The sequence below is a fragment of the Lissotriton vulgaris genome, chromosome 6 (assembly GCF_964263255.1).
Source record: "Lissotriton vulgaris chromosome 6, aLisVul1.2, whole genome shotgun sequence".
NCBI lineage: Eukaryota > Metazoa > Chordata > Amphibia > Caudata > Salamandridae > Lissotriton > Lissotriton vulgaris.
In genome coordinates this window covers 567,870,446-567,942,534 of record NC_141694.1, presented here as the reverse complement: position 1 = coordinate 567,942,534, position 72,089 = coordinate 567,870,446, and the positions used below count along the sequence as shown (strand labels likewise).

Below are 72,089 nucleotides of genomic sequence, written 5' to 3'. Positions count from 1 at the left end.
ATACAGCTAAAAATACTACATTGTGTGTACTATACCAGAACAACCTTACACAAGATACACCATGCGACACACCCGTTCTGCCTCAGGGGGTGCGGGGAGGAAGGCACACTTTACCATACTCTGTGGGATTGTCCTGTTACAGTGGAATACTGGAGACAGGTCCTGCGCACCATTTCACAAACATTACAAGTTTCCCTTCTGCCCGAGCCACGAAAACGTCTTCTCAATGGAGTACCCTCGGTTGCATGGTAGCAAAGAGAGACATAGCGCAGAGATGGGGCGCAGCAGATCCCCCCACGTTAGCGTTGTGGTGCAGGAATATGGACTTGATCATGGTGACCGAGCGCACAGTGTATGAAAACAGGGGAAGTCCACGTAAATGGAACAAAATTTGGACACCGTGGAACACTGTCAGAGGGGACTTATGTGAACTGCTGCCTGAGGAGGATCTAGATAGCTCAGATGACGATAATGACGAGATCTAGAGAGGTGATACACTTGGGATAGTGATTAGCTAAAAGTCAATTGGGAAAGGTGACTGTTAACTTGAATGCTGATGCACTATCTAATTCTTTTGTGTTCGACTGTACATGCTCTATAGCAAACTAATTGAAGACACAACTACTACTGGTCTAATGTAAAGTGACTAGGTGCCTGTTGTCATGAATGCAGATGTTGTATTCCGCAAACAATAAAAAAAATTTAAACAAAAAAAAAGTGCCTAATATAGCTTTATCTTACATATAAATATTGACATATCTTTCTATGGTTTTGCATCCTGGAAGTGCATGCTTTCTGAAAAGTCTGCTCTATGTCCCCAAACCCTGCATGAATATTTTGACCTTGAAACTCCAGAATATCTACTCTCCTTTTTTTCTATGAACGGCCCTCTGCTTACTTTCTATCTTCTGTTTGCCTCCTCTCTGAATACAGTCATATGCCTTAATCTTTATTATTGTGTTTGTGCAAATTGCCCACACCTCATCCCAAAGATCACAACCTCTCATTAGAAAATCATACCCTGCAACCTAGCAATATTTAATCTACTCTATATTATATGCTCATCCTACCAATCGTCTGCATGAACATACCCCCATTAATGATCATACCCAACTGACACAAATTGTAATCCACCTCAAAAGATACTAGGGTAAATGCATGGAATAGTTTCCGTGAGAGAACAAGACAAGCATCAGCTCATATATGACACAGAGATCTCAAAGAAATCCATTTAACCAAGCGCTCGGAAACAGCAAAATAGAGTAAGAGAAAGACTTGCCAAATCAGTGTTAGAGTAAAGTTTCAGGCAGTCTAACACTGCCAGGTAGGTCAGCTTGTTATTTAGGTCGAGCCTAGGTAACGCATGCGCTGTCTCTTCATGTGCCTTTCGAAATTCCTTGCTTTCCAGTGCTGAATCGTTGCCATTTGCCCATCCTTTTTCTGTGTTGCTCCCTCCCATGGACAATGTCCCTGTTACATGTCTCATTTCACTCCTGTCCATTGATGTTACTTTTGGCGCACTCTTTTTTTTTTTTGGTTTCTGGATGTAACACAAGCGCTTGTGTTTTTGGTAGCCCCGTTACTGTTTATCGTTTTGTGGCCGTCACACGAGCAAGCCCGCCAGAGAAGCTGGTCACCAATAACAGCTGATTAATGATGAATGCATTCAGGGTCAGTTTACAGAGGCAGCCTGGCTAGTGCCAGCCTTAGCGCTGCAGGAGCCATACAACGCTACCGCAGAGGGCTTATATTTTTTTAGCCCATTCACCTTGCTGTTCAATCTCTAGCAGAGCTGTCTAAACAAATCCATTCAGATAAAGTACAACCCATGTGTAACAATATATTAACGGGACATATACTGTATAGTCTATGGCACGGGTACTCAAAGAACGGCCCTAGGCCTGGCAAGCCTTCATTGGCAGTCTGTGGACCTTACAGACATCGTACCTGTGTCAGCAAACACCGCCGGTACTGCTCTGTGGGGGTGGGCGATTCCAGACACAGTCCGAGTGGAGCAGCAGGGGCGCTAAATAGAGGTGAACAAAGCCTCATTAACATGTAAATGGTCTTTTAAAGACCTGTGAAGTACTGGGGTACGGCTGTGTGTGTGCCCGGGAAGCTGTGAGGACCGCAGGGAGTGAGATACCGGTGAGGTGGGAGGGCAGCAGGGAGTGAGAGCCCCGGTGGGTGAGGTGAGAGGGCAGCAGGTAGTGAGAGCCCGGGTGAGGTGGGAGGGCAGCAGGGAGTGAGAGCCTGGGTGAGGTGGGAGGGCAGCAGGGAGTGAGAGCCTGGGTGAGGTGGGAGGGCAGCAGGGAGTGAGAGCCCGGTGAGGTGACAGAGGGCAGCAGGGAGTGAGAGATAGGTGAGGTGACAGAGAGCAGCAGGGAGGGAGACAGAGAGAGGGAAACAGACAGAGGGAGATAGACAGAGGGGGACAGAGGGAGAGAGAGGGAGGAAAAGGGAGACAGAGGGAGGGAAGGGGAGGGAGAGAGAGGGAGACAGAGAGAGAGGGAGACAGAGTGAGGGAGACAGACAGAGAGAGAGACAGACAGAGAGAGAGGGAGACAGAGAGAGGAAGACAACAGGAGAGGGAGAAAGAGGGAGACAGAGGGAGAGGGAGGAAGGCAGAGATAGCGAGTCAGGGAGAGACAGGGAGAGAGGGAGAGGGAGATAGACATGGAGGGAGAAAGACAGACAGCGGGAGGGAGACAGAGGGATGGAGTTGGAGGGAGGCAGAGGGAGCGAGTCAGGGAGAGACAGAGGGCGACAGACAGAGGGAGGGAGACAGATAGAGGGAGGGAGGGAGGGAGATAGATGGAGGCAGGGAGATATAGGGATGGAGAGAGATAGAGGGAGGGATAGAGGGAGGGAGAGAGATATAGAGAGAGGGAGACAGACAGAGGGAGACAGACAGAGGGAGGGACACAGACAGAGGGAGAAATAGAGGGAGAGAGGGAGACAGAGGGAGGGAGAGAGAGGGTGACAGACAGAGGGAGAAAGAGAGGGAGGGTGAGAGAGAGAGAGAGACAGAGAGAGGGGTAGACAGGAAGAGGGGGAGTCAGAGAGAGAAAGAAAGAGAAAAAGAGGGGAGAGAAAGAGAGAGCGATATGTGTGTATGCCGGGTCTGTTGGCTCAGTGGACGAAGGCGTCCGCTGCAGGGGCCTGTGTTCAACCTCATTGTCGACTTTTCTTTTTCTCTAATCCCTCCCACCTCCTTCCCTGACCCCACCTCCACCGGTGCAGCCCTCGGCCACAAACCACACTGTAAATTCGGCCCCTGAGAGAAAGTTTGTGAGTACCCATGGTCTATGGCATAGACAATTGTCATGGGGGCACAAAGTTCCTCTCCTGGATAGACCTTTATTTACAAGACCTGTGCATAACGTGAACTGTATTCCTCATTCACCTCAGTTTGGTCCAAGTTCTAGAAAACATTGGCTTTGTATAATGTTGGCTCTGTCAACATGCCATATAGGAGCACTTTAAAGGCATAAAAAAACAAGATTTGGGGTTGAGTTCAGAGCAATAGTTTATTTCAAATATATATTGATAAGAGAAAAATGCATGTGTGCTTTCTGTGATTTTGGATGTCTGTGTGTGATCGTTGTTCCTCTTCCCCGCCATCTGCCCTCGAGTCCTTATTTTTCCTCCCCCTGCCTTCCCGATTTCTTCTCCCCCTTGTCTCTGTTTCTCCCTCCCGCCACTCCCACCCGCTTGCCAAAGTCAAAAGCTCGCCCATGGGCACGACCTATTGGCTTTGCCGATGATTGTTTAGCCTCTTCAGTGCTCACGGCGGCCCACAGCCGTCCGACGTCACGATGCACGTGTGCTAAGGACGGCCGGGGGCCGTCCGAATCCTGCCCACTTATTAATTCTCCTGCGCAGCGCCAATAGGGTTAGTTCAGTTGGCCATGACAGGACTAGAAAATATCCCATCCACTTGCAGTCGCCGGCGGCATGACTCGCGGGAGGGAGGGTGGCGGTCGCTCAGGGAGGGGGTTAATTTAATAAAAACTTTATTTTTATTTTTATTAAAACTTACATTTGCCTCCGGTCCCGCATCAAATCTCCTCTCTCTGCTCACAGGAAGCAGAAGCAGGCAGCCTTCCTCTCCTCCCCTAAACCAATCATAACGCTGCAATGGCAGTATTATTATTATTGGCTGGGACGCTGACCGCACAGGCATATATGGGGAAGCCGTTTTCTCCATGCATGCTGCATACAGCCTACATGGAGAAAATGGGAGAGTGTGATTGAGTGGTTTAGTCGGCCCTAGTGCCGACCTAACAGTTAGCGCCCACAACATTGGGCCAGCCACTCCTTTCCGACCATCTGCCCCCAACCAAACCCTTCTTCTGCTTTCTTGCAGTGCGAGAAGCAGAAACATAGAATGGCATTTATACCATTTTCTGGTTCTGCTTCTCGCACTGCGAGAAAGCAGTGAGGCGACGCTCCTCCGTCCATGTCGAGGAGCCGCCCCTCTCCACTTGCTCCATCAATCTAACCCATCCGGCAGTGCCAAACTTCCTGAAATTACAATGAATACATATTTTTTTATTGGTTATGTCTTCCTGTGGGAAGGACAATATATTGGCTGCCTACCTATCTAACATGTAGGCATTCATGCACAGCTTACAAACATGGGGTTAGGTTGACAACTGAAACTAATGGGTACTCATATAGCACAGAAAAAACAAAAAATAGTTTTGGGTGCTTAATATAAGATGTTAAATCGTACTGAATTGGATGGCACTTATTTTATTATCCTCAGAAGAATGAAAGCTTAAGTTAACCCTGCAAGAATGCAAACATATATTCTGTAGGTTACAGGAAGAACATTACAATACGTGCATAACCAAGTGAGGTATCTTACCAGGATTTAAACACAAAACCAGCAGTATACACTTTAGGGCAGATTTACAAGCCCCTTGCGCCTCTTTTGCGCTGCCGTTGCGTCACTTTTTTGACGTAGTGGCGGCGCAAGAGATGCGCCATGGTGCGGGCTATTTACAATGTGACGCATCTGGGAGATGCGTCACGCTGTAAAGCCATGCGCCTTAAAGAGGCGTTCCGGTGCAGGGGGGGTTCCGGCGCAGGAACGCCTCCTAAAAGTGGCTGAGTGAAATCTACAAGATTTCACTCAGTCACTTTTAGGTTTAAAGTAATTTTATTGCAGCATTGAGAGAAAAAGAAACAATACAAACAGACAACCACAGGTGCCCCAAGATAAATAGTGCAAGCGGTGCGCTATAGACGTGCAATCTGCAAGTACAGTGCATTGGGTACATCATTCTCCAGTTCCTTATGTCGAGTGCACATGCGGTCGGGGCAGACCAACTCCCTCTTATCCAACTGTACCCCTCCCATCCCACCAAAACCCCCCCCACCCTCCGTACTGTGCTAAAGATGTCTCTCCTCCCCACCCCTGCAGCACAGTCATCCTTCCCGCTCAACCGTCAACCCAGGCATTTCAGGTGGACGGGGCCGTCTGGGACGTCAGCCGTAGCAGTCTGAGGTATCTAGGACAGGTAATTTCCCTAAATTCCGATTGTAATAATGTATGGAATGGCAACCACAACTCCTCGAATGTTCCCACATCCCCCGCCACCACCAGGGACATCTTTTCCATTCCTAGGACATGCCACAATCTGTGTAACCAACCTACAATAGTGGGAAGCGTGGCAGTGCGCCAGTGGATGAGTATGTTCTGAATCACCGAGCCCAATGCGATCACTATCTGTCTACCTTTCTTAGATCTTAGGGGGTACATTAGGCCGTTGGGCAAACCTAGCAGAACATAGGCAGGGAAGCGGGGCAACTCAATGTCAAAGCACCGGTCTATCTCATTCAACACCTCCTCCCAATAGGGATTCAGTAAGGGGCATTTCCATAGTATATGAGTGAGTGTGCCAGTCAATCCACAGTCCCGCCAACAGGTTCGTGGAATGTTATGATTCATTTCATGAAGTCTCTCGGGAGTGTGATACCAGTAAGTGGATAACTTGGCAAATGTTTCAGTGAGCCCAGTGTGATAAGCAGAATGTCGTGCCCGGTAGGAGATGTGGTCCCAGTCAGTGTGGCTCAACGATCGTCCCAGCTCTCGCTCACAGCGTTCCCGTCGGGATTGTAGATATGAAAAGGGGGGGGCTGCAGGAGTTTATAGAGGTCTGAGATGAGCTTGGAGTCTGAAGAGCGCGTCGCTAGCCAATACTCATAAGGCGTAAGTTTCCGGTTCGCCAAGTCGCGTATCTGCGGCTGGAGCGCCCAGTGACGCGCCTGCATGTATCTCATGCGCTCTGTCTCGGGCAGGTCGAATTCCCGTCGAAGGTCCTGGAAGGAGACGACGCCTTCCGGGCCATACATATGAAAAAGTGCAGAGCACCGAGCCGCCCGCCAGAGGGCGAAGGCTCCAGGCTCCATACCAGGGCCGAAGTCCGGGTTCCCAAATATCGGCGTAAACGGGGAAGGAAAGGTGGTAAATTCGTGTTTGTGATTCACGGCATCCCACACTTGAAGCGGGACTCGCGTGATAAAGGACGCGTAAAGATTGGGGGGGCGGTGGGGTCTGCGCAGGAAAGGCACCTCCTGCAGCGTTCTGCCCGCCACTGCCTGATCCTGGAACAACCAGTGTTTTTCAGATTCCCATCTACTCCATTCCACTAGATATCGTAGTTGGGCCGCTTGAAAATATTTGTGCAGGTCCGGTATGCCGAGCCCCCCGGATTTAGGCGCCAGCGTGGACAAGGTTCTTTTGAGCCTAGGTTTGCGGCCCTGCCATACGAAGCGTGCAATATCTGACTGAGTCTGTCTGAGCCACCCCTTAGGGGGCTGTAACGGGAGGGCCCGAAAGATATACAAGACCTGCGGCAGGAGGGTCATCTTCACTGCGGCTATTCTGCCCAGCAAAGATAACGTGCCTTTGTCCCAGCGGGTCAGTTCTTCCTTAATTTTCCTACTTAAGGCTGTGTAATTGGCCGTGACCATGGCAGGAAGAGAGGGCGCCAAAAGGATACCCAAATAGGGCACCTGGTCCTTAGACCAGCTCAGGGGGAAGAGTCTCTGCAAATCAGTTCTCGTGGTGGCAGCCAGCGAGATAGAGGGCCACCGATTTCCCCAAGTTCACTTTAAAACCTGCCACAGTGGCGAAGGTGTCCAGCTCAGCAATGCAAGCAGGTAGCGACTTCCTAGGATCCTCCAGTGTCAAGATCACGTCGTCTGCATAGAGGCTAAGGCCGTGGGTAAACTCCCCTATGCGGATACCCGTCACATCAGGGTTCTGACGAATCCTCTGAGCGAGCGGCTCCATATAAAGGGCAAAGAGCAGCGGCGACAGCAGGCACCCCTGCCTGGTGCCTCTCTCTATCGCGAACTTCTGGGAGCTGCAACCATTCACCCTCACCACTGCGGACGGGAATCTATAGCAGTTGAATATCAGGTGTCGAAACCTCTCTCCTACGCCCAGTTTACACAGCACCTTCTCTAGGTAAGGCCAGTGCACCCGATCAAACACTTTCTCCGTGTCTATAGAGAGGAGCATCCGCTCCCCGGGAATCCGGGAGGCTTTTTCTAGTATATGGGTTACCCTTTTGGTGTTATCGACTGTCTGCCTGCCCGGGACAAACCCCGCCTGGTCCGGGTCCACCAGACCCGGTAGATGGAGTGCCAGACGCGCCGCAAGGATTCCGGTGTAGAGCTTCAGGTCCACATCCAGGAGCGAGATCGGGCGGTAGGAGCCGCACTCGGTCCGGTCCTTGCCTGGCTTAGGGATCACTGACACTGTCGCTTGGAGGAACTCCGGAGGGATAGCTCCCGGTTCAGAGAATGAGTTGAAAAGACGTGTCAATAGCGGTGCTAAGTTGTTGCAGAATGTTTTGTAGAAGAGAGGTATGAAGCCATCAGGCCCCGGAGCCTTCCCGTGTTTGAGTCGGGAGATAGCCGTGACCACCTCCTCAATCCGAATCTCCCGTTCGAGGTGCTGGGCTTGCTCCGGGGTGAGGAAGGGGAGAACGACCGACTCCAGATAGTCAGTCTCGGCTTGTGTCAAGGGGGGGACACCCGTATAGAGATCGGCGTAGTATCTACGAAAGCCATCTGCAATCTGGCCATCCTCCGTGGCAACCCCACCGCCGGGGACCGACAGTTCCTTCACCCGATGTTGCTGATGCTGTATGCGAAGCTTGTTCGCAAGAAGCCAGCCACACCTGTCTCCGCCAGTGTAGTACTTGTGCTTCAGGCGCAGCACTGCGTACTCCGCTCTGTCCATGTCTAGCGCGGACAGGAGCTTCCTGGCGGCCTTAAGTTGCCTCCAAACAGGGGGGGCCCCTGTACGCCGATGCACCTGTTCTAGCTCCCTAACTTTGCATGTAAGCTCGTCCCTTTTCAACTGTCGGTCTCTATTCTCCGCCAAGGAGACTGCAATAAACTCGCCGCGGAGTACCGCCTTTAAGGCGGCCCATTGTGTCGCCCGAGTGGTGTCATCATTATCGTTGTGACGCTGGTATTCAGCAATCGAGTCGCGTATATGCTTCACTACCGCCTGTTTGTATAACAGGGTGTCCCTGAGACGCCAGACCCCTCGCGAGGGAGACACAGGAGGTAGTCGGAAAGTGCCCTCCACCGGGGCATGATCCGATAGCGACAGGACCCCTATAGCAGAGGCCGTGGCTAGCTCGTACATCGGACCTGTCACCAGGAGATGGTCCAGTCTCGCGTAGGATTTGTGAGCGTGTGAGTTGTATGAATAGGTACATGCTGTAGGATGGAGTCGGCGCCACATATCATGCAGATCAAGATCCTCTAGGTGGGACCTGGTCGATTGCGAGAGTTCCCCTGATTGCAGGCGTCTCTGCACTGACCTGTCCAAGGATGCGTCAAAGACCACATTCAGGTCCCCTCCAATAACAATATGTCTGTCGGGGGAGGTTGTCACCTCCTCCAGCGCTCTGTGCAAAAACTGTTCCTGATGGTCGTTGGGGCTGTATATCGAGCCTACAGTGAGCACCAGACCCCCACCTTGACTCTGTAAGCCAGGAGCCTCCCCTTCTGTTTTGTCACCTTGTGTAGGATATCCCCTTTAAACTTCCTAGACACCATAATTGCTACCCCCGCTGTTTTGGAATTACAGGAAGAGAAGAGCTGTGTAGGGAATTTTGGAGACCGCAGTCTATGGCAGTCTTTAGCTAGTAGGTGGGTTTCCTGCAGAAGACAAATGTCTGCCTGGGTATCGACTAGTAGGGACAGCACCGCCTTTCGCTTGACCGGATTATTCAGCCCCTTCACATTTAAGGTGACAATCTTAAGGGCCATCAGTGAGGAGAATACCAGTAGTGCTCAGCGAGGCGGGCTCGGTCCCGTATGGGTAGCCTCAGTGATAGCAGAACGTAAGTGTGGCACGCGGTGAAAGTAATTGACATCACAGCACAGTACAGTCCCTGTGTCCCTTCCCTCCCAACTGTAGGAACTTTCCCCCCGTAACCCAACCCCACCCTCCTCCCCCACCCCCATTCAACTCCCCAAACCCCAAACCTCCCCGTTCAACTCCCTCACCCAACCCCCCCATCCCAAACCATGCATAGTACTCCATTGTCCCAGTCTGGTCCCCAGCGGACGAGTCAGTGGAAAGTTATTTAAGTGGACGTCCAGCCACAACCCAGCTCTCCTGCCACCCCTCCGCCCCCGGAACCCCCGCACCTGCAATGAAGATGAGTCTACTGTGATCTCCCCCCGGAGTACGTTCAGGCCGTCAAGGCTACCTCCTCAGCCATCGTGTTTCTGGAGGCCTCCTGTATGGCGCTGTCCATTTCTGCCCGAATTGTAGGTAAGTCGGGTCTCGTGGGCGGCGGTGGGGATCGCCGTCCCCCGATCTGCTGCCAGCCGTCCCTTGTGTTGCGCCTGCGTCGAGGTGTTGGAGTGTCCGCATCCGTCGCGGTGATTCCCAGTATTCCGCAAACATCCTGGAGGGATCGGAGCTGGTGTAGAGCCCCATTCCAGCGAAAGATGAGACGAAAGGGGTGACCCCAGGAGTACTGCGTGTCATGATCCCTCAAGAAGTCCGTAGCTATTTTAAAGGCTTTCAGTTTTTGTAGCGTTATCGTGGACAAGTCTTGATACAGAGCCACCTGATGGCCACGAAAGCGTAGAGGTTGCTTCAGTCGGGCCTCCCGAAGAATCCGTTCCTTCAGAGGGAAGTTCGGCAGAAAGGCTAAAATGTCTGGGGGGGGGCGCCGAGGCTCTTCGTGGTCGGCCCACTCTGTGCGCCCTATCTATTCGGACCGGGAAGTCTTCAGATTCGCCCAGTATGTCGCGGAACAGGGCCCCCAAGTAGGCGGCCACGTCTTCTCCTTCTTCACTGGATGGAACGCCTCGGACCCGGATGTTGTTACGCCTAGACCTGTTTTCAAGGTCCTCGGCATGGGCCTGGAGGTCGATCTGCTGTTCCCTCAGTCTCAGGACTTCCTGTTGTAGGTGCATGATCTCCTCATCTTGGGAGTGGCCAGCTTCTTCCACCGTGTTCACCCTTTCCCCGAGGGAGTCGACCTCTCTCTCCGGACTTCTCGAACCTCCCCGGCCACTTCCTGTTTTAGTGTCTGAAAATCCTCCCTAAGGGAGCTAAACAGCGACTCCAGGAAGGATCTGGTTACTGGAGGCTCTCCACCTTCCGCGCCTCGTGAGCCGGTTCGGGGGCTTGGGGCTGGTTGGTTCCTGTCCTGTCTCGGGGCGCCCCTGCCCAACATGTCGGGTAAGGTCCGGTCACCCTTCTTACCTCCTCTGGCATTCGACATCGCGGAGGCGGGGTTTCCACAAAGGTCCACGCGTCATGGCGAGGAAGGGGCCAGGACCCGTGCAGCAACCTCCTATGGGGTGGCAATCCCTTCTACCGGTGGGACCTCTGGGCCCCTGGGGTGCCGATTCAAGCCAGGGCCCGGGTGGGTGCCTCCCAGCGCTGGTCAGACGCTCCACGGAGCCGGTGTGAGAGCCCCACCACCGTTTAATATATCAATCCGCCTCGCCTTCAAGGGCCAGTCACTGCGATGGTATGGTGTAAGCCTCGTCCTCTAGGCCATATGTGCGGTACACCACCCTGATCGGGGCCGAGGTCGTATCTCTCCTGCCACAGAGAGTGGCGCCACAAGTTAGCTCCCCCTCTTGCTGCCCCCCCTCACCGTGGTCTCCGTCCCCCTCTTAGCTGTGTCCGTGGGCAGCCTACGTCCTCCAGGGCCCCCTGTAGTAATCTGCCGGCCACACAATCTGGTTAAAACACCGTGCGGGGGAGGTGAGGGGGAGGGAGTCCACTCCCGGCCTGCTCGATTATTCCCAGTCTCAGGGCCGACAAAGTAGGTCTCTCAGCAGCAGGGACCGGATGAGGGTCAAGTTCTGTGGGCAGGGATGTGCCAGTAATTGTAAATATGCCCCTTTCTGCGCTACATGAACTGCACTGACCCTTCAAGTATTGTACAATAATTTTCAGAATACATGGAATTCGCAACAAAATCTAACCCACCGTGCTAGATGAGATGCACTTAACGAGCGAATACGGCAAGATAGCTCGGTGAAGTAACGTTCTTACTGCATCATGTTGTGGGCAAATCACCTCACTAGTCTTCTGTGGTCAATGAGTTCAAAAGGAGGGCAATAGTACAGTTCTGTTAGGTTTCCCTGTCTAGCTACCCCAGACCAGGGCTTTTCTTTCTATTTTAAGACTTGTTTAGGCCATTCTTAAAAACCGGACTACAAATCCCAGAATGCAAATTAAAAAAAAATTTCTGGGACATGGGAAAGAGCATCTATGCTAGCAGCATTTAAAAAGTGTGTTTTACGAAGTATATAGAAGTACGTGTGAGCGTATGTTTGTGTATGGAAAATGGTGCTGCATAGGGTGGTGTAACGTTTTCATGCGAGCAGGTTGGAAATGTCCAGACCGGGAAGGAATTTCAGGACCGTATCCATTACACTTCTTTCTAATATCTTTCTGATACACCCTGTTTTTAATTGATTAGCAGCCGCCTTTAATTGATTAGCATCAGTCCTACCTATGAATCATTGATGGCAGCCCTGCGCACAAGCCATGGTACGTTTGTGCCTTATCCTTTAAATGTTGCAACTGCTCGCCCTCTGCTTGACAGCATCCTTGCAGGTGTTTTCACTCAGCTTCCCGGGACTGTTAGGGGAAGGGTTTCAGCTTCCCGAGACTGTTGGGGGAGGGGTGGTAACGCACAGGAGGGGCAGACAAACACCTTGGCTCCATTCTATTTCTCTCGGCATTCAAACAGCTAATGTTAACCCTTAGCTCACTCGGGCAAGGTTCTGAACTGAGTGTATTGTTTAACTTCACAATGCAGCAAATAATGAAGAGTCCTCGCCGCAGCTTTAAAACATTCTGCATGCACGCTCTGCAAGCACAGGCTTTATTTAAATCGGGATAAAAAATAACATTATTTTCCAGTTTATATTAAATTGTTTCATAATTTAATTTCAGATGTACTCTCTCGCCAAACGTACTAATCTACATAAGCTTTCATCATTTTGTTATGTAAGGAATCTCTGGTTGTAACTCTGGGTTAAAAGAAATTATGCAGGAAACAAACGTGGAATTACTGATTTCCGCCTCCATCCCTTCCAAGTGCCCCAAACCCATAAGTGATGTGGTTCTCCAGTCCAGGTTTCTTTAATTCAATCCTGGGACTGGTGGCCTTGTTTATGCCATTATAAAACAGAACTACAAGTCCGAGTATTCAAAGGAAAACAAGCATTTGCAATGCAATAGGTCTCGTATTAGGAAAGTTTGAGGTATTGGTATTGCAAATGACAAATATTTTATTTATGTGTTGGTATTGAAAGTAGGGAAATTACTAGCTTTGTCATTTACAATGCCAATATTTTTAACTTTTGCAAAAGTGACACCTATAGCATTCTAATGCAATATGTTTTGTATTTACATGACTTTGAAGTATTAATATTGCAAATAACAATGGCTTTTATTTGTTTTAATAATTAATACTTAAATAAAAGTTATTGTAATGTATAATGGCAATAGCTTAAACTTTTGGAAATAACTTATGGGAAGATTATGTTCAGTGTATTTTACTGTGATGAAAATCCAAGAACAGAAGTGAAATATTAACATTATTTTGTAATATTTCTAATAAAGACATTGAGAGAACATATTAGAACCAGTTGTGGTTGATTGGTTGCAAAGAGTGATGCTGTAGCGTTCAGTGATGCTGTGGCCTTCAGTGGTGCTGAGTGATGCTGTGGCCTTTAGTGGTGCTGAGTGATGCTGTGGCCTTCAGTGGTGCTGAGTGATGCTGTGGCATTAGTGTTGCTGTTGCGTTGAGTGGTGCTGTGGCGTTGAGGGTTGCTGTGGCGTTGAGTGGTGGTGTGGCGTTGAGTGGTGCTGTGGTATTGAGTGGTGCTGTGGCGTTGAGTGGTGCTGTGGCGTTGAGTGGTGCTGTGGCGTGGTGCTGTGGCGTTGAGTGGTGCTGTGGCATGGGGTGGTGCTGTGGCGTTGAGTGGTGCTGTGGTGTTGAGAGGTGCTGTGGCGTTGAGTGGTGCTGTGGCGTTGAGTGATGCTGTTGTGTTGTGGGGTGCTGTGGCATTTAGTGGTGCTGTGGCATTGAGTGGTGCTGTGGCATTAAGTGGTGTTGTGGCATTGATTGGTGAAGTGGCATTGAGGGGTGGATTTGGAGGTTGGAGTTGGAGGGTGGAGTTGGAGGGTGGCGTTGGAGGGTGGCGTTGGAGGGTGGCGTTGGAGGGTGGTGTTGGAATGTGGAGTTGGAATGTGGAGTTGGAATGTGGAGTTGGAATGTTGAGTTGGAATGTTGAATTGGAGCGTTTAGTTGGAGCGTTTAGTAGGAGGGTGGAGCTGGAGGGTGGAGCTGGAGGGTGGAGTTGGAGGGTGGAGTTGGAGGGTGGAGTTTGAGGGTGGAGTTGGAGGGTGGAGTTGGAGGGTGGAGTTTGATTTTGAGGGTGGACTTGGGTTCTGTAGTTGTCTTGCGTGTGGATTTGGAGGGTGGATTTGGAGGCTGGAGTTGTAGTTAGAGGTTAGATTTGTAGGGTGTATTTGGATGTTGTAGTTGGAGGGTGTATTTGGATGTTGTATTTGGAGGGTGGAGTTGGAGGGTTGAGTTGTAGGGTGGAGTTTGAGTATTGTGAGGGTGAGGGTGTGAGGGTGAGTGAAGGCGTGTAAGGATGAGGGTGTGACGGTGTGTGAGGGTGTGGGGATGTGTGGGTGAGGGGGTGTTAGGGTGAGGGGGTGTGAGGGTGTGCGAGGGTGTGAGGGTGATCGAGGGTGTGAGTGTTGTGAGAGGGGTAAGGGTGTGAGGGTGAGTGAGGGTGTGTGAGGATGTGGGTGTGAGGGTGTGATGGTGAGTGATGGTGTGTGAGGGTGAGGGGGTGAGGTGTGAGGGTGAGTGAGGATGTGAGGGTGAAAGGGTGAGGTGAGGGGTGAGAGGGTGAGAGGGTGTGTGATGGTGTGTGAGGGTAAGTGAGGGTGTGTGAGGGTGAGGGGGTGTGAGGGTGAAGGGGTGTGAGAGTGAGGGGGTGTGAGGGTGTGGGGATGTGTGTGCGAGGGGGTGTGAGGGTGAGGGGGTGTGAGGGTGTGCGAGGGTGTGAGGGTGATCGTGGGTGTGAGTGTTGTGAGAGGGGTAAGGGTGTGAGGGTGAGTGAGGGTGTGTGAGGATGTGGGTGTGAGGGTGTGATGGTGAGTGATGGTGTGTGAGGGTGAGGGGGTGAGGTGTGAGGGTGAGTGAGGATGTGAGGGTGAAAGGGTGAGGTGAGGGGTGTGAGGGTGAGAGGGTGGGAGGGTGAGAGGGTGTGTGATGGTGTGTGAGGGTAAGTGAGGGTGAGAGGGTGTGAGGGTGAGAGGGTGAGGGGGTGTGAGGTTGAGGGGGTGTGAGATTGAGGAGGTGTGAGGGTGTGTGAGAGTGGGATGTGTGAGGGTGGGTGAGGGTGTGAGGGTGAGTGAGGGTGTGTGGGTGAGTGAGGGTGGGTGAGGGTTGTGCACAGAGGAGACGAGTAGGGTGAAAAACTGAGCCATTGCCTGGACTTTTCTGGTAAAATACTTGATGAGAACCCAGGCCAATATAATGCTGTCTTCTGCGTGCAAGTCTGGGAAGTCATGGTGTATTCGGCAGTGGTGCAAGTACGGTGAAAAACTGAGCAATTGCTGGGACTTTTCTGCTCGTAACTAAAAAAAAAGCTCTCGGCATTGCTGTGGCGGGGGGGAGGCGGGGGAGCTGCAGCCTTTGAAGACTGATGCCTAGGGCTAGGCAGACAAATGGTGGTGCTCGATATGCACGGGGGGGCATACCAGAAACTAACCACTGAAATCTGCAAGACTAGTGTGACCAACTAAGCCCAGAGAGAGTGCAGCCACAACTAGTAACAATCCAAAAACATAACATTGTGCACGCAGATACAATCCATGCCTGTGACACTAACAGCTCTGAATATCTGTGACAGCGTTACAGGCGGATGAGAGAAGGGGCAGAGGAAACAGACTAAGAAGTGTGGAAATCTAAAGCCGAGCTGGAGAGTGAGAGCGGACGCACTAAGGCTGGTCTGTCTGTGAGAGAAAGGCAGGCTGCAGTATTAAGTTATATCAAGAGAGGAGCTGGGAAAGAAACTGCAGACAGAAAGTTTAACAGAAGTGCGCAGAGCCACTTCACAGAGAAGGAATAGCAGAGGAGGTATTGGTAGCAGAAATGAATACTAACGGGTGACACTGAGGCAGATAGCAAAGAGTAAAGCTAGGAGAGAAACAGTCCTGAAACAAGGATAGCGAAAGTAAATGGGAAATCTAAAGCGGAGCTGGAGAGTGAGAGCGCACGTACTAAGGCTGGTCTGTCTGTGAGAGAAAGGCAGGCTTCAGTATTAAGTTATATCAAGAGAGGAAAACTGAAAGTAAACTGAAAGCAGAGCGCAAAGCAGAGAGCGGCCGTGAAAGAAGTGAAAACAATGCAGGAAGGGTGACGAGACACATGGGGAGCAGCAGCCTTTGATGTGCCAGACGGCCATGCAGTGAATAATTAGGGGAGGAGTAATGCCGGCCTGAGGCCGAGGGCAAAGCAACAGATGGCTTTGATGTGGAGGCAGGCGGCAAGCTCGTGCACGAGACGTGCACTTCTCAAAATCCGCTGGAGAGCCCTTGGCCTTAAGTATGGTTTGGCTGCATTAGGGCTCTTTTCCTATTCCTGCGGAATAGGAAAGGGGCGAGCCCTAAAAATCTGGATTGGAGCAGTGCGTCACGGATGGACCTGGGAAACTCGGCAGGTATGCACCTGTAACTCTCAGTAGCACCGCATTTGCAGGGTTACTGTCCACGGCATCAGTGACTATGGGGATGTGGAGTAACCACCACCAAATTTGGGGCACTTATAATGGTACCCTATTTATTTAAAAGTAGATAATCATTTGCATGGGCTTAAAGGGAGAGCCTATAGTTTTCATTGAGTAACCAAATGTTCTATGTGCAAAATTGAAAGTGATCGTTCTTTGGCATTAATGGCTGCCCGTACAGCTAATAGCAGCCATATGGTTTTTCCCAAGTACCTGCAGTTCCATAAATGATATAATTAAACACTCGACATGTCTTTCTCTTCATAAAAGGCAATGTTCTGTGACCTAATAGAGATAGGGTGTGTTTTAGGTTTCAAAACTGCCAAATGGCATTACAATGATATCACTGGAAATAATATCACACATGTTTTGTACAATGGTTTATTCACAAGATTTGCATCATGATTTGTTACCTAGAGAAGAGTAATTAAATATATTGGTACGTTCCACAGGTACAGCAGCATAGGGAATATTAAACTACCCATCTCCAGCAAAACCACAGTAAATCGTTAATGCATTGGCCCACACAGTCATAGAGACTAATGTATGAGATGGTAAGATTCTTAATGATGAGCTTTCCCCTGTTAACAATCCATAGGCAATAATGACTGCAGCTGTCCATTTTACCCCAGTGGTGTAACAATAGCCCCAGTGGTGCGGGGGAGGGGGCCAAGCTCCGGGGGGAGGGGGCATTCTAGCACTGTGCACAGGCGAGCCTGAGAGATCCTGATTGCATGGACCCCCTCCATGCACTTTATAGGGGAATCCCCTCAAATTTTGTTATGCCACTGCTTTACCCAGCAACGAACCCATAGACAAAAAGTGTTTAGATCTGCTAGTTAACATAGGTGCCACAGATGTGTATATATATTTCTAATGGGCAATACTCACATCATAAGATCAAAACCCTCACCGCAGTCGGCTCTTCGTCCTGTGTCTCTGCTCTTCAAGCCTGTTTAGGTCTTGTCTAAGACAGTGCATGCACTGTCTGTTCAAAAACTTATTGTTATCTTAACGAATGCTTAGAGCCTGCCCATTGCTTACCATTGGTTGGTTTCAATGTAAGTCTCATTTGCTTGCTTGCTGTTCATTAACTGTGTGGACTTTCCTGCCTCTTTTTGTGTTTGACCTGCGCATGTGTGCATTACTATCTCCTTCCACTGCTCAGGTACTATTTCTTCTTTTTGTTTGAGTACTCACCAAGAGTGCATGAGCTTTCACACTGTCACCCTCATGGGCTTCTCTCCTCCCTCCTCTGCACTCCTTGTTTCTCTTGCTTGCCTGTGTGTTTTTATCAACCATCTCTGTTGCTTTCTTTTGCCCATATGAGCCACCCACCAGTGCCCCGAATTGCGTTGTCCCACCTGCACTCTAGTGTTGCTTCCGCCCATCTTCTTCCATGTAGCTTCTGCCTCCCCCACGGCACTCCTGTGTTGCTTATGCCCCAATTTTGCTTCCCGCCCGCTTTACAAACGCAACCCCACCCACCTAATTTCACTTCCACCCTCCACCTACCCACATGTTGCTTCCCCTGTGTTGCTTTCCCCACCCACATTAAAAAATCATGCTTTTACATGTTTTTTTTTCTTTTTAGTTATAGCTCCAACTCAGATTGATAACTTAAAAAATGTGTGCGTCATTTTGTAGGTGTGCGCAGGCGTGGTGCACATGCTGAAATTCAGGAATGGTTGTGTTTAAATAAGAAGTATAGCAAGTGTTTCTGTTAAATGCTAAAGGCTTAAAACATGTTCCTGAACAAGGGTTTTCCAACGGGTAACTTAAGAGCTACTGGTAACTCGCCAGTACCCTGAAAGTAGCTCCTTGGAGTGCAGTCCTGGGCAGTATGTTATTTAGAGGGTCTAGCCACATTGAAGAAGGCAGAACTACAGATCTCCAGACCCTTAGAGTGGCAGCCAGACAAACCAATATCAGGGTCACATGCTTACACCAATACATACTGTGACAGACTGAGGGTCTTGCCACATGACAGGCACTGTTGCGCCATGGTGCAAGGGTGTCTGAGTTGTAGGGGTGATTGTTTTTGTGCATGAAGGGACACCTTCCTGCACAAAATAATCACAATAGGTGTTTTCCACTGCAGATTACGTAGGAGAAATAAAGGTATTTCTCCTCACTGTGCCGCCCACACGCCTCCCTTGGGTAGGGGTATGATTCTAATACATTCCCAGGTTTACAAAACCTTATAAATCTGGGAATGTGTCAGGTTCCATGGATGTTGCGTGGGAAAACCCCCAGCAACACACATGGAACGCCCCTTTCACGCAGAGTGATGCGTAAAAGGGAGTCATATTTACAAGGCCCACGAAAAGCCTCACAGGATGGCTTTAAATGGCCTTGTAAATATGGGCAGGCACACTGCGCCACCAGTGCGTCCAAAAAAGTGATTCACTGCCGGCACAATGGGCGTGTAAATAAGCCCCAAGATGTTCTCAAAGTGTTATTACTCAAAGTAAAATGGGCATACTTGAAAGAAAAATGTGTGTCTGAGAAAGTGTCTGCTGATGTTTGGAAAAAATGTGATTAAAAATTCAAAACAAATTCTAAGCTGTTCTCTGAGTGAGAATTCATGGTGTTTGGAGTGTTATAGTTGGTAGTATTTACTTTGAGCCAGCGGACACTGTTGCTGTGCTGTTATTCCATTACTCAGGTGAAGGCATTTTAGATTAATAAAGCTTTTCCCAACAGCAGTCCTGCCAAGTATCACGCATCAGATGTGACGCTCGTGCATTTCAGTGCGGTGTTCCGCATTTTGCAACCTGCCAGCGCGCCCCATCAGTGGCATCTGTGCACCGGCTCCCTGCTGCTCCGAGAGACGTGCTGCTTGCTAAATAGTTAAACCATCCGTTCTCAGCTCTATGGAGTGGCTGAGAGCGCTACAATGTATCAAACTCACTCGACCCAGCTGCTTGCTGTGTTGCCTGGCAACAATGCGGCAATATCCTGGCTGCGACACCGGCGCGACGCGCGGCTTACACAGTGACTCACACCCACACTGCTTCCAGTTAGGGGGGCATTCCCTCTCAGCACTGCTGTCCGTCACTGTAGCAGTCCATGGGGGCCTGGATTAATAATCCGTATATGCTGGTAGACTCGTCACATCCGGAGGAAGAGGAAGTAGGCAGAAGGGCATGGGACTCATCTGAGTCAGTGCACGAGACTCGAGTCTTTCTCACATGGTCTCCTGCTGCGCAAGAAGGCATGATCGATCACATTGAGGTGGACGGCCGGCGGCGCCGCACAAAACACTGCAGGCAGCTGAGCCAGCTCAGTCAGCTGGCCAGCGAGCGGCCGCACCGGGGGGCCGGGACGACTGTGGCCAGCAGCCTGGATGAAGAACAGGCTGCAGAGTGCACCATCGATACAGACTGGGCAGCAGTGGAGTCACAGGGTCCTCAGTCTCTGAACTCTAACAAGTAAGTGATTATGATTTAGTTGACGGTGTAAGTCACTATTCTATTCTATTCTATTCTATAGTATAGCACGTGCATGTATGCAAAATTGGTACAGGTACCAAGATAAAAGTAAGTGGCAACTAAATGTGAAAATGAAAGTAACCCTGTGGGTAATGAGGTAGCACTGACTCAGATGCAGGTGAGCCTGGTAGCAAAATCTATATTTAGCAATGAGCAACAGGCTGTCACTGTGTACAGATGGTACAAAATAAAACCTCACTCTAAAACAGCATGTTGTCTTTGAAACCGGAAGCAAGTAATGTTGTATCAAAGACTAAAGTAAGATGTCTAAGCAACATCACTTTCAATTCTCGGCATTCTTGGATATTTACATTTTGGGTTTTGAAACTGCCAGCAAGGCAGTTATTGCCTGAAAACTCAGACTGGCTAAGGCTGTCTGTGCTCACATCACATTGGCCAGTTGTTAGTCATATGACCACTCAGAAAGAGCTCAGAGCTGTTGACTTTTGTATCCGCTTTCCTCCCTTGACATGTGTTTATTAAAAAAAGGCAGAAGGGCTGTGAATGTAGGAACAGTAGTTCTGAGGAAGAAAGAAAGAAATAAGGGTACCGGTAGGCCAGCCAGAAGGTGAGACAGCACCTACGCAGAGAGGTAAGAACTGAGGAACTCTTCTGCAATATTACAGCCCATACTTCCCCTTAGTCCTACAAAGCACTGCGTCAAGTATTCACATCCACTGGCCCGTAGCACCGTGACCTATTACTAACTACATGAGTCATGATCTGAAAAAAAAAAATTTCACATTATTAAAAGCATCGATCTACAGGGCTGCTCTGTCTGATCATCCTTCCGGAGTCAGTGAGCCTGAGTCCTGGTTTAGTTTAACCTCTGCAGTCTCATGATTTATCACAGTAGCAGCTGCTCTGTCTGAGTCTCATCTAGGGCACCCCTGTCAGTAGTTGGGTATTAACATTAAGTCGGGTCAGTGCGTGACCATTAACACTCTCTGCAGTGTTCTTCACATCAGTGTTTTTTTCTGATTTGTGCAGGCCTGCCCGGCAACACACTGACGTCCCACAGACAGAGACCTGTGTTGTTGACTTCAGTGGCTCCTCTGCTCACACATCGTGTTGGGGCCTGGACGGTCTCTGAGAGACCTGCCACATGACTCAGACTCGAGGCCCAGGCCAGGGGTCCATCTTGTTGCTAAGCAATGGCCCGCCGCCTCATGATAATTTTACTAGACAAGGGGAGGAGAGGCAAACGAGCCCCAGTGACGTCACCTGCAGCCCCCACCATCACAACAACAACAGGTGGCCAGCCGGGTTGCTTTCGTTCAGCCTACGCCTCACATGATCCACATGATAGAGAGGCCCTTTGATGATGCTTGCTCCAACTGCATCTAGAAGGGAGGAGGAGAGGCCCCACCTGCCCCACCACCAGCACACACAGATGTCCAGCCCAGTTTTGCTTTTGATTCAGCCTGCCTGGCCTCTCTCACGTCCTGTTGTTACCTGCCTCATGGTGCCCCAGCCTGGCCTGCCCCCTTCATAGAATTGTTGCTGTTGTCAGGGCAGAAGAGCTTCCTCTGAACACGTGTCTCTAAGAGCACGTTCTCTGAGAGAGTTGAACGGGTGATGCTTTTGCCTGTGTGCTCCATCACAGTGCCACCAAAGTCTCTTCTGCAACACCGTACCAGCGTCCGCTCCTCTCTACTGACCAGCCTCTGAGTCTTGTCATCTTCAATTGTATTGCCACTACAGCAGCAGCTGAGAGTGCAGCCATCTGAGCCAGTAAGTGGCAGAGATTAATGTGACTACTAGTCAAGTTAGTAAATACTCTCATCAGGCAAATGCATCAGCAGCTGCCTTATTTTAATATGTTCACCTCAATTCCCTATGTGCAGCAGTTAGCATTGTGACTGAGAGACAGTGGTAAGTCTCTTTATTAAATTAACAGTAACTGTGAATTAAAGGTCCGCTACTGGAAGTGTTAGCACAGCATGTTTTGAATGCAGAAAGACAGTTTTATTAAGATCACAAGTATTGTTGCAAATTCCCAAAACTGTTTGAGGAGGGCTGGATAGCTTTAATTCTCACAAGTTACAACCCTTCTTTTGTGCTTGTATGTTATTTGTGCAACTAACTTCTGTCACAGGGTGGGTTACCTAGTTCACTCAGCAAGTTCGTTGAGGTAATGTCAAGGTAATTCAGTGTGAACATGAATGTTTCTTGCAAGATCGGTGTTTTGTTTAGTAGCAGTTTTATGCAGGCGACACAGAGATTAAATCCCTGCTGAAAACCTGAACAACATGTTTTAGCACTACTGTGTATTTTGATGTTAGCTGTGAGTTTCAGCTTTTCGCAACCAGATCATGAGACCTGTTTTGTTTACTTGTGGAACTTATGTCCTGGCTGTTCCTGGTGCTGAACTTGAGGGTGCTTTCTTTAACTGTTGGGGGATCCGAAGTCTGCGTACCCAGGAGTTTTCATGCAACAACAAAAATGACAATATAACTGGTGAATAATGCTGCAGCAATATGAGATTGGTTTGTCTAGTGTCAGTTTTCACAAAAGATTGTAAACCACATGTTTTCTCAGAGCTGTGTTTTTTGAGGTTAGCTGTGTTCTTGCTTTTCGCAACCAGCTCATGAGACCTGTTTTGTTTACTTGTGGAACTTATGTCCTGGCTGTTCCTGATGCTGAACTTGAGGGTGCTTTCTTTAGCTGTTGGGGGATCTGGAGTCTTTGTGTAACCAGAAGTTTTCATGCAACAACAAAAATGACAAGATAACTGGTGACTAATGCTGCAGCAATATGAGATTGGTTTGTCTAGTGTCAGTTTTCACAAAATATTATAAACCACAGGTTTTCTCAGAACTGTGTATTTTGAGGTTAGCTGTGTTATTGATTTTCACAACCAGATCATGAAATCTGTTTTGTTTACCTGTGTTTGAAAGTTATGTCCTTGCGCTCACCTTGAGGATGCTGCTGTGTTTAAATGATGTTGTGGCTGAATTTGTATACCCAGGAGTTTTCATGCAATAACAAATTTCACGATAACTGGTGAATAATGCTGCAGCAAAATGAGTTTTTTGTCTAGTGACAGTTTTCACAAAAGATCATGAACCACATGTTTTACCAGAACTGTGTATTTTGAGTTTAGCTGTGTTACTGCTTTTCATAACCAGATCATGAGGCCTGTTTTGTTTACTTGTGTTTGGAACTTCTGCTCCTGGCGCTCCCCTTGACGGTGCTTTGTTGAAATGAGGTTATTGTTGGGGCTGAATTTGTGTACCCAGGATTTTTCATGCAAGAACAAACGTCAAGATAACTGTTCAATAAGGGAGTCATGGAGCAACATGAGTGTTTTGTCTACTGACCATTTTCACAAAAGATCACGAACCACATGTTTTTTATCAGAACTGTGTATTTTGAGGTTAGCTGTGACTTACTGCATTTCACACTGAAAACTCCTTTCCTTATTTGTGGAATTTCTGTGCAAGGCACCTGAGCTAAAGAGGTGGAGGTCACATAGTTTCCATAAGTGTCCTGAGGCCTGCTATCCTGCAAACTTGTAAAAAGAAGCAACTATCTGGTTCATCAACTGTGTTCTAAGGCTGTGGTTAATCATGTTACAGGCTACTCTCCATTGTAACCTATACTTGCCCTCGTTAAAGTTCTGCAGAGACAACGTTTTTATGCTGAAACTTGTGTATAACGTCTTCTTTGATAAGGTACAGAAGGATTTTTCTATAAATGCCTAATTGTGAGAAGAGAGGGCCTACAGACGTACATTGTACTCTTAGGTTGACACAGATTTTTCAATAGTTTGAGTGTACCTGTTTGCCTACCCCTAAGCATGGCTGGTTTTGGTAAAGTTTAATATTGCCTGTTTCTATATGGCGAACAAAAACCACAAGTCCCAATAATGCAGTGTTTTGGCTAAATAAAACATGCAGAGTACTCCATGATTGTAAGCCTGCCATTACAGTGATGCTCAGCACTTTAATAACACAGCAATCCTGTGGTGAGATTTCTTTAAAGCACATTGTGTCTGTGCAAATTACTGTTGACACTCTCTCGCTAGCTGACTTGGTATTGTGGTGTTATTTTGTGCGTGGTCATATTAACTGGTGTTTTTCTCTCTTTGCCTTTGAGCTGTGGCACAGTGGGAGCTAAAAATTGGAGGAGCAGTAGCTGGGAACAATGCACAGGCTTAATATAGCTCCGACTTCAATCTAGTGTTTCTTCCATGATGTCTCCAAGGATCTAAATTGTACGTGATTGAATTCAAATTGGTGACAGACAATATATTGAAATGTTGGTTTGTATTGCTATAGTGCATTCTGGGTTATAATACTGCATTGAGTACAATCAGGAATCATATACGTATGGCTAAAAACTTCATTATAAATCTGAACCAGTAAATTTAATTTGTTTTTTGTGTGTGTACTTTTATAGATATTCAAAGTCCACCATCTTGGCAGTATCAGTGCTTGAGTGACCCAAGAAATCTTTGTAGGACCGACTACACTGAACAGGATCAGCCACTGCAAAGCAGAACAGTCAGTGACACACCAGCGGACTGTGAGTACTAAACTCTTAACTTGGGTCTTTGGCTGTGTATCTCAGGTATAGACACAGTATTGGCGAAAGGGCATCATTTAGTATTTCAGAAGGTCTGAACATAGTAGTGGCTGGCTGACTTGTATGAAAAAAAAGATTTTTAATTATGCCAGATAGTTGTGAACAGTCAAATGGTGTCTTTATGTCGAATAAAAACAGGGAGCTCAGGAGCATCAGAGATGCATTTGGGAGGCAGCACCTGCTGGACCGCAGCTTCACTGTGACCGCATTCTGGATAGGCAAAACCATGCTTTATCCCCGTTGGTCATACATGTAGAATCATGTTGGGCATATTTGAGTTTCTTTCCTTTCCCTGTCTGGGCAGAATAATGTCTGATATAGATGACAGTGAGCCCTGCACTTCAGCTATAACTTCCAAAAAGGGAAAGGCTGCTTTTAGCTAAAGGAAATCTAGCGAGAAGAAATCTGGGGCACGGTACTATAGAGCTAAATTTGACCTGTCCTGGATGCAAGCAGAGCAATACAAAGGTAGTCCAATAAGGTTATATATTTTAAAGTGTGTTTACAATGGCATATCTAATTCCTTGTATGTTATTTTTGCTACACCATGCTGCATGTTTTGTGTTATCCGTTTTGAGAAGACTACAAGGCCAACTGTTTTTATATGTTTGTTTTCCTTTTATTATATGAAAAGTGTATATTTTCTACTATGTGAATCAGGTATTGGGAGACAAACATTTTAGTAAAGGCTCTCACACATAGTGTGTTCCTGGGCATTTCAGTTTCTCTTTCTGCACAGTTGACTTTTCATTCATGGGTGCTACACTATGATGAACTGGACTTCTCTATTTTAGGTCAGTGGAATGGAGGTGCCGGTATGCTCAATTCATTGCTTGGTGTCCTTTCCTAAACAGTGTCTAGTCAGCCCTCAACAAATGTCATAATGCATAGCATAGACTTTTTGTGTTGTACTACAGCAGCCAGCATAATGCGTGGTCAGTAGGTGCTTGTGAGCAGCAGCCTAGCTACTGTATGCACTAGTGCTTTGATGTTTAAATTCTCAAAGGTTAAAACTTGTAGGGGACAATGATAATTTTGGAAATTCTTTTTAACTGCAGGGATCATTGTTCCTGTTAAGATCGATCCGTATTCCTTCCGCTGCTTGATTTGCGAGAAGATTGTCTCCTGTGGGCATCAAGGAGAGTTTGATCTGAAACACCATGTTAGTGGTAAAGTTCATACATCTCTTCAAGGCACAAAGATTAAAATGAAGCCCATCTCTGGCTACATGTCAATGAAGAGTTCCAGCGAAGACCTTCTTGCCAGAGAGGCGGAAATAAAATTCACAGGATTTTTGGCAGAGCATAATGTACCCTTTGCTGCTGCTGATCATTTGGGCCATCTCATAAGGACATGTTTCCCAGATCTAAAATTGCGCAGGGTTATGCTTGTGTGAGAACAAAAGCAACCTGTGTATTAAATGATGCCATTGCACCGGAGTTGTTGACTGACTTAGTGGCTGATATGACATCCTCAGCTTTTAGTCTGTATGTTGATGAAAGCAATGATCAAGGCATTGAAAAAATTAACCCCGTAACTGTACAAATTTTTTATACGAAGCAGGGTTTGGTATGCTGCAAATTTCTTGACGTGTTTAAGCAAGGAAAGTACAGCGGAAGGTATATTTACTGCAGTATCTAATGTTATGACAAAGCATTCCATTCCTTGGGAAAATTGTATTGGCTTTGGTGTAGATAGTGCCTCAATGAATGTAGGAAGGCATAACTCTGTTAAAACTAGAGTACTCTCTTTGAATTCGAATGTGTATTTCATGGCCTATCCGTGCCACATGACTCTCAATGCTGAATCCCCTGCTGCTTCTGCCTTCTGTTCTAGCTTGAAACATTTTGATATAGAGGAATTGCTTGTAGATGTCTACTTCTGGTTTGACTATTCTTCAAAATGTAAGAATGTGTATGCTGAATTCTGCCAATTTGTTGATTCTGATTACCGCTGGATGCTGACATTTATTTCTGTGAGGTGTTTAGGAATGTCTACAAGTTTGTATAGACTGATTCTTCAGTTTGCTGCTCTGCGTTCATACTTCCTTTTTAACACCAGACAATGTCAGAAATAGTAAAGTCAGGCTAAGGAGACTTGTGCACAGTTTTGAGAACCCTATGACTGAGGTCTACTGTCTATTTCTTCAGACTGTTTTACCTGCTTTTGTTAATTTCAACCTTTTGCTTCAAAGGGAAGACCCAGCGATTCACCTCCTGTATGATGCCATGATCAAATTAATTGTTGTTGAGTAGAGTGTTTCATGTAGATGTCATTCAGTCGTTCAAGGGGAGCCCAGATGCCAGTTTGCCTGATTTAACATCAGAAGAATGCCAGATTCCAGATACAGGTCTGTATGTTGGCATCATTGTGCGGGGAAAGTTGAGAAATATGCTGTTGGACAGGCCACATGACGGGCCGCTCTCCCCCGGCTCGACCAAGCCCGAGCCAGTCATACAAGCACCACACACCACCATTGCACGTCCTACGTCCCCTCAGGGACACCTGCCCTCGAGCATGATAACCTCGTGGGTCCGATCCACGGCCGACCCACGCGCCCAGCCCGGGCCGCCATCTTGGACACTCGCCACGAGGCCGCCTGGCCCCCGATCGACCTCAACCCTGGGCCTAGCCCGGCCTCAGACATTCCGGCACCACCCTCCACCCAGGAGGCGAGCGAGCTACTTGGCCAGTCAATGGGAGAAAGAGGTGTCGATGGTTCTCCCCCGGCCAGTGCCGCTCGCCCATCGCCTCCCCGGGCGCTGGCTCCACCCCCCTGCTGGGTGTCTGGACTCCCTCATCCCGGACCTCCCGACCTCCAAGTGCGAGGGTCCGGACATCAAAGCACGCCAGCCCTATAACTGGGGCAGCTCCAGAACAGGAAGGCAGTTGTATCTTGGAGTCGAGAGACGAAAGAAGAACTCATCCTGGACGGACTACTGGCGCTGCCGTAGCTCTGTCCTGTGCACCATCATCCTGCCTGTTGGCGCTGCCACAGCCGTCGTAACCTTCATCCTTCACCGTCGTCCGGATCTGCTGGCGAGGCCGCGGACCGTTGTAACTGTCATCTGCATCGGGACCTGCTTGGCTTCTCCACGGCCCGTCGACCATCCTTCATCCATATCGGGACCTGCTTGGCTTCTCCACGGCCCGCCGACCACCCTTCATCCATCTCGGGACCTGCTTGGCTCCTCCACGGCCCGATCAGCAACCACGCCGAGCTCGAGGATTGAGAGCTATTGAACTCATTGGTAACTAAGACTGTCCCGCTACCCTTTTCCTCAACCAGAGATCAGAACCGAGGGGACCCCTGAGTCCAGACCTCCTTGTATTATATCAACGTAACCTAAGAAGTGCATATAAAGTCTCGTTAACCTTCGATCTTGTGTGGTGTCCGTCTGTGGGGGGGAAGTTACTTATCTGTACAGTCGTTGGAGACGGCTCTCCCTGGAGACCTCTCCCCGTAATCTCGGCCGACCCTCCCGGTCCGTCTAACATTGGTGGCCAGCGGCGCGATCCGAATCACCGCATAACGTACAGAGAGTAGCTCACCCCACAACGAACAACAATGTCGACTAAAGAGAGCGGATCAACTGAGAAGTTCCAAATGGAAAAGCTAGAGGAATACAGCCATCGTGAACTAAAGCAGTTCTGCATCGAACTAGGTATCGCTACCACCGGACTAAGTACCAAGGACGATTTTAAGCATGCCCTAGAATCTTGGGCAGAGACCGGGGATGTCGAAGCCCCGGAGCAAAGCACCGCGAAAAAAACCAACACGGCCCCTGAAGAGCAAAGAACGGGTCTCTCGCAAGACGAGATCCAAGAAAGAGAAAAAGCCCGACTACACGAACTTGAAATGGCCCGACTCAAGATGGACATAGAACTCAAATTGGCCGAGCAAAAAATAAACTTAGAGCACCTTCGCCTCCGAGAAGAAAGAGAGGAGAAACAGAGGCAAAGGGAGCTCGAGGAAAAAAGACTAACGTACGAGCACGAGCGGAACCTAGCCGAGATCAACCTGCGCAAACAGAATAAAGAATTAGGGGTGCCCGACAGACCGTCCACCCCCGGGACCACGGACAAAAAAGTGCACATCCCCAAGGATGTGGTCCGAGAATATTTTCGAGAAGACGACATCCAGCAATGGTTTAAGGCATATGAAATCGCGATGACTGCGCACCGGATCGATAGAGCCGACTGGGGAGCCGGCCTATGGGGCAAATTCCTCAATGAGGGCCGCGATACTCTGTTACAGCTCCCAGACCACCAGATGACCTCCTACGACCATATGAAAGCGGCCCTCCTCACTCGCTATGGCCTCACGCCCGAGATGTACCGTCAGAGGTTCCGAGACTGCACACGCATTCCAGGTACAACTTGGGTGGACTATGTAACGTACTTCAGCCGAGCCTTCGAAGGCTGGATCAGAGGGAACAACGTCACGACCTACGAGCAGTTGTTCAATCTGATGGTATGGGAGCATCTGTCCAACAACTGCTTCATTGAACTACGCCAACACCTCCTCGACAGCAAGTTAACCGATCCCCGGCAGCTCGCAGCCGAAGCTGACCGGTGGGAGATCACCCGAGTGGGCCGGAATGGGTCCTACGAGCAGAACAGGAACAACAATGGTCACCACCGATCCAGAGGAGGAGGAGGGGGCCAAGGACGAGGAAGAGACAACACTCCGGCCGCCCCCACTACCAGCACCACCCCCCCGGCCAACCGGGGCAGCACCCCGGCGCGACCGGGATACAGAGCCAATGTTACATGTCACCGATGCCAACGAGTAGGCCACTATGCAAATGACCCAAGCTGCCCGCAGTATCCGAGCCCAAGACCCCGCCAGGTGGCCGCCGCGGCACTAGGGGAAGAACAGATCTCCGAGGAACCAGAAACAGACGAGCAAGAGTATCAAGGGTGGGAGCCAGCCGCCATGACTCTCGCGTGCTTAGGGGGAAGAGACATGGTCCCGCGGGTCCCCCTACCCGCTAACACCCAGAAGTACAGCCAATGGGTGAGCATCAATGGACAACGGGCCGAAGCCCTTCGAGACACCGGGGCCAGTGTGACAGCCGTCCGCTGTCATCTGGTGACCCCAGAACAATATCTACCGAACATTCTCTGCCCTGTACGATCAGCCGACAACTCGGAGAGTCTGTGTCGGATGGCCTGCGTCCCCTTTGAGTGGGGAGGGGTCTCCGGCATGTTGAAAGTAACGGTCCGAGACGACGCCCCCGTGGACTGCCTCCTCGGAAATGACCTGGAAAGCTCCCCGTGGGCAGCCGTGGAGCGAAAAGAACACTTGGGGATGTTGGGCGTCCCAGACTGGGCGTGCGTCACCACCCGGTCTATGGCCGCCCGTGCCAACCATCACCCGGAAGAACCAGAATGGCCGGCGCCTCCGCCTCCGGTCGCCCCCGCCGAGACCCCCGACCAGGGCATCCCCCTCGAACCTGCTCAACCTTCCGACCTTGCTAATCTCGACCAGTGGGCTCAAGAAGGGGGGCCCACACAAGAACAATTTCGTCAGGAGCAGAAGACCTGTCCCTCCCTTGAGGGACTCCGACAACAAGCGCTCGCCCAAAGCGCAGGGGATACCTCCGGAACTCATTGGGTCTACTGGGACAATGACCTACTGTACAGCGAGCAACGAATCGCCGAGCTGGGGGCCAACCGAGTACTAGTGGTGCCACTCCGCTTTAGAGACTTCCTGCTAAATCTGGCCCACGATGTCCCCCTGGCAGGGCACCTGGGACAAGATAAAACCTACAGCCGCCTAGTGACCCACTTCTTCTGGCCAAAAATGAGAAACGATGTGCACCAGCATTGCCGATCTTGCCCCACGTGCCAAGCCAGTGGGAAGAGCGGCCGCAAATTAAAGGCCCCCCTGCAACCCTTTCCCGTAGTCACGACCCCATTTGAGAGGGTCGGAATAGACATTGTGGGACCCCTAGACCCACGTACAAGACAAGGCCATCGCTTCATCCTAGTACTAGTGGACCACGCCACCCGCTACCCTGAGGCTATTCCTCTCCGGACCGTCACAGCCCCAGTGGTCGGCAGGGCCCTGATAGGGATCTTCTCCCGTGTGGGGTTCCCCCGAGAAGTCGTCAGTGACAGAGGCACGAACTTTATTTCCAAATACATGAAGTCCCTCTGGCAACAGTGTGGGGTCACCTACCGCTTCACGACCCCCTATCACCCCCAAGGAAACGGACTTGTTGAGCGGTTCAATCGCACTCTAAAAGGGATGATCGGGGGATTGGAAGAACCCCTCCGTCGCCAGTGGGACGTGCTGCTGCCGTGCCTCCTCTTCGCCTACCGGGAGGTCCCACAGAAGTCCCTAGGCTTCAGCCCATTCGAGCTGCTCTATGGGCACCCAGTACGGGGGCCACTCAGCCTGATCAAAGAAGGCTGGGAGTTGCCTCCGGCCAAGAGTCCTCCAGATGTCTTCCGGTACCTCCTCACCCTCCGCAACCAGTCCCAGCGGTTCAGAGACCTAGCGAAAGCCAACCTAGAGGCCAGTCAAGAGGACATGAAGAGATGGTATGACCAGAACGCCTCATCTATTGAATTCGAGCCGGGGCAACAGGTCTGGGTAATGTCCCCCACAGAACCGTGCGCTCTCCAAGACAAATGGACGGGACCCTTCAAAGTAATCGAGCGCAAGGGACCCGCCACCTATCTGATCGATATGGAGTCCGCCCGGAATCCGCTCCGAGTCCTCCACACCAACAGACTGAAACCCCACTTTGCACGAACAGAACTCAGCCTCTTGATGGCCACAGACAACGGGGTTGAGGACGACTCCGAGCCTCTCCCTGACCTCTTGCGGACCCAGGAGCAAGACGGCTCCGTGGATGGGGTCCGACTCTCGGAGACCCTCTCCCAGGAACAACGCCAAGAGTGCCAAGCCCTCCTATCACGGTTTGCCAGCCTGTTCTCCCTCACCCCAGGTGTCACTTCCTGGTGTGTGCACGATGTGGACACCGGAGACAGCCCTCCTATCCGCCACCGGGCCTACCGCGTACCTGATCGGGTACGGGCCTGCATCCAGGCGGAAGTAACTAAGATGCTCACGCTCGGGGTCATCGAGCCCTCCGACAGTCCATGGGCCAGCCCGGTCGTACTGGTCCCCAAAGCAGCCGCCCCCGGAACCACACCCGAACTCCGGTTCTGTGTCGACTACCGGGGCCTGAATGAAGTCACCAGAACGGACGCACACCCCATCCCCCGGGCAGATGAACTGGTCGACCGAATGGGCGCTGCCCGCTACCTCAGCATCTTCGATCTAACGGCAGGATATTGGCAGATCGGCCTCACACCCCGAGCACAAGAACGTTCTGCCTTCTCCACCCCCGATGGCCACTATCACTTCACGGTCATGCCCTTCGGCATGAAAAATGCCCCAGCGACGTTCCAACGGCTCGTCAATCAGGTCCTGGCGGGGCTCGAAGAGTTCAGCGCCGCCTACCTGGACGACATCGCTGTGTACAGCCACCACTGGACCGAGCACCTCCACCACCTCCAAGCAGTGTTGCAAGCCCTTCAGCGAGCTGGCCTCACGATCAAGGCCAGCAAATGTCAAATTGGACAAGGGTCAGTGACCTACCTCGGACACCAAGTGGGAAGCGGTCTAGTGGCCCCTCTTCAACTGAAAATTGCCGCCATCCAGAACTGGCAACCCCCTAACACTCAAACTGAGGTGCGAGCCTTCCTGGGCCTCACGGGCTACTACCGAAGGTTCGTGAAAGACTATGGTACCATCGTGGGGCCTCTCACCGAACTCACGTCGAAAAATCAGCCCAAGCAGGTGAACTGGACCCCAGAGTGTCAAGCGGCCTTCGAACAGCTAAAGGCCGCCATGTGTTCCGCTCCTGTACTCCAGGCCCCAGACTACAGCCGGGAGTTCGTCGTCCAGACGGATGCCTCCGACCAGGGCATTGGGGCGGTCCTGTCCCAGGTGAACACCGAAGGCCTTGATCAACCGGTGGCCTTCATCAGCCGGAGGCTCCTACCACGGGAGCAACGCTGGAGCACCATAGAGAGGGAAGCCTTCGCTGTGGTATGGGCCCTCAAGAAGCTCCGACCCTACCTTTTTGGCACCCACTTCCGGGTGCAGACTGACCACCGACCCCTGCAGTGGTTGATGCATATGCGGGGGGAAAACCCAAAACTGCTACGCTGGTCCATCTCCTTGCAAGGTATGGACTTTACCGTTGAACACCGGCCTGGGTCTGACCACGCCAACGCGGATGGCCTGTCCCGGTTTTTCCGCCTCGACGAAGAGAGTCCCCAAGAGGATGGGTAACTCTCCCCGCCTTCAGCTGGGGGGGACGCATGTTGGACAGGCCACATGACGGGCCGCTCTCCCCCGGCTCGACCAAGCCCGAGCCAGTCATACAAGCACCACACACCACCATTGCACGTCCTACGTCCCCTCAGGGACACCTGCCCTCGAGCATGATAACCTCGTGGGTCCGATCCACGGCCGACCCACGCGCCCAGCCCGGGCCGCCATCTTGGACACTCGCCACGAGGCCGCCTGGCCCCCGATCGACCTCAACCCTGGGCCTAGCCCGGCCTCAGACATTCCGGCACCACCCTCCACCCAGGAGGCGAGCGAGCTACTTGGCCAGTCAATGGGAGAAAGAGGTGTCGATGGTTCTCCCCCGGCCAGTGCCGCTCGCCCATCGCCTCCCCGGGCGCTGGCTCCACCCCCCTGCTGGGTGTCTGGACTCCCTCATCCCGGACCTCCCGACCTCCAAGTGCGAGGGTCCGGACATCAAAGCACGCCAGCCCTATAACTGGGGCAGCTCCAGAACAGGAAGGCAGTTGTATCTTGGAGTCGAGAGACGAAAGAAGAACTCATCCTGGACGGACTACTGGCGCTGCCGTAGCTCTGTCCTGTGCACCATCATCCTGCCTGTTGGCGCTGCCACAGCCGTCGTAACCTTCATCCTTCACCGTCGTCCGGATCTGCTGGCGAGGCCGCGGACCGTTGTAACTGTCATCTGCATCGGGACCTGCTTGGCTTCTCCACGGCCCGTCGACCATCCTTCATCCATATCGGGACCTGCTTGGCTTCTCCACGGCCCGCCGACCACCCTTCATCCATCTCGGGACCTGCTTGGCTCCTCCACGGCCCGATCAGCAACCACGCCGAGCTCGAGGATTGAGAGCTATTGAACTCATTGGTAACTAAGACTGTCCCGCTACCCTTTTCCTCAACCAGAGATCAGAACCGAGGGGACCCCTGAGTCCAGACCTCCTTGTATTATATCAACGTAACCTAAGAAGTGCATATAAAGTCTCGTTAACCTTCGATCTTGTGTGGTGTCCGTCTGTGGGGGGGAAGTTACTTATCTGTACAGTCGTTGGAGACGGCTCTCCCTGGAGACCTCTCCCCGTAATCTCGGCCGACCCTCCCGGTCCGTCTAACATATGCTATAAAGTGGGGACATTGAGCCAGGAACCCAGAAAGCTTTCTGTGAAGCAGTACGCAGCTTTCACCAGAAAGGTGTAAAGTATGCTTTAAAAGTCCTTCCAGTTAATGAGAAGGTGCTTAAGCATGCACGGGTCTTTAACTTTTTTGAGAAACACAAACACGGTTTTGATAATGTGCTGTTATTAGTAGAACGGTTTTCAACCTGCCTCAAGTTTGCAGAGCAGGACCTAGTTTGTTTAGAGCAAGAATTTGCAAAATACCAGGTCACTGACTTTCAGGACCTATCAACAAATGCAAGAGAAAGGGCTGCTATTAAAGTAAACTGTGATACTGGTGATGTTGTAGCTTACAGGATGGATATCATTTGTCATTCCCTTGTCACAGAATTTACTATTGTTGACACTCAGAGAAGCAAGTATTCCCTTCTATCTAAAGTAGCCCAACTTCTCTTTATGTTGCCCCACAGCAATCCTGATGAAGAAAGGGTGTTCTCAAGGGTAACCAAGAATAAAACCAAATTCTGCCCCAGTTTATCACTTGATAGAACATTGACTTCTATAATAATGTTTCAAATGAACAGGCCTCAAGGTGAAACATGTTACAAATATTCTCCATCTGAAAACGTGAAAAAGAAGGCAAAAACGAGCACATGGGAGTACAACAAGTTGCATGAAAGCTCATGATAAAATATCAACCTGTGTGTTATATTGGTTTTAGATATAAGTGCCCATAACCCTGGTGATACAGGTTAGTGTGAGTAACGGGTACTGTCAGCCTCTGAAACTTGACACTGTGAATTATCTGACTGGACTGTTTGTGCTGGTCTAAGTGTTTTCTCTTATTTAGGTTTGTCAAGTTGGGCAGGTGTTGTGCTTGATGCTTGGTCTAGATATTATGTACATATGGACTTTTAAGAATATTATTTATTTCATGCAAATGCAATCTGTTGCATCCAGTAAGTATTTTTGTATTTAACTGTGCATGTGTCAGCATATGTACACAGAACTTTAATAAAGTACTGCTGCTGAAAAACATGTGTAATATCATGATTATGCATTCATTTACAGTACAGTCCGGTTACAGGAGGGAGCAATAGTGTTAGTGTCCTTCCATTTCTGGTGCTCTGCAGCAGTTTCAAGAAGTTCATGGGGTTTCTTTTTGCTCAAATGGCTGTTTAGAAGTGTCCCTTGTCTTCATTGCATGAATTTTGCTTGCGAGAAAGTGTCACTCAAAATCATTGAAATGTCACTCACACACTAGGCACTTCAGTGAGAAGGAAAAGATTTGCATTTGGACCTCAGCAGCCTCAAATAAAGTCACCCCAACTTTAGCACAAACCAAATACTGGCTCCTCCATAAAGTGTACTGGACCCCAGCTCGCCTGGCGGCTGTCTGGATCCGTGATAGTGACCTATGCTGGAATTGCCATAAACAAAAAGGAGACCTAGCACACCTTATCTTTTACTGCCCCAAGGTCAACACATCCTGGAGTGAAATAAGAGAATTGATAAATAGCATAATGGGGTACTCACTTCAACCAGACTTTCTAGGGGTAGTCTCCGCATTCATGATTCCAGAAATTCAGTCCAAAAACAATAGCGATCTGATCGATCTTCTGCTCATAGCGGCTGTTAAAACTATCCTAGCTACCTGGAAAGACACAGGGAAGGCATCCTTCAAAAGTTGGTTCAATTGGATCACCTTCCTAAGGGGGGCGGACAACATAACATCAAAACACTCACCCAACCCCCACCCAAAAGGACGAGATGTGGCACTCCTTGGACAACTACCTGGGCTCGCACAAACCTCCATAAACTGGGCACAAGGCGCGGTACCCTCACACCCAGCCTCCTCACACCGCAAACTCTGGAAGTATGGCAGTTAACTACCGCGCTACCCATCCTGTCCTCTATTCGTTCTCTCTTTTCCCACTTTCGTTTCCTCCCTTCGAGGGTAATATATAAGACCACCAATGGAACCATACGCCAAGTTCGTGATTGCCTTTCTAATGTACACGCTACCAATCATGTCAACAATCTGCCTACTGTAACCCCATCGGCGTATAACGAAACCAGTATTGCCTTCACTATATCTGTACTGTATATAAAAAATTATTCTAATAAAATCTTTTGAAATCAAAATGTCACTCATAATTTCACTCAAATTTTTAAAATGTCACACATGGCAATCTGAAACCTTGGCAGCTATGCAACCTTGATATTGGTAGTCCCATCTTAAGCATTGGGGTGGTCAGTGTTCTAGCACAATTTTAATTGTTAAATATCCTTGTGTCAAAATATTATACCCAGTATGTTGGCAACCACAATGTCATTACGGTAAGTATAGATAGTTAAGTATAAATTTTATTTACATACTTTTCTCCACATCTATTTATCTCAATATATTTCAAACTATAATTCTGAAATGCATGCCCCCTATTATGGTTGTGTCTGATTGGATTAAGACTGCATTAGTAGCTCTGGATCATTTTCGTTGATCAGGAGTAGCTTTTATTATAGGAAATGTTGGAGAGCCATGTTCCAGGGAATGCATATTTGCATCTGCTGATCCATTGAAAGCATCAAATATTTCTTCATGGTAGACAGACCACCATACCAGTTCAAGTCACTTCCATTTGGCCTCAAGCCAACACCCAGGGAAAATATGATGTGCCCTGCTCTCATGAACACATACGTACAAAGACCTTTATAATTCACAGCTCAGTGACTGCGTTTGCGCTATAAACAGATGGTTGATGAATAACCTTTCAAGGCTTAATACCATTAAGACCGAGATTGCCATGAGGACAATGGCAAAACTATCAGCCTCCTGCCATATGGCATAAGGAACTTGAAGCTCCTCTAACAACATCAAGAGAAGTTAGAAATGTAAGAGTTACAATGGAGTCAGACCTATCCCTGATACCGCATGCTAACGTCTAGCTGAGTACCTTCTACGCAATGAAACCACTATGTCACATCTTCCCATACCTGCAAGTCATCCTCACACTAGCAATCTCCAAGCCTGACTATGCCCAGGGCCTATACTTTGGTGCACTCAGACTCATTATAGGCAGAATACAACACTCCCAAAATGCTGCCAAAAGGCTTCTTCACCGTCGTCACCAAAGAGAACAAATGACTTTTGTCCTGCAGTCGCACCTCTGGATATTTATAGCTAGAAGGGCAATGTTCAAGGCACTCTTTATTGTCCATGGAGCCTCCCAAGGAAAAGGACTGCTATACCTCCAATGGAAGATGCAGGAGTGATGACGGTGACCTCAGGCAATAAAAATTAAACAGTACACTGCACTCAAGGCTTGGACCACTTGTCATCACACCACCTTACCATAAGCAATCTGTAAGAGACACTGCATTTTCAGTACAAACTGAGAAGCTCTGGAACTCACTACCACCAGCTTTAGAAGCACCATGAGCATACACACTTCGAAGACAGTTGAAAACATGGCTATTTGCTAGATACCTGTACCAGCCACATCTGGTCAAGAGAGCCCAGATAACAGTTGCACCCTCAAGCACAATTCTTAGCTTACAACCCACAAAGTGTAAACAAATCAGCCAGCAATCTGTTTTTGATATGCAGGCAAGCTACGAAGGGCTAATCTATGGTTCACCGTGGCATTGCAGTTATGTACTACCATATATAACAGTTATGGCCCACAAAAATGAATTCCAAAACTATAATACACAGTGACTAGCAACAAGTTGTAACTCATATCTCTTAAATCCAAATAAGAGATATCTGTTATCAGGGTGTGTAGGAGGCTGGCCTTGCATATGATGCACATTTATTTAAGAGAAGCACCGTGCACTAATCCAGACAACCCTTATGGTGATTTAGGAGGTCTTAAGCAACCTTAGAAAGCTCTTGATACTTCGCGGAGAACGAAGGGACGGCGACCTCTAGGGCGACGGAATGGGACGCCTTTAAGGTAGTGGTGAGGGGTATCTGTATCAAGGAGTATGTAGGCGTGAGGAAGGTGTTGCTGGGCGATTTGGCTAAGGCGGATGCCAAGCTGAGGGAAGCGGAGAGGGAGAGGCCCGGACACCCGGAACTCCAGGAGACATTAGGCTCGGCTAGGGAGGCGGTAGCCACTGAAGTAGAGAGGCTCCGAGCCTTTGACTACAAGCGATATGTGCTGCGTTCCCATGTGGACGGTGACAAGGCGGGCACCCTCCTGGCATGGCTTTCGAACCCCACTAGACGGTGCGCTCCCATACTCCAACTGAGGGATGCATCGGGCGTGGTGCAACACACTCAGCTGGGCATAGTCGACGGCCTCCAGAAATACTACGAGGGTCTGTACAGGAGTGCCCCGGGAGACCGGACGGGGCTGGCGGAACCCTTCTTGGCTGGTCTACCCCTCCAACGGCTGGAGGCAGAGCAGGCGAAGGACCTGGGATTGGACATTGACCTGGGGGAGATCAGGGCGGCAGTACGGCGCATGGCACGAAACAAATCGCCGGGAATAGACGGGCTCCCCATAGAGTTCTATGGTAAATATTTGGATGTTCTGGCGCCGCGACTCCTAACCGTTTACAAAGAGGCCAAGGCGGCGGGCCGACTACCGCAATCAATGCGGGAGGCATTAGTGGTTCCGCTACTGAAGCCCGGTAGGTAGAGTAGTGATCCCGCGTCCTACCGACCACTCTCTATGCTCACCGCAGATTATAAGATCCTGAGCTCCATTCTAGCGGCGAGGCTCCTTCCTCACATGACGGGGCTTGTGCACGAAGACCAGAACGGTTTTATACCGACACGCAACACCACAATGAACATCAGAAGGCTTGTCCGCCTCATGGACGGGCTGGACGACGGGGCTGGGACGGAACTAGTCCTCTCGGTCGACATTGAAAAGGCTTTCGACAGTCTAGAGTGGGACTACCTCTATGCGGTAATGGACCGGTTTGGGCTGGGTGCTGGCTATATTCATTGGACGAAGGTACTCTATGCGGAGGCGATAGCAAGGGTGAGGGTGGGATCGACGGTGTCCCTCCGCTACCCGGTAGAACGAGGCACTCGACAGGGCTGCTCCCTATCGCCGCTTCTATTTGCATTGGCTATAGAACCGCTGGCGGCTGAGGCCCGGACAGGGCGGCACTTCCATGGAGTGCGGGCCCGGGACGGGCAACATTTCATCTCGCTATATGCCGATGATTTACTGCTCTTCCTCCACAATGGGGTTGAGGACTTGCAAGGAGCGGAAGCACTGCTAGAGAGCTTCGGAGAGATATCGGGCTTGAGGGTTAACTGGCCCAAGACGAGTTTGTTCCCACTCCTGGAGGGCGCCGCCCAGCCACAACACCAGTCGGAAGCGGCCTGGGAACCTACCTGTATTAAGTACCTGGGGGTTCATATCTACCATAAGACGGATGACTTGCTTGAGGGCAACCTGGGGCGATGTGTGCGGGGACTGAAGGGCTGCATGGCCTTCTGGGCCACGTTGCCGCTCTCGGTGGCAGGCCGGATCTCCCTGCTGAAGATGGTTGCCCTGCCGAGATTGCTGTATTACTTCCGGACGCTTCCAATCTGGCTGCCTGGCTCCTTCTTCAGGCTGCTTAAATCGCTGATTACGTCGTTCATATGGGGAGCGGGACGGTGCAGAGTGGCGCTGGCCACGCTTTCTCGCCCGAAAGATGAGGGGGGTCTGGCGGTGCCGGACTTTGAACTTTATTATCTAGCGGCCCAACTGCAGGTTTTCACGCAAGAGGTGGCGAGAGTATTTCGGGGCCCGGAGAACGACCGCTTGCGGGGGACGCCCAGACACGTCCTGGCGTATATTACCCTTCAACAGCGGCTGGACGGTCGGGATTTGTCGCTGGAACAACGCACGTACCGCCAATGCTGGAACCGGGCACAGAGGAGGGCGGGAATCCGGCGCCCGTATGCGCCAGATATTCCCCTGGGCATGCTAACAGCCTTGCCCCATGGCGGCGACTGGTCACATCTGCAAGAATGGGAAGAAGCGGGAGTACAGGTAGTAGGGGACCTCTATGAAAATGGAGTGCTGCTCCCGTTCCAGGAGTTAATGGAGCGCTTCGATATCCCGAGAGGGGGATTTTTGCTTCATGCGGCAGTATCCAGAGCAGTACAGGCCCACTGGGGTACGGGACTTGAGGAACCTGAGACGGCGGCGGCGTGCCAATACGCTATGATGGCGGCGGGCACGGTCAAGGCGGTAACGTGCCTTTACAACCGGATGATTAGAGAGAATATCCCTCCTCTTCTATCCCTGAAAGCAAGTGGGAGGTGGACCTGGGTAAGGATATACCTGACACAACGTGGGCACAGCTTATCCGTAGGGCTCGCAATAGCACGAGAAACGCTAGGTTTCAACTAATCCACTATTATGTACTGCACAGGGCGTACATGACCCCAGGAAGGATCAGGCGGTATTTTGGCGAGGTAACAGCGACCTGTCCCCGGTGCCCGGAAGAGGGGGCCGAATTAGTGCACATGCTATGGGCGTGTCCGGCTTTACGGGGTTACTGGCAGGACATTGGGGAGGTTTTGAACGAGGTAACTGAAAGGACCTTAGAATACGGACCAGCGGAATGTCTCTTGCACTGGTTTCCCCACACCCCCAAAAACAAACTCACGAGCAAGTTTATTGACATGGGATTAATGGTAGCAAAGAGGGAGATCACTAGGAACTGGAAGGCGAGGGTGGGACCGACTCCACGGAGGTGGCGGCAGGAATTTCTAAAATGGGCGACGGCTGACAGCACACACAGGTACCAGCTTGCGCGCAGGACCCCTAGCCAGACAGCGGCTGACACTGCGACCTCATGGGAAGTACTGGTACAGGCACTCAGGGACAGCGAGGCTGATGAGGAGGGGGAGGTCCCCGAGGCAGGTAGGGCGGTAGAAGCGAGCTGAGGCTCTAGGGCCAGCAGATATGCAGGGAAGCTGACACCAGATCACCAGGAATGACCGCTACAGGAGCCGTAGACGGGTGGTGGTGGGTGGGGTGGGACAAGGGGGGGAGTTTTGCGCAGGGGGTGGGAGTTGGGGCTTGCGCGTAGTTGGGTAGGACTGAAAAAGTAGTCATGCACGTAATCCGGACACTAACCACTCCTCGATATTGAACGTCAGGCATGGAAGAGCAGAGACATCATTGCCGCCCGACCCCCGGGTTGTGGGCATGACGGCTGTGTACTGGTCAACGAATCACACTGTAAACCTGCTCATTTTTCTGAAACTGCTTATGTGTAAGAGCCTGTACAGGTATGACTACAATAAAAATTCTTTAAAAAAAAAAAAAAACTTAGAAAGCTCTCTAAGTGGTGGCTGTGGAGAGCAACCACCAGGCTTAGTCCAGAAGGAGTGTTAAGCAGCTTGTTTTTCCAGATCTAATAATGTAGTATTGTTTAAAGGAAACAAAAACGCAAAGTGTAGTTATAAAAATGTCTATTTATTACACAACACTCACTATCACATTGGTATATCTCCTACCCTGAGATATCAACACAAATGCAAAACAATACTTAAATTGCAAGAGGTAAGTAAGCACAATACACAGTAGTCTCCAGGGGAAGACCAAACCATTTACTAAGAAAGTGGAAAGTGAGTTGTGACTGAAGTCAGGACTTGGACCAGGAGACAAAGAAGAGCTGGGGATACAAGGAACCACCCAAGGTAAGTACACAGGAACCCCAGGGAGGCTGTGTACAGAGTGGAAACAGAGCTGCGTACTCAATAGAAGTCAACAGGAAAGTAGCGGCTGCAGTTTTGAAGAAGGACCCTTCCCAGTGGAATGTGCAGCTGACCATTGAGGTGAGCATTGTCTGGTTTCTGTCTATTGTTGTGACTACATTAGGCAGTGCTGCTTTGAATTCCCTGGCTGCTTTCCTTCTTTGTTTAGTCCCTTGCCAGTGGACCCTGAAGCAAAATATTGGAGAGTCACCCCACCCGTGGATACCCCAGGAATCAGGATACTTATACCAGGGCAGCCGGATGCATAGGTGCGAAGTGGCGTCGTAAACCTCTGTAGATCACAATGGAGGATTTTAGTAAAGATGCTGCTGGCGAAGACTGTGCAAGATTCCAGTGGAACCCAAGGGTGGATTCTTGAAGAAAAAAACCTCCAAGCAGAGGGGACAGATTCTATGACACTCGTAGGTTACCAGGAGACACGGAAAAGCAATGCCCACCGATGATGGAAGATGCAAGAGTGATGACGACGACCTTGTATCTGTAGTTGTGAGGACCAGGCGATGCCGAGGAAGACATTCACGAACTGTTCCACGTCAGAAGTCGAAAACCAGGGTGTCCGTGTCTGGCCAGAGCACCAACAAGCCTTGGCAGCAGCAACAGACATGGAAAACAATGAAGGAGCAACGTTGGGACCACCAAGGTCCAAGGAACTAACCAAATGCAGGAGAGTCAGAGCAAGACCCAAGCAGGAGAAGACCATCAGGAGGACCCACAGACAGAAGGCACAGGAGTTGCAAGAGGGTCTCGAGCAGCTCACCAAAAATGAAGGCCTTTGGTGCAGCAGATGTGGTGAGGAAGCTGATCTTGGCAGGAACAAATGCTGGAGGCTGGAGCTCCTTGTAGCCTGAAGATTTCTGGAGTGCACAGCCAACATGCTTTGGCAACAGCAAGTCTATGCGGTGCATCGGGGTTTGGTCCCAGCGGTTCTGAGAAGGGATTCTGGCCTCCAAATTTCAGAAACGACAGGTCAGGCCTCAAGGGAGTTGCAGAACTACCAACTGCATTGATAAGCCTTTTGATGTCAGTTGGATGTCAGGAGCAGCAGACCGTCTGCTTCGTTGTAGTGCCTGCAGATGCACAGGAGTGACTTCTTCACTCCAAGGTAGATTACTTCAGGTGTCCTTGATGCCCATAGGTCTGCTGAAGATCCTGGAAGAAGCACAGATACAGACGACGAAGAAAACTTTCAGAACCGCAAGACCAGGAGCATCAGGAGTCTTCTGTGATGCAGTCTAGGTTTTATTATATATATATTTTTCTTTTTTATTGGTTATTAAGAAAATCACATTAATACAGTACATGATTGAACCACACATTGCAGATAACATCAGCAAATTACAATTCACCTTCAGAAAGTAGCTTTCAGGGTATATCTCTAACCAAGCTTTCCTGCCTGCGCATTTCCATTTCTACCATGGTTGACACACATATATCTCCCCTATATCTGTTCCAGTGGGTCCACTTCCTGTCCCATTTCTTAGGGCACCCCCTTGCCTTAAAGACCTCTGTCTCCGCTAGCATGCACCGGTCCATTTCCTTGCCCCATAGGGTAACACGAGGCAGGGCTCTATCTCTCCAACCCCTAGCCACCTCTCTCTTCACCACTGTGTAACCCAGTGTAGTGAACTGTTGTTCGATTTCCGTTAGATCAGTGGCCTTCCAGATATTTAGTAGTCCTAGTCATGGGGTGAGAGTTACTTCCTTTACTATTGCAGTGGGCATATATGTCGTGGTCCCTCCCATTGGGGGCATACTTTTGGGCACGTCCATAGTGTGTGGTAAAACGTGGCTTGCTGGCCATACACCCTTCCACACCTGTCGTCGGGTTTAGCGCCTATTTTTGCCAATACTTTCCTGGTTATGTATGAGCGGTGAAGTATTCTCAGTTGGATCAGGTGGAATCGATGAGTGATGGCCGCCTCACGGGGGGACATCAGGGCTGACTGCCATTCATCATCTTCTATAGGGCCTACATCATCCTGCCAGCGCTCCTTAAGCTTTAAGAAGTCGTCTGGAAGGTGGTTACTCAATTTTTTATAGGCTAAGGAAAGCGCCTTTGAACTAAGAGGTCCGTCAAGCAGGCAGTCCTCAAGTGGGGAGTATTCCGGTATATCATTAAATGACGGAAAGGCTGTCTGTAACGCGTGTCTAATTTGGAGATATCGGTAAATATCTCCCTGAGCCAACTGGTATTAGTCTTGGAGCTCCGCAAAAGTCAAAATCGCCCCACTTTTAACCAAATCCCCTACTGTGGACAGTCCAATGAGGTCCCATTTATCAAACCCGGGCTGATATCCCAGTCTCCCCAATTTCTGAACGAACCAAAGTGGTGTGGCCAGCAATAAGGTGTCCGCTCATCCAAGTCGTGACAAGACTATGCGCCAAATGTCAAGCGTATGCTTAATCGGCCCGAAGAACTTCCCTTTGTTTTTCTTATCTGTGGTATACAAGGCGCCCAAAAAATCTGAGCAATCGGTCTGGTACCTATCTAGAGCATATGCTGGGTCATCCGGGGTGTAGTATAGCCAGTAATTGACAGTCACCAGATGCGCCGCCCAGTAGTAGCGCTGTAAGCCTGGGAGGGTTATGCCCCCATCATACCAACTTTTTGTCAGTTTCTGTCTAGCAATCCTAGGGGCTTTCCCATCCCATAACAGAGTGGTGATCTCACCCTCAACCGCCTTAAAATAGGAGTCTGGAACTTTATAAGGGCAGTTGTGTAGAACGTAAAGGAAGGGAGGAAGTGCCAGCATCTTAAAAAAGCGCTGCTCTCCCTACAAGCATCAAAGGTAGGGTTCTCCAGTATTTAACATCTGCACATATTCTGGCCAGAGGCGGAGCCAAATTTGAGTCATAAAAGCAGGTGGGATCTGAGGTTACAAAGACCCTAAATATCGAAAACCGTCAGTGGCTATCGTTATCGCACATTCTGTTGGGAGACGTGGTACCTCTCCTCTCAGCATAAAAAGGACCAATTTACGCAAGTTTATAGCAAACCCTGAGTATTTACCTAAGTTCGTTAATATATCAAGGACAAGGTTGATCGACCTGTACGGGTATTTTTTTTGTAACATCATTTTTATTGCATCACCAATAGAGATGTACAGACAATATATTTAGCAATAATAATACAACATGTACAGGCTTAGTGTGATCCAGTCGATCTCTATCCGGGAGGTTCACCTCGATCTCGGCTCGGGCGACCTCATCCCTGGCCATACCCTGTAACTCCTTACAATGTCCGACCGCTTCATCCAGCACCTAACCCTGGGATGCTTTTGTGGTTTTCACCCCTCCCCCTCCCCAAATTTCGGTACCCCAACATCCCTCCAAAACAGCCTCCTACCCGCCCTCCCCCGTGGTCGCTCTGCACTTGGTTAATAGTGTAAAAATGTCCGGTGTGTTGCAGGAGGAAGTGATCTTTCGCTAAGGTGTGTTCGCCTGTGTAATGTTAGGGTCTGCTCCATCTAGGTCGCTCTCGCCATCCTGCTCCTCATCGTCCACATCCCGGAGCGCCTGCACCATCACCTCCCATGCAGTCGCCCTTTCCAGTGCCTTCTCGTCATTCAACCTCCAGGCCATCTGGTATCGTAGGGTACTTTCACACGCGGCCCATCTCAGACACTCCCCATACCATCTTTTGTACGTGGGCCCCACTCTGGACTTCCAGTTTCTTGTGATCTCTCGCTTGGCCAGGATAAGCCCTAGATCTATAAATTTACTAGTCATCTTATCCCTAGGTGTGTGCGGGAACCAATGAAGGACGCCAACTGCTTTAGTAACCTGGATATCCCTGTCCGCCGCGGCGTTAAGGGCCCGCCCGACTTCCTGCCAATAATCGCCCAAAGAGGGGCAATCCCACAGCATATGACACAAATCCGCCCCAGCCGTGTTACATCTGGGGCAAGCAGCGTCGGTCGCCCCAAAATACTGTTGGATTTTCCCGGGGGTGAGGTATGCCCTGTGAATGACATAAAAGTGAATCAATTGGAACCTGGCATTCCTCGAGCTCTTCCGTGCCCGCCTTAGCAACTGGCCCCAGGTCATGTCTGGTATCTCCATCTGGAGGTCCAGCTCCCACTTGGCCTTCAGGGCTGCCAAAGGCTGCAAGGCCTCCCGCTGCATCCTAGAGTACAGGCACGTGACAGCCTTAAAGGTTCCCGCCGCCATCATGGCGTACTGGCAGGCCATCGAGGTGCCCGGTTCCTGCAGCCCTTCCCCCCAGTGGGCTCGCATGGCGCCCGTGACTGCTGCGTGTAGCAAGTAGTCGCCCCTCGGGAGGTCAAATCGCTCCTGCAGGTCCCGAAACGGCAGCAACACCCCATCTTCGTAGAGGTCACCCAGCATTTGTATTCCCGCCTCCTCCCATCCTAGCAAGCGCGACCAGTCACCTCCATGTGGGAGGGCGGTGACCATTCCCAGCGGTATTTCGGGGGCATACATAAGGCGGACACCCGCCCGCTTACGGGCCCGGTCCCAGCAAAGCCGGAACGTCTGCTCCTCGACCGTCAGGTCTCCCACCCGGAGTTTCTGGTGCAGCGTAATATAGGCCAGAACGTGTCGCGGGTGCCTTCCACTCTCGCGTCCTCGGGGCCTCTATACACTCTCGCCACCTCCTGAGTAAAAGTCTGCAGCTGCGCGGCTAGGTAATATCCTTCAAAATCCGGCACTGCCATACCTCCTTCATCTTTGGGGCGCAACAGCGTGTCGAGCGCTATGCGCCTCCTACCCGTGCCCCACAAGAACGCTATGACCAGTGACCTCAGGCGTTTGAAAACAGCGCTCGGGACCCACACCGGTAGTGTCCTAAAATAGTACAAAAGCCTGGGCAGGGCTATCATTTTAAGCAGGGAAATTCTACCAGCCAGGGAGAGCGGTAGAGTTGCCCAGAAGTCCATGGACCCCCGCAGGGCGTTAATACAGCGAGTGATGTTGCTATCCAGTAGGTCGGACGGGGCGTGGTAAACATAGACCCCCAGATAATGCAGACAGCGCGGCTCCCACCGGAGTTCCTGAGCAGTGAGTGGGCACGGTTCTCCCGGCCTCAGGGGAAACAGACAGGATTTAGGCCAGTTGACCCTCAGGCCCGACAACCTACCGAACTGCCCCAGTAGCCGCCGCGCCCCCTGGAGCTCGGGGCCCGCATCGGCCAAAAACATCAGCAAGTCATCTGCGTACAGGGAGATGAAGTGCGGTCTCCCCCTGAATGACAAACCTGCGTAGTGGCGGCCCAGTCTGGCTTCCGCAGCGAAGGGTTCCATCGCCAACGCGAACAGGAGCGGGGATAGGGAACAACCCTGTCTAGTGCCACGCCTAATCGGGTATTGTCTCGAGATCAGTGTGCCCACCCGGACCCTCGCTACCGCCTCGATATAGAGGACCTTGGTCCACCTTATATATCCGTCCCCCAGCCCGAAGCGACGCATCACCTCATACAAGTATCCCCATTCGAGGCTGTCAAATGCCTTCTCAATATCAATGGATAGGACAAACGGGGAGACGGCGTCCGGCCAGTCCGCACCCATCAGTCTCGTGAGTCTACGGACGTTATGAGTGGTGTTGCGTGTCGGTATGAAACCGCACTGGTCACCGTGAACCAGGCCTGTCATATGTATCAGCAATCTGTTGGCCAGAATTTTACTGAGGATCTTGTAGTCCGTCGTCAACATAGACAACGGACGATACGAGGATAGCGCCGCACTCTCTCTGCCCGGTTTCAAGAGCGGGATCATGAGAGCCTCGCACATGGAGCCCGGGAGTCGGCCCTTCTCCTGTGCCTCGTTGTACACCTCGCGCAGCCGTGGTGCAAGGTACTCTAGGTATTTGCCATAAAATTCGATCGGTAGTCCGTCAAGGCCCGGGGTCTTGTTCCTAGCCATCTGTTTTACAGCACAACCTATTTCTCCCAGAGAGATGGGCCGCCCTAGCTCTTCTGCCTCCGAGTCCTCCACACGCGGCAACTGTAACCCGTCCAAGAACTCCTCAAGCTCCTCCGCCCCTCCCGTTCCACCACTCTCATAGAGCCCCTCATAATAAGCACGAAACTTATTCAGGATCCCGGTTGAGTGCGGCAGGGCTCCTCCCCTGGCTCCTGGATCCCCATGATCGGCACTCCCCCCCGGACTGGGTTAGCAAGCCAAGCCAACATCGACCCCGCCTTATCACCTTCCGCATGCGCCCTTGTCATGTACGCCTTGTGGTCGAAGCTACGCAGCCGCTCTAGCTCTACCGCCAGCCCCTCCCGTGCCCCGCTAAGCCCCTCCTGCAGTTCAGGGTGATTCGGGCGCCTCTTCTCGAAATCCCTCAGCCGTGTCTCAGCCTTATCCAAGTCATCCAACAGAGTCTTCCTAGCCCCTGCCGCTTGTCCAATACAGTGTCCCCGCACAACCACCTTGAACGCATCCCATTCAACCGCCCTCGTGGAGGCCGAGCCACTGTTCTCCTCAAAATACCTCTCAATGCGCTCACTCAGGGCCTCCCTGAACAACAAATCGTCCAGGGTGTCAGGTTGCAGGCGCCATGTTGGTACGCAGTTAACAGTCACCATCCATTCCAGAGACATCAACAAGGGGTTGTGGTCCGATATCGTCCTGGCCAAGTATTCCGCCCCTCCCACCGCGGGGAGCACACACTCCGAACAAAGAAACGCATCCAGCCTCACATGCAAGTCATGCAGGTGCGAGTGAAAGGAATAGTCCCTAGCGGTGGGGTGCAACGCCCTCCATGCATCCGTGAGGGCCCAGCTCTCTTGCCAGTCCAACCTACGCTTGGCGACCCTATGTACTGGGGACGCGCGCAGCGGGGGATGGGACCTATCTAGGAACACATCCTCAACCGAGTTGAAGTCCCCCCCCCAAGAGGACCGGCCCTGCCAAATAACCCGCCAATTTGCCCGAGATGGTAGACAAGAAGGCGGGCAGGTCTACATTAGGAGCATACACATTACAGAGAGATATCACCCTGCCTCTCAGCCTCCCCTCCACCGCCACATATCTGCCCTCCGGGTCCACCGATGACTTTGAGACCTGGAAGGGGACCCCCGCCCGTATCCAAATCAATGCCCCCCTTGCAAATGCCGAAAATGTCGTGTAGAATAACTGCCCCCTCCAGCGCCTTTGCAAAGCCGCCCCTTCTTGCTTATTCAGATGTGTCTCCTGCAGGAACGCTATATGAACCCCCCTACGCTTGAGGTACGCCTGAACTTTATGTCTGCGCGTCATGGACTGCATACCCCGCACATTCCAGGTCACACATTTCAACGCCCCAGTACTAGCCATCCCCCCCTACACAACCGGACCATACAGCAAAGAACAATGTCCGCACAAGTCCCGCGACCACGGGCCCACCCACCCACCCTCTCCAAACAGGAAGCCGAACCCCTCCAACAACAACTACCCCTCGAGCCACCCCAACTGCTCGCAACTCCCACCCCCCCAGGACAGGCCCCCCCGCAACTGGAAGTACCCCCATCCAAACCAACACTCCCGACCACCCCTCAAGGAAAGGTGGTAATGGTCGCAGTCCCCACTGCGATGACCTTAGGGGCCAGTAAGGCGCGGCTCAATGCGATAAGACCTTAAAACAAATCAGCCCCGCGCGCTCCACCCCACAATCCCCACATTACAGCTCCCCAAAACCTCAATCAATAATGGTCTACTGCTGCGGGTCCAGTGCCCCGGTGTCCAACCAACGAGTCCACTCCACCAGTTCAGTTCAACACGCCTCCAGTATCTCCCCCGAAGTCTGCGGCGTCACAATAGGGCCCCGGGCTCCACCAAATTCCGATTGTCCTGTCTCCGAGCCCGTGCCCGGGTCCTCCGATTCCGTGCCCTTCCCGGACTGAGTCCTGGCGGTCCTAGATAAGTCCACTACCGCCTGTAGCGCCGCCTGCCTCTCCGCCTCCGTCTGCGACACCGAGGGTTTCCCGGTTCTCTTGCGGTTCCTCCTGATCCGTTGGGACTGCCTGATCGGCTTCGCCACCTTAGCCTCCTCCTCCCTGGCCTTAGCACCGTCCGTTCCCGCTTTATAAGTGTCCCACCAGTCCCAAGCGTCCGCGGAGGTCGTGAAGAATAATGATTTCTCATCCACCACCACTCTTAGCTTGGCAGGGAACAACAAGGAGTACTTGATGCCTTCCTGGCGGAGCTCCCGCTTGAGGGACAGGAAGTTTGCCCGGAGTCGCTGCGTCTCAAATGTGTAGTCCGGGAACATGGTGACTCTGTTGTTATCCACTTGAAAGGGCCCTGCCTCTCTCGCCCTCTGTAAGAGCCAGTCTCTGTCCCGGTAATGGAGCAACTTGAACACCACCGGGCGAGGAGGAAGGCCCAAGGCTGGCGGGCGCGCTGGAACTCTATGTGCCCGTTCCAGGGAGAAAAAGGGGGACAGACCTTCTGGTGCCACCTCTGTCCGCAGCCAGTTGTCAAGGTAGCCCACCATGTCGTCGCCTTCAATTTTTTCCGGCAGGCCCACTAGGCGTACGTTGTTGCGCCTGTTTCTGTTTTCGGCATCCTCGGCCCTCCTTTCCAGCACCTTCAGGCGGTCCATCACGTCTGCCATCTGGGCCTTCATCGTTTCTTGGCCTGGGGCTAATTCCTTAACCGTGATCTCCACGGATTTCACCCTGTCTTTAAGTTTGTCGTGGTCAGCCTTCAGGAGGCCCAAGCCCGTCGCCACCTGAGCTATATCTTGTTGCAGGGCGTCCTTTGTGGTGGCGATGGCCTCCAGGATACGATCCTGCATCCGCTGCAATGCCGCTTGGTCTCGCTCCGCTCCCTCCGCAGCCTCAGTATCGGTCGCGCCATCTCCCTTCCCCTTCGGCTTCCCCATCTGGGCCGGGTTGGGCAGTGGTCTCCGAGTAAGTTCCTGGTCGCCCTCCGAGCGTCGTCGGGTTCCGTCCCCCGGCAGGGCTCCCGGGCCCAGATTTGTCACCAAGAAGCAGGAAACACTGAGCGATCGCAGCCCGGCCCGTGCCAGACGTGCCAGGGGCCCGGGGCTCTCGTCACCGGGTCACTGCCGCACTGTCGTCGCCCCTACCAGGGGGCGGTCCTCAGCCACCGCCCGAGGGTGCGCCCAAAGTTCACTCGGCACCCGGGGAGAGGCGCGATGCGGCCGCCAACACCCTTGATTTGTCAGGGAGCAGTCCTCAGTGGGTCTCCGGGCAGATGTCTCCGTCGCGTCTGATCTCATGCCCTCGCCGCCATTTTGGGGTCCGCGACTTCTCGCCTGGGTCCAACTTTCAAAGTCGAAATATTGCTGTGGGATGGCTCGGTGTCGTCCTCCGTGGGACCCGGACCCTCCGCAGTACCTTCCAGTACCGGATGGTATCGGTTACCTCGGGGTCCGATCAAATTTTCAGGATATTTTCCGGGATCGGGCACGGAGCTCCGAGCTCACGCTGCCTACCTCCTCGGCATCCAAGCCACGCCCCATCGACCTGTACGGGTATGCCAAGTACAGATGGATATCATCCGCATAAAGCAAAATACGGTCTTCCACTTCATCCGCCCCTTACAGGCCAAGCACCATCACATCAGCCGGCATCCCTGTCTCGTGCCTCTACGAAGCTCGAATGTCCGGGAAGTAAAACCATTCACTCTCACCTGTCCTAACACCCCTGTATATAGTAGGCATATCCAGGCCACAAATTTGGGACCTAGGCCTGCCCTTTGCAACACCTCGAATAAATATGTCCATTCTATGGAGTCAAACGCCATAGAGGCGTCAAGGGATAGTATTGCACCATCTTCCTCTATGTGTGGCCGTCTAGCCATGACATTGTGTACCCTTCGTAAATTGAGAGCCGTGTTATGCCCCGGCATAAAGCCAGACTGGTCTGGATAGACTAAAGAAGTGATGACCGTCGCTAATCTATTTGCCAGGATTTTCGCTAATACCTTTGTCTCAACGTTTATCAATGAGATCAGCCTATATGAGCTACAATTGTCGCTCGGTTTTCCTTGTTTATAGATAACCACTATGGTAGCCAGGCGTTAGTCAATGGGCAGCTGGCCCCCTTTTAAGCTCTCTTCATACATGGCTTTCAGATGTGGTATGGTTAAAGAGGCTGTCGCCTTCAGAAACTCGACCTGAACCCCGTTAGGTCCCATAGCCGCAGACTAGGTTTTAGACGAATTCTAGCGTAGTCCAAGTGTCCAGACGGTCGAAGATTGACATTGTTTCAGGCTTGAGTCTTGTCCCACGACTAATTTGAGAATCCCTCCTCAGGAAAGCCCTTTCATATCCTAAGAAAGGGGTTAGGACACCTCAGGGGTTCCTCCCGGAGGAGGGGCTGGACAGCGGGGTGAATATTCCTTTGTCCTTTGTACAGTTTTTTGCTAAAGTGGAAGCCAAGGGCTCCCAGAACTGGTTCCAACTGGAGTATGGAAGGACAACACCAAATGTGCCCTTCAAAGCAGTCTGGTGGCACAGGCAAGCACCCTCACCCCAACCCAATACACTAAGTCCTGTCTGGGAGGTGGTTACACCTCCCTGTGACAGGAAACCTGTTGTTCAACCTTTCCCTGCTAGAGCTCAATGCAGCAAAAGGAAGGCAGAATCGTGTCTGGAGTCGGCAGCAGCACTAGCTTGCTGGCAGACCCTGGAAGGCTGTTACCGGGAATACTGGGGGCTTCATGGAGGAGCTCCCCATTACATGGAATCATACCTCGAACACTAGTAATGTTGTTAGAGTATGATTCCAACATTTTTGCTACCAAACATGCCCAGGTTCGGCACAGCCACTATAAAGTTAACCATCATGTAGTGACATATATGTATCAAAATGGCTGACTGCACTTCCAAAGCCTTAAGAATCTACTCCGGGGTTTGTAGGGGGTGCCCTGCTCATGCAGGGGCGCCCTCACACTTATAACCCAGCACCCTGCCTTCAGGATTGAAAAGCCTGCCTCAGGGCAATGTTGACTTATACATTTTAAGTGTAGTGACCTCAGATATAAGAAAACGAGGTTACACAGGCTACAATAGCAGGCCAGTATTCACAGTTTGAGTGGTCTCTCATGGGTGGAACAATACATGTTGCAACCCATTAAAGACCCCTGGTGTACCTAAGCCCTGGGTACCTTAGTACCATATGCTAGGGACTTACAAGGGTACACCAGTAGCCAATCGTGGAAGTACAGAAGAACTTACCAAGTCAAATTTAGGGAGGAATCACAGTAACTGTGGTCCTGATGAGCAGGATCCTAGTCAGACTAGTCAAAAAAACTTTCTAACACCAGCAAAAATTGGGTAAACAATGAAAGCAGATCCTACTTTCCAAAGGATCGGGCCATCATCAGCCCTGTACAGCCAACACAGAAATCACCAAATGAACAGGAATGGAATAACTAAAGAGATCTATCACACACTGCTGGACAATTTGAAGGACTTTAATATAGTCCACCACTGCAGGTCCCAAATATCTGAATAATATGATCACTTCTTTACAATTCATAAACACTTAGACATGGGATAATAATAAAAATGGTCATCCTAATAGACCTCTCTACTTCTGTCTCCCCCCAACCATGTGAGCTCAGAACCAAAACTATGCACACAATCTTAGACCGATCAACCCAGTAAAATATCCAGCAAAGCAGACTATATAATATAAAGTACTGCAGAAATATTCAAAGTTACTAGCATACTGAAAACCATACAACTGTGCATCTGTCTCTCACACTTCATCATCTATCACACTGCTATGTGCCCTGCCTCATAACATGATAACTGTACCTCAGTGGTTATCATTATCATGCACCAGTATCAAAACAAAAACAACAACCTGCCAACGAGTCACTACACACAGCGCAGTGTGCTCCTAAAGTAGGCAAGTGCTTCAGTGCCCCACATAGGGGTAGTAAGTGCTGTATATATATTCTGCAATATAATACAATACAAAAACTCCACACTAGTAATGTGACACATACATTTCTCCAACTTGGCAACCAGGTTATTGTACCACAGTTTTTCTAATATGCTTTTCTCATGACTTATGTATTTGGTGACATGATTTGATTAGATTCATTTGTCATTAAAAAAAGGTCACTGCGATGGGGGGGCGTGGCTTAGGCAGCCAACATGGCGGACGCGGTTTAACTAACTCCAGTTATCCGCACAATTATCCTTCCTCCCCCCCGCCTGGCAGCAATCTGACCCTGCGAAGTGTGGCGGAGGAGCATTGCCAGCATCGGAACGAACTCCGGCTCGATTGCGGGCCCGGACGGTGTCGGTCGGGCTGCGCGAAGTCGGCGGCCTACGTGGTGCGAGACGCCGGGACCTCGAGTTTGGAGGCATCCGGCGGAGAGTGAAGACGGCGGCGGCCTCGTTGTCTCGGCCCTGGCGGCGCCGCTGGGTAGTGGGGAGCCGCGACAGTGGATCCGGGAGTGAGTAGTGCTGCCCAGTTGGGTCCTGCCTGACGAATCACAGGATGAGGTGATTGTGACCGTGGAGGACGTTGAGGGTCCAGGGAAGCCGCGGGCGCGGCAGCCGCCCCTCCCGACCATCGGAGGCTGTTGGTGGTGGAGACCGGAGCGGGAGACAGGCGGATTCCCCGGCGGCCACACCAGACCGGAGCTGATGGGTGAGCCTCACTTTGCGGTGGGTCGCGGCGGGGGGCGCCCTGAAACAGGCCTCCAGAACTCATCGCTGGCACCAATTGGAGTGCGAGTGGGCCCTGCCGGCGCCCGGTGCTTGGGGCGCTCTCCTGCGCTCTGGCTGCGAGCCTCATTGATCTTGGGACTTAACATCAGACCGGGCTGTGTAGGAGATACAGGCCCCCAGGTAGACGAAGCAGGTGAGAGGCCATTGGCGACCTTGCTAAGAAGTACCGGAAGCGGAGCTGGGGATTGAGCTGTGGATGGTGCCCGGATTACCGGCAGACCGACATTTGGCGCCCAGGGGTCAGGTGTTATACCACTAGTAGGCCTCAGAGGGCGATACCTGAAGCAGAGAAGGACCTGCGCGGTGAAGGATTGCGGCTACACTTACTGCGGGACACTCCCTGCCGACATTTGAACATGACTAGAGGCGGAGGCGGTGACGGTGCCTCGAAACAAGGAACTATTGACAAGTTCACCGGCTCAAGTGGGAACTCTGGGGCCACAGGGGGCCCGCCAGCCCAAGGTCCAGACAATGCAACTCTCTTGGCCGCGATCACCCAATCCAGAGACACGTTGGACGCCAAGATAGGGGCCGTTGGGGCAGATGTTACCCTGCTGCGGCAAGACCTACGGAACGCGGTGGCACGTATTACGGACGCGGAGGCTCGAATCCCTGGAGTGGAAGAGGACATGGTAATCCTTAAAAAGAAAATGGCCAATATGGAGGGCATTCAGAGGGGCCTGGCGCTCCGAGCCGAGGACGCAGAAGGACGGGCTCGGCGCAATAACCTACGATTTGTCGGCTTTCCGGAGGACTGCGAATAGGGCAACATGGAGGCGTTCCTTACGGAGTGGCTGGAGAGCTGGCTCCCGCCGGAGTCCCTATCCCGCTGTTTTATCATCAAAAGGGCCCACAGAGCGCTGACCCAAAAACCTCCAGTTGGCGAACGCCCGAGGCCGGTGATAGCTAAACTTCGTAATTACCATGATCGCGACACAATACTGAAACAAGCCTGACTGAAAGAACCTCTGATGTACGATAATCAACGGATCATGATATTCTCGGACTATACGAAACTGGTGCAGCAGCAGCAGCAGTCCTTCGCAGCAGCTAAAGCCCGTCTGAGAAACCTTAAAATACAATATGCTCTACTTTATCCGGCTCGCCTATGAGTGGTCTTCCAATCACGCACTCAGTTCTTTAACTCTCCCGAAGAAGTGTTTGCCTGGACCGATGAAACAGTGTGAATAAGACCTCACACACCACTGGCCAGAGACTCGGATTCATCATCCTCGACGATGCCAACGCGGACCCCCAGACGATCGCGGAGCAGAAGCAACTGGAGGGCTCGCTCGGCGAAACGCTCCCCAGCCAAGGGAGGAAGCACAGGTGACGCTGCAGCATCAGACGCTCCAAAGACGGATCCATGACCAACACGGGATGCTGGATTGCCCCTCAGGGATGTGTCCTACACCAGATTTTTGGCAATTGACTGACTTTGTTGGCCCGGCTGGAGACGAGATATGCCTTCAGGGGCACCATGGTGGTGAGACACACTATAGACCGATAAACATGGGATGCTGGAAAGGGTGGGGAGCGATGGACTAGAAGGCGGACCCGTGCCTTAAGCAAAGGGTGTTTTGATCCCCTAGGAGATTTCCTGGGGTGTTTTTTGGTGGTTGATGGGGCTCCGTTGGAATAGACGCTCTTGAGCCTCCAGTTGGGGGCCGGGGACGCTCTGTCCCGCGACAGGTACTTCAATGTTTATGAGGTATGGGGTGGGGGGTGGTCGGGGTTCTGGGGGCCAGTTGGGGAACTGTTTGTTGAGTGGGGTGGACTTGGGGTGGGGAAGGGGAAAGGAGGAGGGAACGGGGATGGGAGGGTGGGGGTAAGTTGAGTGGTTGTGCACACGGTTGTCTCGACTAATGCTATTGATGTGTCCTGGCCAGGATTGTCCATTGCTGTATACACTGCTACACATACACCTTGATGGCGGTTAATGACCTTGAGCAGAGGCCCGCCGGGGCCACAATGAAAGTGATGAGCTGGAACGTGAGGGGTATACTTGATAAGATCAAGAGGGGAGCAGTGCTTCGGCTCGGGAAGAGGGAGAGGGTGGATATTCTTCTACTTCAAGAAACACACTTGCTGGGCAACAAAACGCTAGGCCTACAGCGATATGGCTATGATCAGGTCTATCATGCGGGATTTGTAAGGGGCTCTAGGGGAGTAGCGGTCCTACTACACCGTAGACTGTCTTTCACACACATAAAGCAGTGGACTGACCCACAGGGCAGGTATGTGCTCATACAAGGAATGATAGGCACTGAGACTTTGATAATTGGTAGCATTTATGCCCCACCCCCACTCCAATGGGCACTAATCGAGGAATTATTTGATGTGTGGGCTGAAATCCCAGAGGGACTGGCTGTAATTGGAGGGGACTGGAATGATGTCATGTATAGTATGGTGGATAGGTGCCGACCGGGGGGCGACCCCATAGTAGATACCCCCACTAAACTGAGTGGTGTAGTGAGTGGCATGGGCTGGGTGGACGCTTGGCGTTATCTACACACACACGAACGAGAATACACTTATGTTTCGGCGGTTCACCACTCGTTCTCGAGACTGGACTATGTCTTCGTCTCTGCTGCTGCGGCGTGGAGAATCGCATCGGCGTCCATCCTACCGCTGGGTCTGACGTATCACTCACCGGTCATGGTAGACATAATACTAGACAAGAAGAGACAGCCATTTCAGTGGCGCCTCTCGGCATGGCACCTGCAGAGCGAGGCCTATCAGCAACACATAGGAGCGGCTATCGCTCATTACTGGGAAGACAACGTGGGCTCAGTGCAAGATGCGAGGACGGCATGGGAGGCCCTTAAACCTACCCTGCGCAGTGTTGATATAGCCTGGTGTGCGGCAGCGCGCCGAAAGAGGAAAGAGGAGTTGGTGAAGGCAGCTGCTACGGTGGAACAATTGGAGGTCCAGTGTAAAGTGGAGAATCGGGGAGGGGAAATGGGGCAGCTCCTCTTAGCACAACAATCATATGCATCTATGCTATTAGATGAGGCTAGAGAAATCTGGTTAGCTACAAGAAGTAGAGTATACCAATGGGGCGACAAATCATGTACAATGCTTCATCGGCTCTGTCAGACTACATCTCAAACATATACATTACCAGGCCTCAAAGACAATACCGGGGCCTCAATTTCGGACCCAAAGGTGTTAGCGGATAGTTTTGCCCGATACCTTGCAGCCCAATACGCTCCGCAGGACTCCCTCCAGGCTATAGACATAGACAAATTTGTGGCTGATCTCCCACCTCGTGCACTTCCGGACGATGTACGGGAACAACTGGAGGCTCCCCTAACAGCGGAGGAATTGGGTACAGCCTTAGGAGAGCTTAACACCGGTAAGGCGCCCGGCCCGAATGGGTTTCCGAGTGAGTTTTTCAAACGATACCATCTCCAGCTGGGGCCCCACTACAAGATGGCCTTAGAAGCGGCAAGAGAGGACGGCCTCCTGCCGGCAGACTGGAGGCACGCTGAAATTGTGGTATTCTGCAAGCCAGGACGGCCCCCAGACCGTCACGACTCCTATCGTCCGATTTCCCTCTTAAATGTTGAGGCCAAGATATTGGCCAAGGCCCTTGGAACAGACTGCTCCCGTACATTACGGACCTGGTCCACCCGGATCAGGCTGGCTTAATGCCGAAAAGGGCGACGAGACATAACATTAGGCGTGCACAGGTAGCAATAGAGGCGATGGTTAGAACCGGAGATCAGGCTGCGTTACTCCTGGCGGATATTGATAAGGCCTTTGACTCCTTGAGTTGGACATACCTGCTCGCGCTTCTCCCACGGCTGAATCTTGGGCCACACTTTCTGTCGTATGTCCGGCTACTGTACACTGACTTCACAGCCACGGTGAGAGTGGCCGGGGAGACGTCCGGGATCTTTCCGATAGAAAGGGGTACCAGACAGGGGTGCCCTCTGTCCCCGTACTTGTTCGCCCTGGCGATGGAACCACTAGCGGCATGGGTCAGAATAGACGCGCAGGTACGGGGCTTTGAATGGGACATGGGGCCATCGGACAGGATCGCTTTGTATGCGGACGATGTCCTATTCTTCCTCACGAATGTGAACCGCTCAGGACCTCAAGTCCTCGAAATTATGAAGATCTTTGGAGAAGTATCGGGGCTGTATCTGAATTTGCGGAAGTCCACGCTATGGCCGCTGGGGGATCCAGCAGGGATTGGGACATGGGCGTCGGTGCTGCTGATAGCTACTGAGGGCCTCAAATACCTAGGGGTGTTTTTGACTGTCTCGCCGACTACTGCCTGGGAACGCAATATCATTCCAGTGTGGAAGAAAGTCCAACAGGAGATGAAGTGCTGGTCCCGTATGCCCCTCAATATATATGGCAGGTCTGCTATATTTAAGATGGTTGCCCTTCCTCGATTGCTGTACCAACTGCAGAGCCACCCGTACCCGATCCAGTCGCAGTGGTTCAAACAAGTTAACTCTGCTTTGGGTCTATTCCTATGGGCTGGGGGGCATCGAGAGTGGCGTTGCGTACATGCTTCTTATCTACCTATTGTGGGGGCTTAGCGACCTCAGACATATTGTCATACTATCAAGCAGCACAGCTCATGGTTTTAAATGACTGGTGGTATGGCGAAAGGGGGGATCCGGCCTATGCCCTAGAGAGATGCATAATAGATCCGAACACTACCCACACGATCTTGTACTTGACACGGTTGTGGAGGGGGCTGCCGAGCGTCATGCAGGTAGTCTTTCAAATCTGGAGGCAAGCACTGCGTCGCATAGGGTGGTGGGGAAAACTGACAAGGGAGACCCCGCTTTTGGCATAATGGGCAGCTGCCGGCGCTCGCGTCACTGCAGGGCTTTGATGGATGGGATTCGATTGGAATCTCCGCTCTGGGACATGTTATGAAGGGCACGATACTGAAGTCTTTTCAGGAAATTAGTGACAAATTTAGCATGCCCCGCACACAATTCTTTAGATATTTACAACTTAGGCACGCCCTCGCGCCCACCTTAGAAGGACTAGATGCTCTGCCAGAATTCAGCCCAATAGAAGCAAAGGTCTTTATGGGAGACCTAGAAGAAAAGAAAATATCCTGTATATACCAGACCCTAGTTACGCATTGCTCTTCTGATCTGCAGCCCTTGCGAGATCGGTGGGTGCGGGATGTAGGGGAACTGGAAGAGGAGGACTGGTGCGAAGCCCTTGAATCCCTCAGAGGGGCGGCCATCGCAGTCCGTCTACGCCTGATACAATTTAAATACCTGCACCGCGCCTACTATACCAGAGAGAGATTGTGGAAGGCGGGCCTGATTGAGTCCCCAGTATGCCTACGATGTGGAAGTGAGAGGGGTGACCTAATGCACACAGTATGGGGATGTGGTGGCTTGGAAAGGTATTGGGGTGGAATATGGAACTGTCTGTCGGAAGTACTGGGATGGGACCTTCCCCGTAGCCTGAAACTGGGATTGTTGCATGTACTTGAAGGGGTGGGAGGCAATATCCATAAAAGACACTTGCTCCTGCTGGGCCTCACAGTGGCGAAGAGAGACATTGCACAGGCCTGGAAGGACCCCAGGGCTCCTACAGTGGTTAAATGGAAAAAGGGTCTTGACTTTTGCATGGGGCTGGAAAGACCGGTATTCGAAGCTAGAGGCTGCCCTCGGAAAAACTACAAAATATGGAAAAGGTGGGCGGATTATAGGGGCCTATGGCTTGAGCCCCCAGCATCTTCCGAGACTGCAGAGGAGCAGTTGTAATGGACATGAGGAGGTCATGATGTATATACAGATTCGTGTAAGACTATTCATAGCGGAATTGGCGAGACGTTGTGCACAGGGGGGGTGGAGGGGGGAAGTGGGGGAAGGGGGTGGGAAGGGAGTTTCTTTTCTTAACTATGCATCGCTGACTTTGATGTAATGTACTTGCTACAGCCCCTCCCGGATTCGGAGTGCTGTGTCTTCTGTGCGATTCATTATTAAAAAGAGTTTAAAAAAAAAAAAAGGTCACTGCGCAAATATCAATCCATTAATACAATACTTCATTTATGTATTATTGGAAGCCACATGGGGCTTTACACAACTTTAACGGCATCACAAGGTATTTGTAAAGACCAAACTTAGTTCTAATTGTGGTCTTCCACTCATCACCCTCATTGATGCGCAAAGAATGATATGCCCCTTAAATGTAATTTACTGTAAATCTTTGCCTTCTTTCCTTGATCTAATAAGGATGGAATTAATGGCAAGGATATCTGTTCTTTACAGTGACATGGTTAAGTGCCATGTAGTCAATGCAAGCTCTGAGCTCTCTCCCCTTCTCAGGAACATACATTAAAGGAGATGAATCCAATTATTAAAAGTTCATCCAAATATTCTCTAAGATTTTCATCTTCTGTGAAGGCATAAATTCTACTTCAAGGAAGTTAAACCAGAAGTTGAAGATCAATTTGACAAATGAGGGGACACCTTAGAGATGCCCCCTGTATCCCTACTTGTCACTTAGTCTGTTGGCTGACTGGTATCGTCCAGCTTGACACCACAGATGAGCTTCTTGCCCTCTGCAGGTGATCACACCTCCTTCAGCAGGATGGCTAGAAGATTAGCACCTCAAGGCCAGGTGCGTAAAAACCTTAACCGCCTTTGAATTGAAACCCCGGCCTCTCCCCAGACCTGGGGAACACCACCATCTGCTCTGAGGCCCACTTGGTACCAGAGCAGGCGGTAAATTAGGTATTCAGGATGCGTGTTTTGCTTACAGGTTAGTTACACCCCTAAGGCTACCTGAAGTGGACAGCCAGAGAAGGGTTTCACCATCTTGCTTTTTCTCAGTGGTGGATGGAGACATTTGAAAGTGGTGGGGCATGAAATTTAGAGATGAGTTGAAGTAGCGAGCAACCACTGGATTTTTTTTTACTATCACCTTGTCATCATTTTAAAAACTGTGTACCCATGAGGGAACCCCATCACATCCATTTGCACAGAATACAATAACATCTCAAATATGTGACCACTGCCCTGTGTGTTCTGCAGAGAGGCCAATGATTGGATGGCCATGTAGTCCAATCACCTTTGTGACCCACTGACAGACCCTATAATAATAATAATAATAATAATCTTTATTGCATGATTAATTAAAATCTTTGCAATTAAGCAGTAAAAACAAGAAAGAGAAAAGTACATGAATAAAGTCTTTAAAAAATCAATTTAAAAAAAAAAAAAGAAAAAACATTTAGAAAAGTTAAAAAGGTGAGAGAAGAACCCTGCGGGAAGTACAGTACTATACGTTATAATAAAAGGTCTTTCACGATCGATTGTGACTTTGATGATCAAAGGAAAATAGTCTTGAGAGCAGAAGCCATTCACAATACGACAAATTTAATTACTAACTGCTGAGTTTAGGGCAGTGTTGACTGATTTCATAAAGCGCACTAGCCTGCATGCTAGTTGGATGTTTTCTCCCTTAAAGCTCATCAACAGAGCTTGTCTACGGGTTCGCACACGTCTCTGATTCCAAGGCTGTGTTAGTAAGCTCTTTCTGATACTATCTAGAGCTTTGCAACTACACAGCAGATGCAGAACGTCGTCCATAGCATTTTCTCAAAGCCTACACTTGGGGTTGCAGTCCAGGCGCATCCAGGGGGCAAGATGTGGTTGAGATGGTATTACCCCCATCCTCAACCGCAAAAAGTCTTCCTTCGCCTTCCTTGAAAAGCCGGTGCTAAGGTATGGCTGTGGTGAGGCGCTGGTGTAGCCTTGAATCACAAACCACCCATGAGACCTCTTGGTTAGTGCTGTTTTGTACTCTTCCAAGGAAATTATTTTCACACATTTATTGACCAGACGCTTAAAGCAATTGTTAGTGCAACTCGAGTCCCAAAGATCTCTTAGCGCCAGGGAATTTATGGCTGCTTGGAGGTAAACCATTGCAGGGGAGTCCTTGTTTGTTTCCAATTCTTTCCAAAGACAGACCCTATAAGAAACTTACAGCGCCTTCAACTACTGTTCCAGAGCTCTCAATCATGCAAATAAGTGGTGCCACTCATTTCAATGTAAGCAGTGTACAAGAGTAATGTGCTACATGAAACAGTACAGAAACAACATCCTGGAAGTAGCTCTAATTATTCCATATTATCCTGCATATTGAATTGGCACCTGTGCAAAACTGATAGCTTACCTGAATGATAAAACTATCTAGAGTTTGCTGATGCCTTGCTGTGGTTCAAAGTCACCCTCAGACTCTCACACTGCGACCTTAAAGAAGATTGACATGGCCAAGGGAAGATGAATGCAAAATAAATGCGCCTGTGTAGTGCTAGAGGCACTCTTGTGATCTGACACCCTGAGATGACCTTTGACTCCCATTATTTTAATTGACTTTGGTGTGTTATTTTAGCCTAGCCTGAATGTAAGACGTCCTCCATATGACTTTTTCTCTTAAAGGTTTCTTTCTTATAATCTTGCAGTCTTTCAGTGGGAGCTGTCACAGAGTAGAATAGCCTTTCCAAGAACAGAACGTGAGGGATGTGCATTTGAAAGCATGAGAGAGAGAGAGAGAGCGAGAGGTGTGGAATGTGATTTTTGGTCTAAAAGTGCAGTGTTATGAGCAGTGGTGCACAAATGTGCACTGTGTTGTACATTGAGAGATGAAGTATGCGATGCTTTAAGCACTGGTACATAAATGTGCACTGTGTTGTACACTGGGAAGTATTATTAATTACTTACTATTGGCTTGGACATGGCCTCATATCATCCTGAATTCTGACTCTGCCTGGCTTGAGCTTTATCTGCGCGCACAGACACGCTTGCAAGTTGTTTGGGTTAACCACGTTCAAGGATTGTTTTGTGAGAGATTGTTTAATTTACCCAGGAAGGCTTTTGTGAGCTTTGTTAAGATAAAGGCTGGAACACGCAAGAATGTAGAGGTAATGTGGAAACTCCTTCCTGCCATGGAATGCTTGCTTGGAAGCTGGTCAGTCCTAGTAAGTTTCCTTGTGCGGGGAGGAGGACTCTTGAATCTTCTAGTTTGTGTTTTGAGATTATAAAGCTGTGCGTTGTTGACTTAGAAACTGGGGATTTTGGAATCCGAATGGGGATGGACGCGTCTACTTCGGTACACCAGAACCCTGGTTGCTGAGGCTCTTATCCCCGGATGTTTAATCCCCCCCAGTCAGGAGTGGGCTAAGATGCAGTGTTTGCACCAGGTGAAGTGTTGAGCTTTGATTATTGACATTGGGATGCGTGGTTCCAGTGACTGTGGTCATTTGAGGTGTTTTAGTTTTTTTTTTATATTTCTTTTTATTGAAACAAGGCATCAAAAACAAAATAAAGGCACAACAGTGGGGAGACACTCCCTCATATTGCATATCATCTCATCAGGAGAAAACTGAGAAAAAGGGGGGGAAGGGGAGAGAAAGCGGAAACATAATACACTAATAAAAACAATCAAGGAGAGGTAGGAATATCAATGGGAGAAGCAACAGGAGGCACACATATGTCTCCCCTGTGAGGTGTTTAAATTTTGATTATTGCCATTGCGATATGTGGCCAGTGGCTTTGATCATTTGAGGTGTTTTCTTTGTGATGTATAAATGAGGCAGAGTATGTAGTGTATATATCTCTTGCAAGGTGTCCCATAATATTTGCTTGAGTTTTATCTCATATTATTTGCTGCTTGTTTATTCATTAGTATTATTCATGCATTTAACTGTTGAATTTACCAAGTGTGTTATTATTGATTGCATAATATGTGTGTGTTTCAATGTTGCTCATTTTGGCATCTGGGAAAGCCTTTCTGTTAGAGAGCATTGCATAAATAAAAACCCCAAGCCTTAATCTAAAAAGAGAGTCTTTACATTTTGTAAAATAAAACCCTTTTCTAGGTGTTTTGTTTTCAATTTTGCTTCGCCGTGTTTTGAGCCACTGTGTGGGAGATTCGTTATTATCTGAAAGGCGAAGCAAGACAGCCTGTCGGACTTTCACTCCAGAATCTGGGTGCAGCATCTGTGACTAGCAGGTAAGTGGGCTTTGCAATACATAAGGTGACTGCAGCAGGGGTGTCCAGAGAGGAGGAGCGGACAGGTGTCCCAGCAGATCAGCAGTAATGGGTCGACTGGAAATACCTCCTGTTGCATGAAAACAGACGTTGGAGGAGGCATTCAGCTGTGATAGGAAAATAATGAATTCCAATCAGGCCCCACTTCTTCAAGAACAAAATTGGTTGAAGGTTCTGAAAATACAAAACCTACAACATACTAATAAAACTGCATTTACATTCACAGGCTACTTGTCCTCTCTTCATGCTCCCTAATGTACAGTATCTAACAAAACTACCGCCAATACTGTTCTTTGATTTACAATCAAATCAGTGCCAACATATTGAAAGACCAATCAACATGTGCTAAAGATTCCTCATTCTGTCTGAATATATCTCATTTGTTTATTATTTTTTTTTTTTTATGGGAATTTTTGAATTTTTTCAACTCATTCCCAATATTTCATGATTACAACACAAAAATCACATGAAAACATTTACATATACAGATTCCTGCTTTCAGCCTCTCTCAAACACCTTGTTGAACACTCAAACACTCATCCACTCCATTCACAACTAACATTTTCTATTTACAATACAATTAGATTTCAATCCTTTTACAACAATGCCACAGAAAAAATAGTAACATCATTTCATTTTTTTGCCTAATTTCAAACTTAATTGTGATGTTCCTATGGCTAAAAAATGGTCTACTTGTTTCGAACTCTTGTTAGTTGCAGAGTTCTCCTCAGGACCGAAAATCTTTTCTTGATTTCAAGCTTTTTTTCAAACCGACGCTGGACAATTAATCTTTGTGTGCCCACGTCAACTTCACGTTGTTCTCCTTTGCCAGCCACGCTTGTTTGTGTCAAATGGGCGCTACGCAGGACTTCACTATTCTTGTTCTCGGCTACCAACTAGCCGCTCAGGAGAGACCTGTCAGATATTCCGAAGGAGGGACAACCATCCGTTTGGGTGTCTTGCGACGAGGCATCATCCCCTTTGGTTTTGCTTTCTTCTGAAGATAAGCAGCCAGCAAGCTCTGGAGCCAAACACAGCTAGTTACTTTAGTCGACAACATAGAAAATAGGCACCCTCACCTTATATAGGCCTGAATGTGAGGTCTGCGAGAGGCCACATGGGGTATTCAACTCATCTGCCCTCCCGCTCCACAGTCTTGTCTTTTACTGAGAGGGCAGAGGGGTTTGGACTAGCAGGCCACAAGCACATTTCCTTTGAGAAGCTGATTAAAACAAAGTTCTTAGGATTTATTTTGAAGTGTATTTGCTTTCTTTACAGTACAGTTGAATTCAGCTTGTCAGTGCCTTGATACTTCCTTGTTTCTTTCTTTTTCTTACCGGCCTGCCGTGGTCCACTAACAGGGTTGGGGACTGCACTAGGGAACCATCTGGACTGTCACTGTTCCTCCTCTCTTGGCAGCCACTGCAGGCCCAGTGAGAAACACTGACACCTCTCAGAGCTGGAGCTCTAATAATGGTGTCCACATGGCCCTGCGGTTAACAGCAGCACAGGAAACAGACAACTTGAGTCTGTGCTGGCTGTGTGTGTTAAAAAGCCCTGACGACAAACTGCACAGACTCGATTTCTTGGCTTCCCACCCGCCTACAGCCTTTACCCCACCTGGCACAGACCTACCCCTATGTGACGAGTTGGGAAAGGGGGGGGGGTGATCATCCTCTTCACTCCTTGACTGATGTGAAACTCCAATGCTACTGGGCTTAAGTCTAAAACGTCCGGGGCAATTATACCCCCATGTCATCAGGGGGTGGAGACTCGTCCTTTAGGCTATGTCTTTGCTGAGCTGATGACCTCACAAGTCTTATGGCTGTGAGCTCATCAGCCTTGCAAATACATTAGGCTCTTGTCTCACACACCATCAGCAGATTTAGGAAACGTTGCTTGCTGGCAGGCAGTGTTTCACTGTCGAGAGTCTCCCTGAGACTACTCGCAGCAAAAACAGACCTGCCCCCAACGAAGATGTGTAGGAAAGTGCCCCTTTTTGCTTGGTTACCCCACACTTGTTGCCTGACATCTGATGCAACCTGGCTTGATGTGCCCTGGGTCCCTGCCAACCAGGTTCCCAGGGCCTGTGTTCTTTCCCAAGACTGAACCATTGTAGACCACAATTGGCACATCCCTCGCTACAGATAAGCCCCTTGAAAATGTACAGTGGTTACCAAGGGCACTGTGACCAGGGAATGCTTCTAAGGGCTGCAGCACCTATTGTGTCACCCTTAGAGGTCCTGCACCTTAGAAAACACACACTGCTACTGCAGGCTGCATGTTTTGCTGCAGAGAAAAGTGAAGAGTCAACATGGTACACATCCCTGTGTGCCATGCCTGCAATCCACTGCCTAAGGCCTAGGAAAGTCACCCTTCTAGCAGGGTGCACTAGCCCTGTACCCCTACAGTGTCTAGGTCCATTCTTAGGCATTGTAAGTGTAGGAAAGCCATAAAGAGTATATGGTCTAGGAGTTGGTCATTACGTACTCCACAGCTCCAGAATGGCTTTACTAAAAACTGGGAAGTTTGGTAGCAAACGTCTCAGCACATTAAACCCACGCTGATGCCAGTGTGTTATTTAATGAAGAAAGCACTCAGGGGGCATCTTAGAGATGCCCCCTGAAAATTGACCAGCCCTGGTTAGGTTCCTGAATGGCTGCCCGCCATTTGCCACCACCAGACAGGTTTCTGGACACCTGGGTAGAGAGCCTCCTCTCTCTGGGTTCAGAAATAAAGCCCATTCTGGGCAGAGGTGTCATGTCTCCTCCCCCAGGATGGGCTGGGTCAACGAAAGGTCCTGATGAATCGCGTGTCACTGTACTTTAGCGAGAAACATGTCGACCACCCTCTGCACTTACTAGTCTAGTCTCGAGCCAGGAAACATAATTTTCCAGCGAGTACAGGCCAGTTTCTGGTTTTAAACTGAAGCAAGGGACCCCCTGAATAAAGTTTGTTCCTGGTACCCTTTGCCTCATTTTAACTCACTACTCCGTCTACACCAACCTGGCCCCTCACCCGCACTTCACCTACAGACAGTTGGATGAAAAGATCTCCGCAAAAGAGCCCCTCTTAGAGGTGTTGCCGGTTGGGGATTGCACCACCTACCCAGCGAGGAGCATTGCCTATGATGAGGCATGACACCTGCAAGGGTGTGTGAGGCCATTATTCCCAACATAATGGATACCCCTCTGTAGGATCCCACCGATCTTTCACCCCAACTTTACACTTATGTGACCTGCACACACACCCTCCCTAGGAACAGCCCAGTAATCTTTTGTAACACAGTGCAACTTGAGTGCCTTCCTAGACCTCGGGGAACCTTGGTCTTAACCCCCAAAACTCACCCTTGTGAGTTGAGTACTTACATCCAAAACCGATAACCATTTTTCTCCCATAGGAACCCATGGTATAAGATTTTGGGCCTAAACTTGTTCTAAGTGTGAAACTGCTAATGTATGGAGAAAAGTGAATTAAATTGCAAAGTATAAAAAGTCGTACTTACCTTGTATGTAGAAATCTTAGGGTGTGGTATTTAGGCATACCACCCCAGTACTCCAAATAATCTAAAGTAACTCAAAAGTAACCTAAAAGTATTTACTGTATGACACAAACTGCATTTAAAAGTGAAACACACTTGTAAGAATTGTAATTTCACGCATAACTGCATTTCCTTAAACAGTCTTGCATTTGAAAGTATATTTTACTCACCTGTGCCAAGTCCGGCTTGGTTCTAAAATAAAACATAAGTATATATTTTGAATACTTACTTTATTGGTCTGGATTCTTTCTGTGAGTGTGTGTATCAGTCCTTGATTGAGTGAATACAATAAATGCTTAACACACCCTCCGGATAAGCCCACAATACTACAAAGATAGATGTTGGTACTTACCTAATTTAGCCTCTGCTATACCTCTGGCGACTCCCTAGACCCTGTCCCCACTATACCTTACTTTAGTGTAGTATATACAGACCCAGCTTCCTACAAGATGTGTGCGCACGTATTTCTTTTTTGATAATCAACTTTATTGATTTTTAAGCGCAAACAAATAATAGCACAACACATCTGTCCAGTAGGCCATGGCGCTTCATTGCATTGATTTTTTTTTTTGCAAACAGATTTTTATTAATTTATGATATAACAATCAATATCATCGCAGAGATAACATTGCAGGTACAATTGAAGCCCACTTACAACTTATTATATTTATACATACTATTCTCAGCATAAAAATAAAAGTATCATTTCTCAACCACAGCGCGTAAACATTACAATTGTGTACACAGGTAGACATTAGTTCTAATTAATCTAGCTGATTCGTTCATTTGCCCCAGACCGTTTTATGTTTGGTTGGGCAACCCAGGCCTCAAATAAGGGATTTTCCTGTGTGGCACACCAGTCTACGCCCTGACGCCATTTGGTTATACTTGGGGGTTTAGAATGTGCCCAAGCAGCGGTGATGTCATGCTTGGCTACCGCGATGGCTGTCCCAAGGAACAGTTTTTCAGCTCGGGATCTATGTAGGCCATCCATTAATCCCAGGATGAGACTTACGGGGTCATGGGGAACCTGCCAGCCCAGGACGTGTCTGAGTTCAGACTATATTGCTACCAAGTACGGGACATAGCTGGGGCAGGTCCAGATCATGTGATAAAAATCATATGCAGCGCGTGCAGTCTGGAGAAGGACATAAACCCGCCCTATACAGGTGCTCTGGGGTGAGGTAGGTGGTGTGTTTGATTTGATTTGATTTTGATGAATCAATTTGTAGAGCGCGCGAATGCCCGAAGGCGTCTTGGCGCTAAGATATACCATTGGCTCTTGAAGATGTTAATTAGAGCTATGCGGAGAAAAGCCAGGTTTTAACTTCCTTTCTAAAGGATTTCAAGGATGGTCTGATTTTTATAGCCAGAGGCAGCTGATTCCAGATTCTTGCTGTGTGTACAAAGAAACTTCTTCCGCCCCAATTGGCTCTTCTGAATCTCGGGACCCTGATTAGTTTCTTTTGGCCGGATCTGAGAAGTCTATTTGGCTCATAATGTTTTAGATGTGACTTCAGAAATTGTGATTCAGTTCCGTTAACTGCCTTGTACGCCAGGCATAATGTTTTGAATTGTACCCTTTTTGCAATTGGTAGCCAGTGCAGGGTTTTTAGTTTGTGGCTGATTGATTCAAACTTAGGTATGCCGAGTACCTGCCTGGCTGCTGCATTCTGCAGGCGTTGAAGTTTGGCTAAGATTTTCATCCTGGCTCCGGCATAGAGGCCATTCCCGTAGTCCAGTCTTGACAAAGCTAAAGCTGTCACCACTGTCTTACGCGAATCCTGTGGTAGATAAGGTAGTATCTTTCTTATCATTTTTAGGATGTACCAAAGTGTTGATGCCAGCTTGCTGGCTTTGGCGTCAAATGAGAGCTTGGTGTCTAGAGTGACTCCCAGGTTCTTCACTTTTTCTGATGATTCTGGGCATCTTCCCAGATTTTTTAGCCACCATGAGGGGGACCATATATTTGTGTCACCTCCTAGTATCATGACCTCACTCTTGTCCCCATTAAGTTTTAGGCAGTTCCTTTTCATCCATTGACTGACCTATGTTGGTAGTGTAGTTGGATTAGCGGAGTCTGGCTGAGGTTGTGATGGTTTTGGGGGCCATAAGGGCGTCACATCAGTCCTCCTCCTCCTCCAGGGGGCCCAGCCATCACACCCACCAGGTCCTGAGTGGATCGAGTGTTATTGGGCCGTTATTGATAAAGGTTTGCACATTTATTTAAGCAGAGATAGTAAAGACTTTATTTTTTAACTCTTTTGCAATGACTGACTGGAGGTGGAAGAAAAGCAGCGGAACCCTGACACCCTTGTTCAGAAACCTCTGCTGCTTTTGGTGAAAATAGAGAATTCTGGGTCTGGGCTATGCCCACTCACCACAGAAAGTGCTCATATAGGGGGTGTAGTCACCCCAATGGTGGGTAACCCATTGGCTACTACCTTAAACTCCCCTAAAGAGTATTTAGGGGTCCCTCTTACACCAGACCAACGTCTTGTCTACCTGGGAATAGAAGAAGGACAAAAGAGCCATAACCACTAGAAATGAGGACCTACACTGAACTTGGCCCAAACCTTGCCTGGCTGCTGGTTCCTCAACAGTTGTAAAGACCTGGTTTGTCCAAAAGCTGTGCATCCTCCCCAACACTCGGAGGACTGTCCATCGCTTCAGTAACAACTTAGCATATCCCTTAGAGTGGAGGAGACATCCCCCTGCATCAACAGGCACTGACCACACTTGTCTGTTCACTTGTTTGGCTAGGCATCGATCCCACCAAGGAAGCATCACGCATGGAAGAGTTTTTCTTGGTTCCAGGAGGTGAGCCCCATCTCTTTACTGAGTTTTGAGATGCTAGACCCTCAAGGAGCCCCCTGCACCAATACTGGGTACCGTAGAACTTGCAGCAACCAAGGCTTCTTAGTGTCTAGCACCTACACCACCGCCGCGAAAGCCGACCTGCACAACGTGAGACTTCAGGGACGACTAGACTTACACCGAGAGTGGCCCAGTTGTCTAATTTTCCTCCCCTCTACAGGTCAAACCGAGTACCGTGTGAGCCTCCAACGCAAGTGACCAGCCCCATAGACCAGGTTCATGACAACCAACTTCGCCCCCTTGTTCTAAAGGACCTCACTAGCTGAGCGCCCCTTTGGAATCTGCCAGATTTGTCTCCAGGTCCCCGCCTTGCAGCCTTTGTTTTCAGGTGCCCATTTCGTCCTACGGTGTAGCGCTCAAGGCTACCAACCTATTCAATACCTCTGCACCAAGACAGTCCACAACAGGTAAACTAAACTGCTGTTGGTTCTTTGGGCCTAGGCCCCCTTGCACCTTAAGTTTGACAGGGCACCCCGAACTTCAACTACAAGTATATACTTGCAGTATATGTCTTTTCTCCCGTAGGATAACATTACCGCGTTTGGGGCTCATACCTCAAAAACGTTATTTGTGTATTTTACTGTTTCCTTGTAAAATCTGTAACTCAGAAAGTACTTACCTGATCTGATGATCTTGGTGTTTAAAATTCTATAAAAAGATTTGATATTTTTACAAATTGTTCTTAGATTTATTTTTGAGTGCGTGTACCATTTATTGACTCTGTGCGCAATAAATGCTTAACACTCTCCTCTGATTAGTCCAAGCTGCTCCTCTACACTACCACAAATAGAGCATTTGGGATTATTAAAGTAGCACCCATACTGGACTTTTTGTATGGTGTGCCCATACACTGGCCCACGGCATAAAACATAAGCTTCTTACATGGGGCTCTTCAGTCTTCCTCCAGAGGAGCTCTGAGTGTGATGCAGGTAACCCTGACATTGATACTCTTTAACCTCTGCTGTCTAACCCGCTTCCCCCGGCCCTGTTGTGCCCCAAATCAATATGAGTGCATTTGTTCTGAAGGCTTTAAAATGTACCACATAGGGATATATAACTAAATCTTCTCTATTTTACTGCAATATGATCAACTGCAAGAGTTAGTATATGAGAACTTTTCAAAACAAATGAGTATGATCATAAAGAAGTACCACAGCAATGGTGCAAAAAGCATTATTGGTTGATGCAAAATGTGCCTTCCGAGGTTGAAAACTTTTCTGGTCCATTCCGGAATATCTTCACGTCTTTGATTACTGAGTATATGGAATTGGCAATATACCCTCTCTCAGGAGATAAAAATAAAAGGAGTGCTAACACAACTATCTGAATCCAAACAAAAGAATTGGTATAACAA

General features: G+C 49.9%; 1 pseudogene; it reads left to right on the top strand.

The window, feature by feature from the left end:
• Nucleotides 1–19,407: 19,407 nt before the first annotated feature.
• LOC147707561 (uncharacterized) lies at nucleotides 19,408–34,587 on the top strand (annotated as a pseudogene).
• Nucleotides 34,588–72,089: the final 37,502 nt, after the last annotated feature.